We start from the raw sequence: 59,611 nt of genomic DNA, 5'->3' as shown, positions 1-59,611 counted from the left end.
ACTGGCCACATGGCTGAATTCAGTCTCCAGCCCCAATCTGCTCCCCAGAGGTGGGCCTGCTTATGTGGCTCAAAGCCTAAGCCCTCATGGTTGGCCGGCCCTTCTGGTGTGGCCAGCCTCCATTCTGAAATCATCTTGGGCCCTCCATGAGCCATCTCATTAGCATAAACTCAGGTGTATTTCCAGAGGCCCACCATGAATAACAAAGACACTTCTATCACTTGGGAAATTCCAAGGATTGAGGGTACCTCCCAGGAACCAGAGTCAAAGTCCAGTCAAATTCTTTATTATACAACGTAAGTTTACTGACTTGAACAGAAAGAGGGAGCAAGAGAAGCATTCTAGGAAACAGGTGTCTAAAAAGAAAGGCAGGAAGTCTGCCACACTCATGGCATAGTAGGGAAACAGCCCCCAGCTAATTGGCTTTGCTATACAGTAGTCCCCATTTATCTGAGGTTTCACTTTCTGTGGTTTCATTACCTGCAGGACGGTACAATAAGATATTTTGGGAGAGAGACTACATTCACATAACTTTTATTAAATTGTTCTAATTGTTCATCTCTTACTGTGCCTAATTTATAAATTAAACTTTATCATATGTATATACAGGAAAAAACAGTATATACATGGTTCAGTACTATATGCAGTTTCAGGAATCTACTGGGGGGTCTTGGAATGTATTCTCAGCAGATATGGGAGGACAACTGTACTGGAATGCACCAGCCTTGAGCCAAATAACCAGGGCTCTGAGTTTAGCTCCAAAGTTCAAGCACTTTCCTATTCTAGCAGCATCCGCCCTGATCCAGCATGGCGGCAAGAGCTTCTGCCAGTTCACACCCTGACTACACGGCAGGCGCCTTTCCGGAACCGCCCGCTGGGTAGATTAAATTTCTCCGGCGCCCTGTAATGACGCAAAAAACAAAACAAAACCCGGGCGTGCCTTGTAAGAGGGCGGCCGGGTTTGCGCAGGCGCAGCGTGGCCGCGGGTGGGCGGAACTGGTCGGGATGAGTGGCGGAGGGACAGAGACCCCTGTGGGTTGTGAGGCCGCCCCGGGCGGTGGCAGCAAGAAGAGGGACTCCCTGGGGACTGCGGGCTCAGCGCACCTCATTATCAAGGGTACGGAGTGTCAGGGCTATAGTTCCTGGTGGATCCCAGCACAGCCTCATCTCCCAGGCGGCGCCCTCTGACCCGGGCCGACCCCCGGCTCCCGGGCTGGCGCGCGTGCGTTTGTGCGGGTGGGGGAGTCGTGGTCGGTCCCCGCCTTTTTCCCCGCGCCAAATGCGTCCCACCACAACCAACCAGCCCAACTCCTCGTGTTTCCCCGCTTTCCTCTGTCGCAGCCTGAGCCATCAGGCCCGCCCCCGTCCATTCCGCAAGCTCAGGACCCCTGGGCGCAGAGCCTTTGGGCAGCCTCGCCACCGACGTGTAGTGGAAAGGGCATTGGACCTGGGAGGCGGGAGGCAGTCGCTTAGGAGTTGAGTGACTTCGGGTCACTGGCTTTACTCACTCTCCTACCCGATCTGTTCCTGGTCGTGCGAGGAGTAAGTGAGATACACTTACGAAAGCGCTCTATAGCACCTTAAAGAACCATTCACGTTCAGAAATGTCCATGTGTTCTGTGTGCTTTGAGCTGGGAGAAGGTTACAACCTAGATTCTCACAGAATCTGCTTTAGGTTTGACTCCTAAAGCTCACAACGCTGTTTGCTGCGTGAAAGTCTTTGACAGTTGAGTTGTAGTGCTTTATATATACTAGATATAAAGTGCTTATATACAGTGCTTGTATTCTTATTTTTTCTACTTGACATGCTTAAGAAGATATGTCCTAATAAAATTCATTAAAATAGAGAATTGAAACCTGCCCATCGTATGTCTGCAAAAATGAAAAATTTGGGGAACATTGCCAGTGAATGAATATGAATAATACATTGTCTTAGATTTCATTTCTCAAGGAATTTTGAGACTTACATTTTAAACTACGTAGTTGTAACTAAGAAGAATAATAAACTGACTCACCAAAAGACTTAAATTCAGACCTTTTCTTAATGACTTTTTCAGACTTATGAAAAAGAGACTTACAATGAACATTCACCACCCACCTTAATAAAGAAATTACTAAAAGCCCCACTGTGTCTTGCTCTAATTGCACTAGTTCCCCTCCCTCCTCTCAAGGTAGCCACTATCCAGAATTTGGTGTTTATTATTATTGTGCATGTCTTTATAGTTTTGTTGCTTCTGTCTATATCCCAAAAGGAAATATTTTGAATATTTTAAAGTTTTATGTAAATTGCTTTAATCCTTCTGAAACTTGCTTTTTTATTATATTTATTATAAAATACGTATTATTTTTTATATTTATGTTGATAAATGTAACTGATGTATTTATTTTTACTTGGTGATTGATAGAATTCCATTGTATGAGTATGGTTAAGGTGTTTTGCATTTTTTCTTTTGATATTACACCTATGCTGTAATAAATATGTATAAATGGCCTTACTCATTTGTGCAAGAGTTTTCTAGGGTACATACCTAGGCATGAAAATGCTAGGTATACGTGTCTGCAACTTTATTGAATACTGAAAGATTGTTCTCAAAAGTAGTTGTATCAGTGTACACATCCACTGGCAGTGGATGAGATTTCCTCTTAGTCCATAGTCTAAACTGGATTTTAACCTTCATCTCTTGGTGGGGAAGGGAGAGAGTAAAACAAGCTAGAGATTATGCCATTTAGCATGGATTAACCCTGAATTTCATTTTATCTTTATAGATCTTGGAGAAATTCATTCAAGGCTTTTGGATCACAGACCAGTTATTCAAGGTGAAACTCGTTATTTTGTAAAAGAATTTGAAGTGAGTATTTAAACTTATTTTATAAAAGTACTTCCCTAATTGTTAGTGTGTTATTATACAGAAGAGAAATTCCCCAGTTTTAAAATCGGATTTTAGTTCATGTGTTCATAAAATATACGAAGTAAAAATGATGAAGACGTAAAAATTGTTGTTTTTAATGGGATAAGTTCCATACTAAACAGCAGGATACATAAGTTCTGGTGCCTACTCTAGGGTATTTAATGTCTGTTGATCTGAGGTTTTTTTAATCTATAAAATGAGATATAGTGGGGAAAAAAAGGGATTTTAGAGATTGATGGGTCTGAGTTTTTCAGACTCATTTTCTGTATTTTTTTCAATTGAGACATCACTAATTATTCAAGCAGTCAAATTAAAACTTAAGAATTATCCTTGGCTATTTCCTTTCTTACAGGTTCCACATTCAGTGACCCCATCTTTTAGACGTTACCTAGATGTTTACCTCATAAATGTCGATTCTTTCTGACAGGTTTGCCTGCTTTATCAACCAAGTCAAATCCAGTTTTCACCCTGCTGCCAGAGGAATCTAACATTATTTCACTTTTTAAAACCTTTGATACTATTTCTGTCCACAGGATAAAGTCCAAGCATTGTTCTGTGACCTGGCTTCTGCTTTTCTAGCATAACCATCTGCTACCCTACCTTACATACTATGTTCCAGCGACAGTGATGCATGAACATGCCATCTTGTTTCATATTACTATAGTTTTGTACATGTATAATTGGTTTATTGTGCTTTAAGCAGTAACTTCTCAAACTGCTGTTGGGATGGTAAATGGTGTTGCACAAACAATTTTGTGATTCTATGTAAGTTTCAGTTTTTTGCAAATGATACCAATCAGGATGTGCAAACATGCCAAAAGGAGAGAACCTTTTAATAAACCCAGTTGAGGGTTTATTAAAGATAGAGGCCCAGAGCTGTTGCATTAGATAAGCATTTCTGGGTGCAAAAGATGCTGCGACTCAAAAACTGCGTAATACTTCCCAGGATCTGTGCGTTTTAGAATATTGTCTGGGACCTAGGAATTAACTAGGTACATAGCCAAGTTAATTATACATGTTAAGTAACATGTGTAATTGGTTCAGTTAACATGTTAATTAGCGTGTGTAATTGGTTTAGTTAACATCTTAACGTGTATAATTGGTTCATTGTTCGTTAAGCAGTAAGTTCCCACAATCTGATTATACCACATCGTCATCATTTAAAAAAAATTTTTAAGTCTTTTTTATCTTTTTGATATTTTATTTATTTGTCATCATTATTTATTATTCTTATTAGGAATAAGAATAACATGGGAGACACAGAAAATTATCCAGAGACTATTCCTTTACCGTGCTGTGTAAATTCCTTAGTAGGAAGAAAGTGGAGGCCAGGCGAGGTGGCTCAAGTTATCCCAGCACTTTGGGAGGCTGAGGTGGGCAGATCACTTGAGGTCAGGAGTTTGAGACCAGCCTGGCCAACATGGCAAAACTCCATCTCTACTAAAAAAAATACAAAAATTAGCCGGGCATGGTGGCATGTGCCTGTAGTCCCAGCTACTCGGGAAGCTGAGGCAGGAGAATCTCTTGAACCCAGGAGGTGGAGGTTGCAGTGAGCCGAGAACGCGCCATTGCACTCCAGCCCTGGCGATGGAGCAAGACTCTGTCTCAAAAAAATAAAAAAAGAAGAAAGTGGAAATTTCTATACAAACTTGCTATAAGATTTTTACAGTGTGTTGTATAAATATGTTTTTAAAATTGTATTGAGTTTTACATGTATAGAGTGTGGATTTAGTTCTTAAATGTGGGAGTTATATTTTCTTCCTTTTACTTCACTTCAGCAACCACATTATCAGCAAATCTACCTCTAAAACATATCTTAAATCTTTCTACTTATCTTTCTTGCCACTACCCCTATCCCAACCCAGCTCACCGTCAGCCCTCACCTGGCCACCTGCAGTAGGCCCCTACCTGGTCTCCTTGATTTCAGTCTTATCTCTGTGAAATAACCTTTCTCACACAGTAGCCAAATGGTCTGCAAATCCTGTTGTACCACACCCTTGCTTAGCCTCCTCCTACTTTGGCTTTTCTTTACGTGGAAAGTGCACTCCAGCTCCTTGGCTCTACTTAAAAATCCTAGATGATCTCTGACCTCTACTTGTCTTTCAGACTTTATTGTACACAACTCTTCCCTCCTTGTGTTTCAGCCACAATTCTTCCTTTCTTTTTCTTTAACACATCACGATTGTTACAGCATCAGCAATTCCATCTTCCTAAGATGCTGCTACTTCTCATTTTTCGCATGGCTCATTATTTTTGGTTTAGATTGCGGTTAAGTATCACCTCCAGCCCTTTAATCCAAAGCAGTAACCAGTACACTCTATCATGTCACCCTAATTTACTTCTCTATATGGCACTGTATTCATTTTCTAAGTCTATGTAATAAATTACCACAAATTTAACAGGTCAGAACAGCTTATAGTAACAGCTGGTTATATAAAGTCAAACAAAATGTGTTGAGCACTTATTTTATGTGAGGCATAATATCAGGAAGTAATGATATGCCAGTGAATAAGAGAGACGTAGTCCCACCCTTCGTTCTTACGGTGCTTTGAAGAATGGTCTTTATTATTGAAGAATGGTCTCTGAAGGGCTCAAGAACATTTTATCAGCTAAGTTTGAGTTGCTTTTCTTGAAAAGTACTTGATCCAGTCTTTTCACACAGTGACCAACACAAGACCAATTGGTCTTCCCTCCCCATTTGGCCTTCCTGAGGGTTTAGTGTAGCACACAACTTCAGGCTCAAATGCCTTTTCTGTCTGTTATAACTCTCCTCTCAAATTAGAAGGAAAAAGCTCAACATGTTTCAGAGGCTTTAGGTTTGAATATACATCTGCATTATTTGTACTTCTTTTCTATCATGGCCGAAACAATGATATCAGATAATTAATAAATGTGGTCTTTGGTTAGATAGAGTGGCAAAGCAGAGCTGCTGGTACCTCCTGGAAGTTTCATCTTTTCTGTATCATTTGAATGTAGGTTACTTTAAGAAAAACTGGCTAGCACTTAAAACTAAAGTTGTTTATATGTTTAAAAAACTTAAGGTATATGGTAACTATTACCTTTTTCTTTATAAAATTTTATTTGTAAAAGAAGGGAGTAAGTACCACATGGTGGCAGCATTACTTAAATTATTGAAGTCCTCGCAGGCTATTTTAAGCTCTCTATTTGTTTTCATTAGTATTTAAGGACAGTTGACTGTCTGTCTCCTGACTTTATACAAACTCTTTTTCCCTTGATTCCAATGAACATTATGGACAGAGATTCATGAGGATCTCACCTTTCAGGTGGAATCCTTCCAGTGAGTATTAATGTAATAGTATCAGTGGGTAAAGGCATTGTCCTCTGTGCCACTGTCTTTCTAGCCTTGGAGGAACTGTTACGGCCTTTCTCATGTGGAGCAGAGCAGAGACTGATGGTGGTCAACAAGTATTTAGACGTGCTTATAGAGTATATAGTCCTGTATAAGTTCCTTATTTAGTTTTTAGCAAACTTTATTCATGCAATGCTTTATGGAACAGTTATTGAATACCTATGTATATCAGTAAGGAATGTGTTTAGTTAATAGTGACAGATATCTGAAAAATAGTGGATTTAACAAGTGATTAATTTTCTATCACAATATGCAGAGTTTAGAGTTAGCTTAGGGCTGGAATGGTGGCCCTATGACGTCAGCTTTTTCTTCCAGTTTTACCTTCTATCCCCCTAGGATGTTGCCTTTGTCCATATGCTTACAAGGTGGCATTTTTTTTGTTTTGTTTTGAGACAGGGTCACGCTCTGTAACCCAACCTGGAGTGCAGTGGCACGATCATGGCTTACTGCAGCCTCAACCTGCTGGGTTCAAGCAGTCTTCTTACTTCAGCCTCCCAAGTAGCTGGGACCACAGTAATCCGTCCTCTGAATGGAGCTGCATAGCTCCCTTCTCTGTTCTTACTTGTGTTTGTCTTTGAACTAAGAGACCATTCTCTTGTACATGTAAATTAGTCTCTGCCATAAGGAATGAAATAGTTTCCACTACTCTCTCTTGATTCTTCCAGATTACAATGCCATGGCCGGCTATTTTTTTTTTTTTTTCATAGAGACGGTCTCACTGTGTTGCCCATGCTGGACTGGAACTCCTGGGCTCAATTGATCCTCCTACCCCAGTCTCCAAAAGTACTGGGATTATAAGCATGAGCCACCATGCTCGGCCTACAAGGTGGCTTTTGGACCTCCAGCCATTACATGTGCATTTCATGTAGCAAAAAGGAAGGCAGTTAGGAAATAGCTAGCAGTCTCTGTTATAGGCATGTTACCACTCTAAATAAAATTTAGATGTTGATAGCAAGAGAGAAGGGAATGGAGGCAGAGGTACCAGTCATACAAGACATGTACAAATAAATAGGAAACAATTCCTACCTCCGTGAAGTTTACCATCTAGGGAGAAGAAAGGCGTGTAAACAAAGGGTCATCATGGTGTAATTGTTATAATAAGCATGGAAGACTTGAGAGCTCAGAAGAGGAAACAACTCGAGAAACAACTTCTAAGAGAGCTCAGGGAAATTTTCATAGAATGGGTGATGTTTGGACTGAAAGAAAAATAAGTGTTAGGAAAAATGAAGCAAATGTTGGTTAAAATTAGAGGCAAAAAGAAAAGTATTTAATAGTGCAATAATTATAAGAGTTGAGTGGGATTGTTTTAATTAATTCTAATGTGGGTTAAATTGATCAAGAGAAAATTCCTCCAAAGGCAGCACAGGAATTTCACTTGATCTCCTGATTCCTTGTTTTTGGTTAGATTACTAGAGACACTGTCAGGTTAAAACATCATTTTATCAGAGTGTCTGTTCCATATAACACATGATAAGTATGTGTAGACACCGTATGGTTTTAAATCTTGTGACTGAAAGAAAAATTTAAATTATGTCAGTCTCTCATTTTCTCTCTAATGCTATCAGATTACATCAGAAACCAAGCTTTATGAGTGCTGAGCTTTGCTCTGAGAATTTTCATGCCAGAAACAATATACATATATAAATAAACAAATGTTAGTATATTCTTCCTTGTGTGATAAGTGCGAACAGTTACCCCTCAGTTAAAAATATCAGCATAAAAACAAACGCACACCAGATGGTGAGTTTAAGGGAAGAGACTTTCTAACGTCTTTTTTGTATAATAGTGTCATGGGTTTTTTGGGGTTTTTTTGTCTTTTCTTTTTTTTGAGACGGAGTTTCACTCTTGTTGCCCAGGCTGGAGTACAATGGTGCGATCTCGACTCACTGTAACCTCCCCCTCCCAGATTCAAGCGATTCTCCTGCCTCAGCCTCCCAAGTAGCTGGGATTACAGGCATATACCACCACGTCCAGCTAATTTTGTATTTTTTTAGTAGAGAACAGGGTTTCACCATATTGGCCAGGCTGGTCTTGAACTCCTGACCTCAGGTGATCCAACTGCCTCGGCCTCCCAAAGTGCTGGGATTACAGGTGTGAGCCACCACGCCAGGCCTTTTTTTGTCTTTTAAATTGATTATTAATGGGTTGTTAGAGAGATATGGCTACTAATTCACTTACTGTGTGTAACTACCCGTTTGCCTGCTACAATAAATAACCCTTTAAATAAGTAGTTCTCTTAGTAGGTCACGGACTCCTTTAAGAATTTTTTTCCCCAGAAAAATGCATAGAGAACATGTCTTCAATTTGACTACAATTTCAGGAGCACCCTGGAACCCCAAAGCCCATTTATAGGCCCCAGAATAATAACCTGTCCCCTGAATGGAGCTGCATAGCTCCACTCTCTGTTCTTAGTTGTGTTTGTCTTTGAACTGAGAGACCATTTTCTTGTACATGTAAATGACTCTGTGCCATAAGCATTGAAATAGTTTGCACTACTCTCTCGATTCTTCCAGATTACAATGCCATCTGGAGAAGGTGGCAGTGGCGGGGGCATAGTTTTATGTTTTGTTTTTTTCCCCCTTGAATATGTCTAAAAACAGAGCAATTAGCACAGCAAACCCAATCTACATCTGTAATAAAACCAGGCAACAGGGTACCCATGATACCAATGGCCAAGTCACCAACAGCTAAAAGGCTTCTGTGGTATCAGAACTGCCAGAGGGAGTGGAAAGAATGCAGAGGGACTTGCGAGAGCCTTGAGTGCTAGACAACCTCAAAATTCCCACCAGATAGATCTGGGAAGCCTGATGGGTGTTTTAGTCTGTTGCGTGATGCTATAACAGAATACCTGAAACTGAGTAATTTATAATGAGGAGAAATGTATTTGGCTCACAGTTCTGGAGGCTGGGAAGTTATCAAAGGGCTTCGTCTGGTGAGTGCCTTCTGACTGTCATCCTATGGTGGGAGGCAGAAGGTAAGAAAAGTTAAGAGAGAAAGAGAAGGGGGCTGAACTTGTCTACTTATAAAGGAAACCGTTCTTTTGATGGTGGCCTTAATCCATTCATGAGGGCACAGCCCTCATGAACTAATCACCTCTCGTTAGGCCCAGACCCCACTTCCCAACACTGTGGCATTGGGCATTATATTTCCAGCACAGTTTTGGGGGATACATTCAAACTATAGCAGTGGGCCATTTGGAGAACAGCAGCAGAAACTGGGAGGGGACTTCACAGGTTCCAACTTAGGAGTAGGTGCTAGGGGGCTGTAGGAAAGCCTAATGGTGCTGAAGCAGTCAGGGGCTTTGGAACTCCCAAACCAAAACACCCTTTCACGATAATGTTTTACACTGTAGAAAAATTGTAGGAAACTGAATACTTTGTGAAACAAAAAAGGGAGTTATACAACTCTAAAGTTAAAAAGGCTATTCTCACCACCCCTCCCTTCTAAAAATAGTGGAAAACTAATTTCACTTAAAGTCGAGCAAGAGTCAAATCCCACACAATTGATTAGAGGATAAAGAACAGAATAATATTCCTCAAGGAAATAAGAAAGATTTGACCACACAAAAAATAGAACTATAACCTAGTATTTTATTGTATATATTTTTTGAGACAGAGTCTTACTCTTCTCGCGGGCTGGAATGCAGTGGTACAATCTCGGCTCACTACAACCTCCACCTTCTGGGTTCCAGTGATTCTCCTGCTTCAGCCTCCCAAGTAGCCGGATTTGCAGGCACACGCCACCACACCTGGCTGATTTTTGTATTTTTTAATAGAGACAGGGTTTCACCACGTTGGCCAGGCTGGTCTCAAAAACTCATGACCTCAGGTGATCCACCCGCCTCGGCTTCCCAAAGTGCTGGGATTACAGGCGTGAGCCACCATGCCCAGCCTAACCTAGTATTTTAACATGAGCTCTGGGAGCATAAGAAAATTGTAGAAGCAAGGAAAGAACAATATAACTCATAAAAGGAAAAACTCAGAAATGATCAGGTAAAATAATTAGCAAAAATAAAAAAGGTGAAAGAATTCAGGAGAAAGAAATTTAAAAATATTTCATAAATGAAAACTAAACTAAAAGGAACATGAGTGAATAAACAACTGAAGAGTCCTTAAGTGAAGTTGAAAATTGAAATGAAAAATTGAAATATGTATGATAATGAGCCACTAGAAAAAAGACCAAAGCAATGTAATAGAGCAAATATAAATACAAAAACTAGAAGTCAAAAAAACTTTCTTGAAGTAAAATACTAAAATTATATTGAAGGGCACACTACTACATTCAGGGAAAATTAACCCAGAACAGACAACGCTAAGATAGTTACCAATAAATCTCTTAGACTTTATAGAAAAAAAGTCCTTTGGGCATCCAGACAAAATGGCTAAGTCCTTTATAAGGGCAAGAAAACGCAGTTGTTAACAGATATATCTGTCTCATGCCAGAAGGCAATGGAATAACAGCAGGGGTTTTATATCCAGCCAAATTGACCCCCAGGTACAGGAACCACACACTATTAGGTCATGCAAGGACTCTGGGATGATTGTTCCAATGAGCCTTTCCTAAGGAATCTGTTACACAACAGAATGAATTTCAGCCAACCAAAATGATTAGAGAGACTTCTACCTAACAACAGTGGGTAAGCATTCAATATATATTTACTTACAGAATGAAGACTAAACCATAGTTAAAGGCAGACAGTGTAATATCCAGTGGCTGTGTGTTCTGACGGTGAAGATGTAGTGTAACTATCAGAAAATAGAAGGAGATGGTGAGCGTATGTGAAAAGTAGGATTTCCTTATTGATTGCCTTGTAAATATTCACTGGAAGTAAAAGGATGCTGTTTCAAATTGGATCCTGAAAAGGAGGGAAAAGCTGGGAAAAGAGAAGATTATCACCTAATACTAATATTGCTAATAAGTAGGAAACCAATCAACAGTCACCAAAAAAGTGAAGGTGTTATATACAAAGTTGTCATATAAAGTATAGGTTGGGTGTCCCTAATCAAAAATTCCAAAATCCAAAATGTCCCAATAAGCATTTTCTTTGAGCATCATGTTAGCATTCAAAAAGTTTCAGATTTAGGAGCATTTCAGATTTTGGATTTTCGAGTTAAGGATCCTTGATCTGTGTTAGTATAAACATAACCGTGAGAACAAGAACACCAACTTTTCTAAATAACTGAAAGATACACCAAAAAGAGAGAACGAAGACCACACAGAGAAAGATTTTATATATATATATATATATTATGTATGTGTGTGTGAATTTGACTCATGAAATAAGAAAAGTCTATATCACGTTTCTGTTTAAGAAAGGGAATTTAAAAGTATGTACAATATATTGGTATATTTCAGAAATATTGTGGGTTTGGTTACAGGCCTCTGCAATGATGTGAATATTGCAATAAAGCAAGTTAAACAAATTTCTTGGGTACCCAATTAATAGAAAAGTATGTTTACACTATCCTGTAGTCTATTAAGTTTGCAGTAGCATTATGTCTAAAAAGCAATATACATACCTTAATTTAAAATACTTTCTTGCTAAGGCTGCTAATAATCTCAGCCTTCAGCAAGTCATAATCTTTTTGCTAATGGAGAATCTTGTTTCGATGTTAATGGCTGCTGACTGATCAGGGTGGTGGTTGCAGAAGGTTGGGGTGGGTGTGGCAGTTTCTTAAAATAAGACAACAATGAAGTTTCCCACATCAATCGACTCTTCCTTCTACAAAGATTTCTCTGTAGCATAAAATGCTGCTTGGTAGTGTTTTACCCACAGTCGAAGTTTTTTCGAAATTTCATTCTTCTCAAACCCTGCTGCTGCTGCTTTATTAACTAAGTCTGTATAATATTCTAAACCTTTTATTGTCATCTCAGTCGTGTTCACAGCATTTTCAACATGTCTTTCTAAGTGTAATCATTTCTAGCTTTTGATTAAAGTGGGAGTTGTGCGACTCTTCCTTTACTTGAACACGTAGAGGCCATTGTAGGGTTGTTAATTGGCCTAATTTCACCAGGAGTAGATGCCATCTCAAGAAACTGCATTCTTTGCTCATCCATAAGAAGCAGCTCCTCATCTGTTCAAGTATTATTATGAGATGCAGCAATTCAGTCACATCTTCAGGCTCCACTTCTTTTTTTTTTTTTTTTTTTTTTTTTGAGACAGAGTCTCACTCTGTTGCCCGGGCTGGAGTGGTGCAGTGGTGCAATCTTGGCTCACTGCAAGCTCCGCCTCCTGGGCTCACGCCATTCTCCTCCCTCAGCCTCCCGAGTAGCTGGGACTACAGGCACCCGCCACTGTGCCCGGCTAATTTTTTTGTGTTTTTTTAGTAGAGACGGGGTTTCACCATGTTAGCCAGGATGATCTCGATCTCCTGACCTCGTGATCTGCCAGCCTGAGCCTCCCAAAGTGCTGGGATTACAGGTGTGAGCCACCGCACCTGGCCTTCAGGCTCCACTTCTAATTCTAGTTGTTTTGCTTTTTCCACCCCATCTATAACGGCTTCCTCAGCTGAAGTCTAGAACTGCTCAAAGTCACCCATGAAGGTTGGAATCAACTTCTTCCAAACTCCTGTTAATGTTGATACTTTGACCTCTTCCCATGAATCGTTAATGTTCTTAATGGCATCTAGAATGGTGAATCCTTTCCAGAAGGTCTTCAATTTACTTTGCCCAGATCCATCAGTGAAATCGCTGTCTGTGGCAGCTATTAAGAAATTTATTTCTTAAATAATAAGTCTTGAAAGTTGAAATGATTTCTTAATCCATGGGCTGTAGAATGAATGTTGTACGACGGGCGCGGTGGCTCATGCCTGTAATCCCAGCACTTTGGGAGGCTGAGGCGGGTGGATCACAAGGTCAGGAGATCGAGACCATCCTGGCTAACACGGTGAAACCCCGTCCCTACTAAAAATACAAAAAAATTAGCCAGGCGTGGTGGCGGGCGCCTGTAATCCCAGCTACTTGGGAGGCTGAGGCAGGAGAATGGCGTGAACCTGGGAGGTGGAGCTTGCAGTGAGCCGAGATTGCGCCACTGCACTCCAGCCTGGGTGGCAAGACTCCAGCTCAAAAAAAAAAAAAAAAGCATGGATGTTCTATCAGCAGACATAATAGCAACACGCATCTTCTTGTCTATCTCCATCAGGTAACCAGGTGTATTGTCATTGAGCAGTGATATTTTAAGAGGAGTCTTTTTTTCTGAGCAGTAGGTCTCAACAGTGGGCTTCAGTAAACCATACTGTAAACAGATGTGCTGTCATCCAGGCTTTGTTGTTCCTTTTATAAAGCACAGGCAGAGTAGATTTAGCATAGTTCTTTATGACCCTAGGATTTTTGGAATGGTATGTGAGCACTGGCTTCAACTTCAGGTCACCAGCTGCATTAACCCCTAACAAGAGAGTTAGCTTGTCCTTTGAAGCTCTGAAGCCAGGCATGACTTCTCTCTAGCTATGAAAGTCCTAGATGGCGTTTTCTGCTAATAGCAGGCAGTTTCATATACATCGAAAGTCTGTTGTTCAGTGTAGCTACTTCAGCAATGATCGTAGCTAGATCTTGCAGTCTACTTTAGCATTTGTTGCTTCACCTTGCACTTGTATGTTATGGAGATGGTGTCTTTCCTTAAATCTCATGAACCAACCTCTGCTGGCTTGGCTTCAAACCTTCCTTCTGCAGCTTCCTCACCTCTCTCAACCTTCATAGGATTGAAGAGAGTTAGGGCCTTCCTCTCAATTAGGCTTTGGCTTAAGAGAATGTTGTGGCTGGTTTCATCTTCTGTCCAGACCACTCAAACTTTCTCTCTATCAGCAATAAGGCTGTTTCACTTTCTTATCATTCGTGTGTTCACTAGAATAACTTTTTTTTTTTTTTTTTGAGATGGAGTCTCACTCTGTCACCAGGCTGGAGTTCAGTGGCGCAGTCTCGGCTCACTGCAGCCTCCACCTCCCGGGTTCAAGCGATTCTGCTGCCTCAGCCTCCTGAGTAGCTGGGACTACAGGCGTGCACCACCCTGCTCAGCTGATTTTTGTATTTTTAGTAGAGACAGAGTTTCACCATGTTGGCCAAGATGATCTTGATCTCTTGACCTTGTGATCTGCCCACCTCGGCCTCCCAATGGAATAATATTTTTAATTTCCTTCAAGAATCTTCCTTTTCCACTGGGCACAGTTGCTCATGCCTGTAATCCCAGCACTTTGGGAGGCCAAGGCGGGCAGATCACCTGAAGTCAGGAGTTCAAGACCAGCCTGGCCAACATGGCGAAACCCCATCTCTACTAAAAATACAAAAATATTAGCCAGGCATGGTGGCACTCGGCTGTAGTCCCAGCTACTTGGAAGGCCGAGGCATGAGAATTGCTTGAACCTGGGCGGCAGAGGTTGCGGTGAGCCGAGATCACACCGCCGCACTCCATCCTGGGTGACAGAGTGAGACTCTGTCTCAATAAAAAAAAAAAAAAAAGTTTCTTTTCCATTCTCATCTTGGCTAAATATCTGGTGCAAAAGGCCTCATATTCATCCTGCCTTGGCTTTCAACATGCGTTCTTCACTAAGTGTAATCATTTCTAGTTTTGGATTAAAGTCAGAGATTTATGACTCTTTATTTACTTGAACACTTAGAGGCCATGTGGGGTTATTAATTGGCCTAATTTCAGTGTGTCACAGGGAATATGGAGGCCCAAGGAGAGGGAAAGAGATGGGGGAATGGCCAGTCAGTGAGCAATGAGAACAGACCCAACATTCATAGATTAAGTTCATGGTCTTATGCGATTGTGGTTTGTGGCGCCCCAAAACTATGACAACAGTAACATCAAAGATCACTGATCACCCTAACAGGTGTAATAATAATGAAAACTTGTGAAATTTTATGAGAATTACCCAAATGTGACAAAGGGACACAAGGTGACAAGGTGAGCTCATGCCGATGGAAATATGGCGCCAATAGACTTGCTTGAAACAGCGTTGCCACAAACCTTCAATTTGTAAAAAACATAGTATCTGCAAAGCATAGTAAAGTGAGGTATGCTTGCGTACACTTAGAAGTATATACATCCGCCGGACACAGTGGCTCACACCTGTAATCCCAGCACTTTGGGAGGCTGAGGTGGGTGGATCGCTTGAGCTCAGGAGCTTGAGACCATCCCTGGGCAACATGATGAAACCCCGTCTCTACAAAGAATACAAAAATTGGTCGGGCATAGTGGCTTGTGCCTGTTCTCTTAGCTACTTGGGGGCTGAGGCGGGAGGATCGCTTGAGCCCAGGAAGCGGAGGTTGCAATGAGCCAGAATCACACCACTCTACTCCAGCCTGGGCAACAGAGTGAGACCCTATCTCAAAAAAAAAAAAAGTATATACATAATTAAATACACATTGACATGTATGCATTTATATATGCATGTGTGTACTTAAAACAGTGGTTGGATAAGTTGTTAATAATTACCTAAAGGGAAAGCTATGGAGGAGATAGGGTGCAAAGGATAGGAGTAGAAGCTACACTTCTTTGAATGTATTTTGTTTTACAGATGTAGTTTTGGAGCCATATAAATGTTTTACATAATTTAAATTTTAAATGTAAAGAGCAATTCCTAAAAATCAAGTAAAATTTACAGAAAAAAGCCTGTGTTTTTGGATGGTGACATTGCTACTCAGAGAGAAATTGTTCCACGTTCTTTCTTTCCTTTCTTTCTTTTTTTTTTTGAGACAAAGTCTTGCTCTTGTCCCCCAGGGTGGAGTGCAATGGCGCGATCTCGGCTCACTGCAGTCTCCGTCTCCCAAGTTCAAGCGATTCTCCTGCCTCAGCCTCCTAAGTAGTTGGGATTACAGGTGCCTGCCACCACGCCTAGCTAATGCTTGTATTTTTAGTAGAGATTGGGTTTCACCATGTTGGCCAGGCTGGTCTCGAACTCCTGACCTCATGTGATCTGCCCATCTCGGCCTCCCAAAGTGCTGGGATTATAGGCATGAGCCACTGTACCTGGCCTCTTTCTTTCCCCCCTCCCTTCCCCTCCCTTCCTCTCCCCTCCCCTTCTCTTCTTTCTTTCCTTTCTTTTCTTTCTTTTGAGGCGGAGTCTCTTTCGCCTAGGCTGGAGTGAAGTGGTGTGATCTCGACTCACTGCAGCCTCTGCCACCCTGGGTTCAAGCGATTCCCCTGCCTCAGCCTCCTGAGTAGCTGGTATTACAGGTGTACACCACCATGCCCAGCTAATTTTTGTATTTTTAGTAGAGATGGGGTTTCACCATGTTGGCCAGGTTGGTCTTGAACTCCTGACCTCAGGTGATCCGCCCACCTCAGCCTCCCAAAGTGCTGGGATTACAGGCGTGAGCCACCGTGCCCAGCCAACTCTTCCACATAATTTCAAGGCACAATGATTTGACTTTACATCCTAGTGAAATATACCTTCGAAACAAAAAGTTAAAAAATATATATTAAATTTCTTATTTTAGTAATCATTTTGTTGATGCTAGTATTGGTATTATGACTTGACTGAATCAGCGATAAAACAAACAATTATGTTGGTGTTTTGATAACTGGAAAGAAACAGATAAGACAGAAGAGAGTAATTAGAAATTCTATGGTCTTTAAGTTTGACTATCAATATGAACTCAAGATTTATCTATTTTTTTAAAAAATACATATTTCCTAGCCTTCTCCACTGAAAAGTTAGAAACAATGACCAACCCAATAAAAGTGAGCAGCCTTAGTGCTCAGTCTCCGAATTCCATTTCTACATCCCAGTGGGAGTTAGACACCTGCTCATTCCAAGTCCAGAGCAGGAGATGGAGAGGATGAACCTGGAGCATCAGATCATGCCAGAAAGCAAATGAGCTACTACAAAATACTAGAGTTTTGTCTGAAGCATTCCAGAGCCAGCTTGAATAGGCTCCCACTGGACAAAGCTGGGATAATCTGAGTACCAATTATCTGGTGCAAAAGGCCTTGCGTTTGTCCTGTGAGAAATACTGCAATGGATTGAAAAACTTCAAATACTCTAAATCTATGAGTCATAGGGATATGTACAAACAAACAAAAAACTTTTCTAATCACCTTTAGTGGATACTAGGGAGCCAACTCATTATTTTTGAAACTGGTAAATACGGGAGAAAGAATCAAGTGTTCTGTCTTGCCTTTTGTATGTGAACATTCCTCAGAGTAACCAAATTGTTGATGGGGGCAGTTTCTCCTCATAGAGTATTTCTGCTAGTAAACAAAGACAAAGTGCTACCAAGATGCTGTTGAGAGTATACAACCCATGTCTGAAAAATTCTTGCAAACAAAAAACAGAATCCTGAATTTGATCAGGGCTTTAGTTCTAACGACTAATTTACAGGAAAGAGAACAGACAAAGGAGTATGTTAAATTACACCATGGGGATTCATTCAGCAAACAACAGACTGTGGGAAACTGTGCAGAACAAATGACTCACTTTTTTCCAACAAATTGCAAGGGAAAAAAGTGAAAGGGGAAATCTATTGGTTAAAAAGGACTTAAGAAACATATTAATCAATTGCAGTATATAAAACTCGTTTAGGTTGTGGTTCAAACAAACTGGGGGATAAAAAACATTTATAGGACATTTGAGGGAATGTGAACACTACTTTGATATTAAAAAATTGTTGGCGAGGCGTGGTCAACAAATGTCTTTTATAGAGAGATGGGACAACCCTGTCTCTATAAAAAATACAAAAATCAACCAAGTGTCATAATGTGAGCCTGTAGCCCCAGCTACTTGGAAGGCTGAGGTAGGAGGATTGCTTGGGCCAGGGAGGCAGAGGTTGCAGTGAGCCAAGATTGTGCCACTGCACTCCAACCTAGAAAACAGAGCCAGACCTTGTCTCAAAAAAAAAATTACTGTTGACTGTGTGTGTGTGTGTGTGTGTGTGTGTGTGTGAGAGAGAGAGAGAGAGAGAGAGGTGGTCTTATTGTTTGTTTAAGGCAAGTCTCTTGTTTTAAAGATATTAATATATGTTGAGATCAAGCATGGTGGCTCATGCGTGTAATTCCAGGACTTCAGGGGTCCAGGGTGGGAGGATTGCTTGAGCCCAGGAGTTTGAGGCCAGCCTGGACAACAAAGTGAGAGCCTGTCTCTACAAAAAATTTTTAAAAAAGAAAAATGAGCCAGGTGTGGTGGTGTGCACCTGTCCTCCCAGCTATTGGGAGGCTGAGACAGGAGGATTGCTTGAGCCCAGGAGTTCAAGGCTGCAGTGAGCCATGATCACACCACTGCACTCCAGCAGTAGTGTGATCTCAGTGACAGAACAAGACCCTGTCTCTACAACAACAAACAAAAAAAAAGATACAGGTTGAAATATTTAACAGTTGAAATGATATACTTTCTAGGATTTGCTTCAAAATAATCTAGAGGGGATGAGGTATGGAACATTGTGGAGGGGAAAAAAATCAGTCATGAGAATTGTTGAAGCTTGGAGTATATGAGAGTTTGTTATATTATTCTCTCACAACTTTTGTATAAGTTGTTAATATTTTATTATGGGACAATTAGAAAAAGTAAGAAACTGGCCTTATAAAAATGGCTCAAAAAAAAAATAAAAAACCTCAGTAACATATCTAGTCTATTATTTTTTCATAGTCAAGTTTACCACTCTTTTTTTAAGTAACTTCTTATTTTAACTTTAGATTTGTAGAAAAATTGCAAAGAGAGTACAGATAATTCCCATGTACCCCTGTATTAGTCCATTTTCATGCTGCTGATAAAGGCATACCCAAGATTGGGAAGAAAAAGAGGTGTAATTGGACTTAAACAGTTCCACATGGCTGGGGAGGACTCAGAATCATGGTGGCTGGCGAAAGGCACTTCTTACATGGTGGCAGCAAGTGAAAATGAGAAAGAAGCAAAAGCAGAAACCCCTGATAAGCCCATCAGATCTCATGAGACTTATTCACTGTCATGAGAATAGTACGGGAAAGACTGGCCCCATGATTCAATTACCTCCCCCTGGGTTCTTCCCACAACATGTGGGAGTTCTGGGAGATACAATTCAAGTTGAGATTTGGGTGGGGACAGAGCCAAACCATATAATTCCACCTTTGGCCCCTCCAAATCTCACGTCCTCACATTTCAAAACCAATCATGCCTTCCCAGCAGTCCCCCAAAGTCTTAACTCATTTCAGCATTAATCCCAAAAGTCCACAGTCCAAAGTCTCCTCTGAGACAAGGCAAGTCCCTTTCACCTGTAAGCCTGCAAAATCAAAAGCGAGATAGTTACTTCCTAGATACAATGGGGGTACAGGTATTGGGTAAATACAGCCGTTCCAAATGAGAGAAATTTGCCAAAACAAAGGGATTACAGTGCCCATGCAAGTCCGAAATCCAGTGGGGCAATCAAATTTTAAAACTCCAAAATGATCCCCTTTGACTCCAGGTCTCACATTCAGGCCACACTGATGCGAGAGGTGGATTCCTATGGTCTTGGGAGGCTCCAGCCCTGTGGCTTTGCAGGGTACAGCCTCCCTCCTAGCTTCTTTCATAGGCTGGCATTGAGTGTCTGCGGCTTTTCCAGGTGCATGGTGCAAGCTGTCGGTGGATCTACCATTCTGGGGTCTGGAGGACGGTGGTCCTCTTCTCACAACTCTGCTAGGCAGTGCCTCAGTAGGGACTCTGTGTGGGGGCTCCGACCCCACATTTCCTTTCTGCACTGCCCTAGCAGAGGTTCTCCATGAGGGCCCCACCCCTGCAGCAAACTTTTGCCTGGACACCCAGGCATTTCCTTACATCTTCTGAAATCTAGGCAGAGGTTCCCAAACCTCCATTCTTGACTTATGTGCACCACAGGCTCAACATCACTTGGAAGCTGCCAAAGCCTGGGGCTTCCACCCTCTGAATTCACAGCCCAAGCTGTATGTCGGCCCCTTTCAGCCACTGCTGGAGTGGCTGGGACATGGGGCACCAAGTCCCTAGGCTGCACACAGCATGGAGGCCATGGACCTAGCCCACAAACCACTTTTTACCCCTAGGCCTCTGGGCCTGTGATGGGAGGGACAGCCATGAAGACCTCTGACATGCTCTGGAGACATTTTCCCCATTGTCTTGGGGATTGACATTTGGCTCCTTGTTACTTATGCAAATTTCTGCAGCCGGCTTGGATTTCTCCTCAGAAAACGAAATTTTCTTTTCTTTTGCATTGTCAGGCTACAGATTTTCCAAACTTTTATGCTCCGCTTACCTTATAAAACTGAATGCCTTTCACAGCACCCAAGTCACCTCTTGAATGCTTTGCTCCTTAGAAATTTCTTCCACCAGATACTCTCAATGATCTCTCTCAAGTTCAAAGTTCCACAGATCTCTAGCGCAAGGAAAAAATGCCACCAGTCTCTTTGCTAAAGCATAACAAGAGTCACCTTTGCTCCAGTTCCCAACAAGTTCCTCATGTCCATCTGAGACCACCTCAGCCTGGACCTTATTGTTCATATCACCATCAGCATTTTTGTCAAAGCCATTCAGCAAGTCTCTAGGAAGTTCCAAACTTTCTTACATTTTCCTGTCTTCTTCTGAGCCCTCCAAACTGTTCCAACCTTTGCCTGTTACTCATTTCCAAAGTTGCTTCCACATTTTCTGCTATCTTTTCAGCCACGCCCCACTCTACTGGTACCAATTTACTGTATTAGTCTGTTTTCACTCTACTGATAAAGACATACCCAAGACTGGAAAGAAAAAGAGGTTTAATTGGACTTACAGTTCCACATGGGTGGGGAGGCCTCAGAATCATGGTGGGAGGCGAAAGACACTTCTTTTTTTTTTTTTTTTTTTTGAGACAGAGTCTCGCTCTGTCGCCCGGGCTGGAGAGCAGTGGCACAATCTTGGCTCACTGTAACCCCCACCTCCCAGGTTCAAGCGATTCTCCTGCCTCAGCCTCCTGAGTAGCTAGGATTACAGGCATGCACCACCACGCCTGGCTAATTTTTTTGTATCTTTAGTAGAGATGGGGTTTCACCGTGTTGGCCAGGCTTGTCTCAAACTCCTAACCTCATGATCCGCCCACCTCAGCTTCCCAAAGTGCTGGGATTACAGGCGTGAGCCATCGCACCTGGCCTGAAAGGCACTTCTTACATGGTGGTAGCAAGAGAAAATGAGGAAGAAGCAAAAGTGGAAACCCCTGATAAGCCCATCAGACTTATTCACTATCAGGAGAATAGTATGGGAAAGACCGGCCCCCATGATTCAATTACCTCCCCCTAGGTCCCTCCCACAACATGTGGGAATTCTGGGAGATACAATTCAAGTTGAGACTTGGGTGGGGACACAGCCAAACCATATCAACACCTCACCCAATTTCTTTCATTATTTAATTTCTTACATTACCATGCTGCATTTGTAAAAGCTAAGAAACCAACACTGATACATTACTGTTAATGAAACACCAGACTTTATTTGAATTTTACCAGTTTTTCTATTACAGTCCCCTTTCTGTTCCAGAATCTCATCTGGGGTACCACATTGCATTGAATGATCATGCCACCTTAGTCTTTGGTCTGTGACAGTTCCTCCGCCTTTCCTTATTTTTTATGACCTTTGCATAAGTCTTGAGTACTGGCTAGGTATCCAATCTGGGTTTGTCTGTTGTTTTTCTCATGACTAGACTGGAGTTATGGGTATTGGGAAAGACTACCACAGAGATGAAGTACCCTTATCACATTACATCAGTGGGTGCATGCTATCAACACGATACCACTGATAATATGAACCTTCTTGGCTTGGTTGAGGTATTATTGCATTGGCTAGTTTTCTCTAGTATCATGTTGCTAGTTTTCTCTACTATAATGTTAATATTTTTCCCTTTCCCTGTTCTATTCTTTGGAAGCAAGTTACTAAGTATAACTCACCCTCATTTTGGGCAGGGAGGGTGGTTTTGCTCTATTTTCTGGAATGGAGATGTTTTCGGGGTTCCTAAAACCACCTGCAAGTTCAGTGATTCACTAGAAGAACTCACAGGAGTCAGTATATGGCCATACTTGTGGCAAGCTCTTTTATGGCAAAAGAATACAAAGCAGTGTCAGCAAAGGGAAAAGGTGCTTGGGAAGCAGTCTGGAGGAACCCAGGTAGAAGCTTCCAAGAGTCCTCCCCCAGTGGAGTCACACAGAATGCACTGAATTCCCCTTGTGACAAGTTGTGACAACACATGTAAAGTGTAATCTTACAGGGAAGCTTGCCTGAGCCTAGGAGTCCAGGGGTTTTATTGGGGGCTGGTCAAGGAGGCATCCTCTGCCTAGCACATACAGCATTTTCAGACTTCCAGAAGGAAAGAGGTATTCAACATTAATCACATTGTTTGTGTAAACCAGGGGTGTCCAGTCTTTTTGCTTCCCTGGTCTACAATGGAAGAAGAAGAATTGTCTTGGGCCACACATAAAATACACTAACAGTAACAATAGCTGATGAGCTAAAAAAGAAAAAAAAATCACAAAAAAATCTCATAATGTTTTAAGGAAGTTTTATAATTTGTGTTGGCCTGCATTCAAAGCCGTCTTGGGCTGCTTGCAGCCCGTCTGCCGTGGGTTGGACAAGCTTGGTGTAAACCATTTAGGCACAGTGAACCACTTTTATAATTTATGGAAGGGTTTTATATCAACGTAGGAAACTGTTTACTAGTCAAGTTTCCAGCCCCCAGCCAGGGCCAACCTTATGAGGAGGCCTTTCTAATGATAATAGCCTCAGGCCTTCAGTGTTCTTTTCTATATAGGGAAGTATCTACATATTACTTTTACTACCCATTTTTATTTTGAGAAAAGAAAAGGAGTCAGATAAAAAATATAGCACATAATAACAGAAGCTATATGATAGTTAAGTTAGAATGACAAAATGAAATTTAAGATCAGATTGGAGTGTTTAATTTCCTTCTAATAAAATATGTGGCAATCTGGACCATTTTTCTGGTTCTTTTAGTATTTCTCTTGCCAATTTTTTAACATTGCTATAAAAATATTGCTCATATTGCAACTTTTGGAGCATTTCATAATTTTAAAAATGCCTCTGGGTTATGAGGCATTTATTGCCAAATAATTAGAAGAAAGCTGCATAAATTTTCAGTAATAAGTCATAACCTAACAACCAAAACCTGGGTGGATATCTTAGAAAGTAATTACTAAGATTTAGGCCAGGTGCGGTGGCTCACGCCTGTAATCCCAGCACTTTGGGAGGCCAAGGCGGGTGGATCACGAGGTCAGGAGATAGAGACCATCCTGGCTAACACGGTGAAACCCCGTCTCTATTAAATATATACAAAATTAGCCGGGGGTAGTGGCGGGTGCCTGTATTCCCAGCTACTCGGCAGGCTGAGGCAGGAGAATGGCGTGAACCCAGCGGGCGGAGCTTGCAGTGAGCAGAGATAGCGCCACCGCACTCCAGTCTGGGCGACAGGGCGAGACTCCATCTCAAAAAAAAAAAAAAAAAAAAAAAAAAAGAAAGAAAGTAATTACTAAGATTTAAGACACAATATGGCCGGGCGCAGTGGCTCACGATTATAATCCCAGCGCTTTGGGAGGCCGAGGTGGGCGGATCACAAGGTCAGGAGATCGAGACCATCCTAGCTAACACAGTGGAACCCCATCTCTACTAAAAACACAAAAAATTAGCTGGATGTGATGGCGGGAGCCTGTAGTCCCAGCTACTTGGGAGGCTGAGGCAGGAGACTCACTTGAACCCAGGAGGCGGAGGTTGCAGTGAGCCGAGATCACACCACCGCACTCCAGTCTGGGCGACAGAGCGAGACTCCATTTCAAAAAAAAAAAAAAAAAAAAAGGAAAAGACACCATATTTATTAGTCATCTACTTTCTTTTAATAGGAAAAACGTGGTCTTCGAGAAATGCGAGTTCTTGAAAATTTGAAGAACATGATCCATGAAACAAATGAACATACTCTTCCCAAATGTAGAGACACAATGCGGGACAGCCTCAGCCAGGTTCTCCAGAGATGTGAGTCAGCAATTTTTTTTAATTGCTTTTCATTTCAAATGAATGCTACACCAAAATGTATTTTCTTGGGTATTATGGGGGGAGGTGGAGAGAGAGAGGGAAGCTCAGTTACAGAGAAAGTGGTTTTCTAGTGATTAATGTGTGTTGCCATTAATCTCCAAACAGCATTAATCTCCAAAGTGAGATGTGTGCATCTGTGGTACACGAGGCAATCTGTTTAGTATGTGAGAAAGTCAAAACATTTTTCACCTATTTTTACAAATTTTTTTTTTTTTTTTTTTTTTTTTTGGAGGCACAGTCTCACTCTGTCTCCCAGGCTGGAGTGCAGTGGTGCGATCTCAGCTCACTACAACCTCGGCCTCCCAGATTCAAGTGGTTCTTGTGCCTCAGCCTCCTGAGTAGCTGGGACTACAGGTGCGTCTCACCACGCCTGGCTAATTTTTGTATTTTTAGTAGAGATGGGGTTTCACCATGTTGGCCAAGGTGGTCTTGATCTCTTGACTCGTGATCCACCTGCCTCGGCCTCCCAAGTGCTGGATTACAGGCGTGAGCCACTGTGCCCAGCCAGGAATCTCGGTTCTTGACTACAATCTGTGTTCCTATTCTTGGCTGCTACTTTTCAAAGTTTGTAGTATGCAATTATAATTCTTTACTGTTTAGTAAATGGTGAAGTTTTTTTCCTTTTAAAAAACTATTTATTTTGAGAGGCATTTAAAGGACTAAGTTTGTGTGATTTTGCTTCACTCTGCCATCTTTACCTAGAAATCTTTAAGAACACACTGTAATTAAAAATACAAACGAATTTATATAGCACTTTACTAGTTAGAATTTTCACCTGTATTTTTTCATTTTTTTAATCATAACCCAGTAAGATAAATGTTTATCATCTTCCCCACCTTATAGTTGAGAAAACCGAAATTTATAATGGTTGAACACTCTAGATTCTCCAATAATAATTGGAGGAACTACCATCCAAGCCTAGCTCTTCTGCCTCCAGAGCTCAAGTTCCACTTCAGGATGTTACTTCTGTATATCTTTGAAAAGGTAGTAAGAAAAGTCTGCCTTTATTCCTGGATTATCACTTTTTCTTGGATTGCCTCCTACAACACAGGCTCCTCCTTCTCAGTCTACTTTGTTAGTTCCCACTTACCTTCACGACTTTTCACCTTGTGGTGCTCGGAGGCTTGGTTCCACAACTGCTTTCTTGTTTAAACTCGCTTGGTGAGCTTATACAGAATCACGCCTTTCAATATCATCTGTATACCAATTAATAATTAAATTCCACATTTGTGGTTTTAGCCTGGTCCCATACCCCTGTCTTCCCAACTAAAATTTGAGTACTGTAAGCTGAGGACTTTTGTTGTTGTTGTTCACTGTGGTGTCTCAGGCACCTAGAACAATGCCTGCTACTTTATAGCCACTCACTAGTTATTTGTTCATTGAAATGAATGAGTGAGCATTCGGCCAAAATCTGTTCCTAATGCCAAGCTGAAATTATTTTCTTTTTTTTTTAAAGCTAATACTACATTGACTTAGCTTTTTAAAAATAACTTTACTTTTGTATTATTGTATAATGTACATATTTTGGGGGTACTTATGGTAATTTAATGCTTTCATATAATTTGGAAAGACCAAATTAGTGTAATTCACATATTCATCACCTTAAATATTTGTCCTTTCTTTTTGTTAAAAACATTCAAATTATTCTCTTCTAGCTATTTTGAATTATATAATAGATTATTGTAAGCTATAGTCACCCTACTGATATATCAAATACTAGGTCTTATTTCTTCCATCAGACCATATATTTATATCCATTAATCAACCTTTCCTCATGCCCTCCTCCTCACTATACTTCCTGGCCTCTGGTAACTACCAGTCTACTCTCTATATTCATGAGATCCATTCCTTTAGCTCTCACATATGAGTGAGAGCATGCAATATTTGTCTTTCTGTGCTTGGCTTATTTCACTTAAACATAATAACATCTAGTTCTGTCCATGTGGCTGCAGATGACGGGATTTCATTCATTTTTATGGCTGAATAATATTCCATTGTGTATATATACCACATTTCCTTACCCATTCATGGGAATTTAGGTTGGTTCCATATTTTGGCTAGTACTTCAATAAACACATAAGTGCAGATGTCTCTCTCCTTTTCTTTTAGATATATACCCAGTATTGTGGAATTGCTGAATCATATGGTAGTTCTATTTTTAGTTTTTTGAGGAACCTCCAAACTGTTCTCCATAGTGGTTGTACTAATTTATATTCTGACCAGTAGTATACGAGAGTTCCCTTTTCTCCACATCCTCGCCAGTATCCATTATTCTTCATCTTTTTAATAAAAGCCATTTTAGCTGGGTGTGGTGGCCCACGCCTGTAATCCTAGCACTTTGGGAGGCCGAGGCGGGCGGATCATGAGGTCAGGAGATCAAGACCATCCTGGCTAACACAGTGAAACTCTGTCTCTACTAAAAATACAAAAAAGTAGCCAGGCGTGGTGGCGGGCGCCTGTAGTCCCAGCTACTCAGGAGGCTGAGGCAGGAGAATGGCGTGAACCCGGGAGACAGAGCTTGCAGTGAGCCAAGATAGCGCCACTGCACTCCAGCCTGGGCAACAGAGTGAGACTCCGTCAATAAATAAATAAATAAATAAATAATTAAAAGCCATTTTAACTAGAGATGCTATTTCATTGTGGTCTGATTTGCATTTCTCTGATAATTAGTGATCTTGGGCATTTTTTTCATATTCCTGTTGGCCATTTTATGTCTTTTGAGAAATGTCTCTTTTGAAATAGATCTTTGCCTATTTTAAAAATTGGATTCTTTGGGATTTTTGCTATATTGTTGTTTGAGCTCCTTATATATTCTGGTTATTAATCTGTTGTCAGATGAATAGTTTGCTAATACTTTCTCCTCCTGTGGGTTGTCTCTTCAACTTGCTGATTATTCTCTTTGCTTCACGGAAGTGTTTTAGCTTGATGTAACCCCATTTGTCTGTTTTTGCTTTAGTTGCCTTACTTTTGAGGTCTTACAGAAAAAAGTCTTTGCCCAGACCAGTGTCCTGGAGTGTTTCCCCCTAGGCTTTCTTCTAGTAATTTCACAGTTTCAGGTCTTAGATTTAAGTCTTTAATCCATTTTTATTTGATTTTTGTGGATGGTGAGAGACAGAGGTTTAGTTTCATTCTTCTTCATATGGATATCCAGTTTTCCCAGTCATACTGATATCCAGTTTTCCCAGCACTGGTTATTGAAGAGCCTGTCCTTTCCCCATTGTATGTTCTTGGTGCCTTTGTTGAAAATGAGCTGGCTATAAATGTGTGAGTTTATATCTGGGTTATTGATTCTGTGCCATGCATGGCCTGTGTGTTTTTATGCTGGTATCATTGCTGATTTGGTTACTATAGCTTTGTATTAATAATATGCTTTGTAATCAGGTAGTGTGATGCCTCCAGCTTTGTTCTTTTTGCTCAAAATTGCTTTGGCTATTCAGGGTCTTTCGTGATTCTGTATAAATTTTAGAATTTATTTTTCCTGTTTCTATGAAAAATGTCGTTGGTATTTTGATAGGGATTGCATTGAGCCTGTAAATTGCTTTGGGTATTATTGTCACTTTAATGGCATTCTTCCAGTTACAGAGCATGGATATCTTTCCATTTTTGTGTGCCCTCTTCAATTTTTTTCATCAAAGTTTTATAGTTTTCCTTGTATAGATCTTTTACTTCTTTGGTTCAGTTGATTGCTAGGTATTTTATGTTCTTTGTAGCTATTGTAAATAGGATTGCTTTCTTGGTTTCTTTTTCAGATTGCTTGCTGTTGGCATATATAAATGCTGTGGATTTTGTATGTTGATTTTGTATCCTGCAACTTTACTGAATACATTTATTAGTTCCAAGAGCTTTTTGGTGAGTCAATAGGTTTTTCTAAATATAAGATCATGTGATCTGCAAACAAAGCTAATTTGACTTAATACCTTTCCAATTCGTGTGCCCTTATTTCTTGCCTAATTGCCCTGGCAGGACTTTCAGTATTATGTTGAATAAAAGTGGTGAATGTGAGCATCCTTGTCTTGTTCTGGATCTTATAGGAAAGGCTCTCAATTTTTCCTCATTCAGTATGATGTTAGCTGTGGGTTTGCCATATATTGCCTTTATTATTTTGAGCTATGTTCTTTTTATACCCAGTTTGTTGAGAGTTTTTATCATAAAGGAAAGTTGGATTTTATCAAATGCTTTTTTAGCATCTATTGAGGTTACCATATGGGTTATTTATAGATTTGCATATGTTGAACCATCCTGCCATTCCTGGGATAAATCCTGCTTGATCATGGTGAATGATCTTTTTAACATGTTGTTGAATTTGGTTTGCTACTATTTTGTTGAGGATTTTTGCCTTTACATTCATTAGTGTTATTGCCTGTAGTTTTCTCTTTTTTAATTCTTTTGTCTTTGTCTGATTTTGATATCGAGGTAATGCTGGCCTTGTAGAATGAGTTGGGGATATTCTCTCCTCTTCAAGTTTTTTGAAGAACTTGAGTAGAATTGGTGTTAATTCTTCTTTAAATGTTTGCTGGAATTCAGCAAAGAAGCCATTAAGTCCTGGGCTTTTCTTCGATAGGAGACTTTATCGTGGCTTCAACCTTGTTATTCATTATTAGTTTGTTGAGGCTTTCTGTTCCCTCATGGTTTGTACTTGGTAGCTTGTATGTATTTAGGAATTTATTTCTTCTAGGTTTTCCAATTTGTTGGCATATAGTTGTTGCTAATAGTTTAATGACTCTGATGTTTTTAGCCTCAATTTTATTTATTTCTGCTCTGGTCTCTATTATTTCTTTCCTTCTCCTAATTTTGTGTTCCTTGAGGTTCATTGTTAGGTTGTTTATTTGAAGTCTTTCTATTTTTTTGATACAGGCTTTTGCTGCTATAAATTTCCCTGTTGGTACTGTTTTTGCTGTATCCCATAGATTTGGGTATGTTGTATTTTCATTTTATTTGTTTCAAGAAATTTTTTAAATTTCCTTCTTAATTTCTTCCCTGACTCATTGGTTGTTCAGGAGCATGTTGTGTGTGTGTATTTTCCAAGTTTCCTCTTGTTACTGATTTTTAATTTTATTCCATTATGGTCAGAAAATATACCTGATAATGATCTCTATCTTTTCTGAATTTGTTAAGACTTGTTTTGTGGCCTAAGATATGATCTGTTCCAGAGAATGTTCTGTGTGCTGATGAAAAGAACGTGTAACCTGCTGCAGTTGGATGAAGGTTCTGTAAGTGTCATTAAGGCCTGGTCGAGTTTGTAGTTGAACTCTCCAATGTTTCTCTGTTGATTTTCTGTCTGGATGATCTGTCCATTACTAAGAATGGGATGTTGAAGTCTCCTGCGGCTATTGCATTCTATCTCTCCCTTTAGATCTATTAATGTTTCCTGTATGTACTTGGGAGTTCCAGTGTTAAGTACATAGATATTTATAATTGTTACAACCCTCTTGCTGAATTGACCCCTGTATGATTATATAGTGACCTTCTTTGTCTCTTTTTACAGTCTTTGATTTGTAGTCTGTTTTATTTGATGTAAGTATAGTTACTCCTGCTCTTTTTGGTCTCCAGTTGCATGGAATATCTTTTTCTGGTTGCGTGGAAATGTAAGACCCAACTAATGTTTACTGAACATTTCACCCAACTGCTGCAGAATACACGTTCTTTTCATTAGCACATAGAACTTGCATGTCTTTATAGGTGAAGTGCCTTTCTCGTAGGCAGCATAGAGGTGGGTCTTATTTATTCAGCCACTCTATGCCTTTTTAAAAAAAAAAAAAAAAGATTTTTATTCCTTTTTGAAAATTTTAATAGGCTTTTGGGGAACAGTGGTGTCTGGGTATATGGATAAGTTCTTAAGTGGTGATTTCTGAGATTGTGGTGTACACTGTACCCAATGTGTAGTCTTTTATCCTTTACCTCCCTCCTATCCTTCCCCCTGAGTCCCCAAAGTTCACTGTATTATTATTATGCCTTTGTGTCCTCATAGCTTAGCTCCCACTTATAAGCGAGAACATAACGACATTTGGTTTTCTATTCCTGAGTTACTTTACTTAGAATAATGGTCTGTAATTCCATCCAGGTTGCTGTGAATGTCATTATTTCATTCCTTTTTATGGCTGAATAGTATTCCATGGTGTGTGTGTATATGTGTGTGTGTGTGTGTGTGTGTATGTATATGTGTATATATATGTATATATCACATTTTCTTTATCCACTTGTTGATTGATGGGCATTTGGGCTGGTTCCATATTTTTGCAATTGAGAATTGTGCTGCTGTAAACATGCATGTGCAAGTGTCTTTTTCATATAATGACTTCTTTTCCTCTGGGTAGATACCCAGTAGTGGGATTGCTGGATCAAATGGTAGATCTACTGTTAGTTCTTTAAGGAATCTCCACACTGTCTTCCACAGTGGTTGTACTAGTTTACATTCCCACCAGCAGTGTAAAAGCGTTCCCCTTTCACCACATCCACACCAACATCAATTCTTTTTTTATTATTATAATACTTTAAGTTCTAGGGTACATGTGCACAACATGCAGGTTTGATACATAGGTATACATGTGCCATGTTGGTTTGCTGTACCCATCAACTCATTTACATTAGGTATTTCTCCTAATGCTATCCCTTCCCCAGCCCTCCACCCGCCGATAGGCCCCAGCATGTGATGTTCCCTGCCCTGTGTCCAAGGGAGCTCATTGTCAATTCCCACCTATTAGTGAGAACATGCAGTGTTTGGTTTTCTGTCCTTGTGATAGTTTGCTGAGAATGATGGTTTCCAGCTTCATCCATGCCCCTGCAAAGGACATAAACTCATCCTTTTTTATGGCTGCATAGTATTCCATAGTGTATATGTGCCACATTTTCTTAATCCAGTCTATCATTGATGGACATTTGGGTTGGTTCCAAGTCTTTGCTATTGTGAATAGTGCTGCAATAAACATACGTGTGCATATGTCTTTATAGTAGCATGATTTATAATCCTTTGGGTACATACCCAGTAATGGGATTGCTGGGTCAAATGGTAATTCTAGTTCTAGATCCTTGAGGAATCGCCACACTGTCTTCCACAATGGTTGAACCAGTTTACACTCCCACGAACAGTGTAAAAGCGATCCTGTTTCTCCACATCCTTTCCAGCATCTGTTGTTTCCTGACTTTTTAATGATTGCCATTCTAACTGGTGTGAGATGGTATCTCATTGTGGTTTTGATTTGCATTTCTTTGATGACCAGTGACGATGAGCATTTTTTCATGTGTCTGTTGGCTGCACAGATGTCTTCTTTTGAGAAGTGTCTGTTCATATCCTTTACCCACTTTTTGATGGCGTTTTGTTTTTCTCTTGTAAATTTTTTTGAGTTCTTTGTAGATTCTGGAGTTCTTTGTAGATTCTAATATCCAGAATCTACAAAGTCAGATGGGTAGATTGCAAAAATTTTCTCCCATTCTGTAGGTTGCCTGTTCACTCTGATGATAGTTTCTTTTGCTGTGCAGAAGCTCTTTAGTTTAATTAGATCCCATTTGTCAATTTTGGCTTTTGTTGCCATTGCTTTTGGTGTTTTAGCCATGAAGTCCTTGTCCATGCCTATGTCCTGAATGGTATTGCCTAGGTTTTCTTCTAGGGTTTTTATGGTTTTAGGTCTAACATTTAAGTCTTTAATCCATCTCGAATTAATTTTTGTATAAGGTGTAAGGAAGGGATCCAGTTTCAGCTTTCTACATATGGCTAGCCAGTTTTCCCAGCACCATTTATTAAATAGGGAATCCTTTCCATATTGCTTCTTTTTTTCAGGTTTGTCAAAGATCAGATGGTTGTAGATGTGTGGCATTATTTCTGAGGCGTCTGTCCTGTTCCATTGGTCTGTATATCTGTTTTGGTACCAGTACCATGCTGTTTTGGTTACTGTAGCCTTGTAGTATAGTTTTAAGTCAGGTAGCTTGATACCTCCAGCTTTGTTCTTTTTGCTTAGGATTGTCTTGGCAATGCGGGCTCTTTTTTGGTTCCATATGAAGTTTAAAGTAGTTTTTTCCAGTTCTGTGAAGAAGGTCATTGGTAGCTTAATGGTGATAGCATTGAATCTATAACTTACCTTGGGCAGTATGGCCATTTTCACGATATTGATTCTTCCTATCCATGAGCATGGAGTATTCTTCCATTTGTTTGTGTCTTCTTTTATTTTGGTGAGCAGTGGTTTGTAGTTCTCCTTGAAGAGGTCCTTCACATCCCTTGTAAGTTGGATTCCTAGGTATTTTATTCTCTTTGTAGCAATTGTGAATGGGAGTTCACTCATGATTTGGCTCTCTGTTTGTCTGTTAATGCTGTATAGGAATGCTTGTGATTTTTGTACGTTGATTTTATATCCTGAGACTTTGCTGAAGTTGCTTATCAGCTTAAGGAGATTTTGGGCTGAGACAATGGGGTTTTCTAAATATACAATCATGTCATCTGCAAACAGGGACAATTTGACTTCCTGTTTTCCTAATTGAATACCCTTTATTTCTTTCTCGTGCCTGATTGCCCTGACCAGAACTTTCAACACTACATTGAATAGGAGTGGTGAGAGAGGGCGTCCTTGTCTTGTGCCCATTTTCAAAGGGAGTGCTTCCAGTTTTTGCCCATTCAGTATGATACTGGCTGTGGGTTTGTCATAAATAGCTCTTATTATTTTGAGATAAATTCCATCAATTTTTTTTTTAATTTTTTAAATTATGGCCATTCTTGCAGGTGTAAGGTCTTGTCGAATTCTGGTTTTGCTTTGCATATCCCTAAAATTATTGATATTGAGCATTTTTCATATGTTTTTTGGCCATTTGTGTATCTTCTTTTGAGAATTGTCTATTCACATCCTTAGCCCATTTTTGATGGCATTGTTTTTCTCTTGCTGATTTGTTTGAGTTCTTTGTAGATTCTGCATATTAGTCTTTTGTGGGATGCATAGTTTGCAAAGATTTTCTCCCACCCTGTGTGTTGTCTGTTTGCTGATTATTTCTTTTGCTGTGCAGAAGCTTTTTAGTTTACTTGAGTCCCATCTATTTGTCTTTGTTTTTGTTGTATTTGCTTTTGGGTTCTTGGTCATGAAGTCTCTGCTCAAGCCAATGTCTAGAAGGGTTTTTCCAATGTCATCTTCTAGAACTCTTATGGTTTTAGGTCTTAGATTTATGTCTTTGATCCATCTTGAGTTGATTTTTGCATAAGGTGAGAGATGAGGATCCAGTTTCATTCTTCTACATGTGGCATGCCAATTATTCCAGCAACATTGGTTGAATAGGGTGTCCTTTCTCTAGTTTATGTTTTTGTTGGCTTTGTCAAATATCAGTTGGCTGTAAGTATTTGACTTTCTTTTTGGGTTCTCTATTCTGTTCCATTGGTCTATGCGCCTATTTTTATGCCAGTTCCATGCTGTTTTGGTGACTATAGCCTTGTAGTGTAGTTTGAAGTCAGGTAGTGTGATGACCTCAGGTTAGTTATTTTTGTTTAATCTTGCTTTGGCTATGTGGGCTCTTTTTTGGTACCATCTGAATTTTAGGATTTTTTTTTCTAGTGCTGTGAATATTGATAATGGTATTTTGATGGGAATTGCATTGAATTTGTAGATTGCTTTTGGCATTATGGACATTTCACAATATTTATTCTACCCATCCATGAGCATGGGATGTATTTCCATATGTGTCGTCTGTGATTTCTTTCAGTCATGTTTTGTAGTTTTCCTTGTAGAGGTCTTTCACCTCCTTGGTTAGGTGTATTCCTAAGTCTTTTGCTTTTTTTGCAGCTATTCTAGAAGGGGTTGAGCTCTTTAATTTGATTCTCAGCTTGGTTTCTATTGGTGTATAGCAGTGCTCCTGATTTGTGTACATTGATTTTGTATCCTGAAACTTTCTGAATTCATTTACCAGTTATAGGAGCTTTTTGGGTGAGTCTTAAGGGTTTTTTAGGTATACGATAATATCTTCAGGGACTAGTGACAATTTTACTTCCTCTTTACCGATTTGGATGCCCTTTATTTCTTTCTCTTGTCTGACTGCTCTGGCTAGAACTTCCAGTACTGTGTTGAATAGAAATGGTGAAAGTAGGTATTCTTGTCTTGTTCCAGTTCTCAGGGAGAGTGCTTTCAAGTTTTCCCATTCAGTATAATGTTGGCTGTGGGTTTGTCGTAGATGGCTTTTATTACCTTAGGGTATGTCCCTTCTATACCGGTTTTGCTGAGGATTTTAATCATAAAGTGATGCTGGATTTTGTCAGTTGCCTTTTCTGAGTCTATTGAGATGATCATGTGATTTTTTTTTTTTTTTTTTTGACTGTTGGTCTGTTGCTCAGGCTGGAGTGCAGTGGCGTGATCTTGGCTCACAGCAACCTCTGTCTTCTGGGTTCAAGCAATTCTCCTGCCTCAGCCTCCGGAGTAGCTGGGATTACAGGCGCCTGCCACAATACCCAGCTAATTTTTCTATTTTTAGTAGAAAGGGGGTTTCACCATGTTGGTCAGGCTGGTCTCGAACTCCTGACGTCAAGTGATCCACCCGCCTTGACATCCCAAAGTGTTGGGATTACAGGAGTGAGCCACTGTGCCTGGCCTTTCTTGAGCTCACTGACTCTCCTCTGCTTGATTCATTCTACTGTTGAGAGTCTCTAATGAATTTTTCAGTTCAGCAAATATATTTCCCAGTTCCAAGATTTCTGTTTGATTTTTAAAAATTATTTTAATCTGGCCAGGCGTGGTGGCTCACGCCTGTAATCCCAGCACTTTGGGAGGCCGAGGTGGGTGGATCACGAGGTCAGGAGTTCAAGACCAGCCTGACCAACATGGTAAAACCCTGTCTCTATTAAGAATACAAAAATTAGCCGGGCGTGGTGGTGCACGCCTGTAGTCCCATCTACTCAGGAGGCTGAGGCAGGAGAATCGCTTGAACCCAGGAGGCAGAGGTTGTGTATGCCGAGATTGTGCCACTGCACTGCAGCTTGGGCAACAGAGTGAGACCCCATCTCAAAAGAAAAAAAATTGTTCTAATCTCTTTGTTAAATTTCTGAATTTTTTTCTGTGTTATCCTGGAGATCACTGAGTTTCCTTAGAACTGCTATTTTGCATTGTTGGTCAGAGAGTTCATATATTGCCATCTCACTGAGGTCATTCACTGACTGGTTCTTTGCTTTGTCTGTTTAGGGAGGTCTTCATTCCTTGTTTGCTGTTGTTTCTTGTGGATGTACATCTGCGTCTTGGCATTGAAGCATTAGTTATTTATTCCCATCTCCTCTATCTTGTTTCTGTTTTTATTGGATACATTTGCTTAGAGAGTCTTTGTATTTTACCTGCAGATTTCTTTTTTTCTTTCACTAGGTCACTGCTTCTTTTCAGCACTAGACTGCACCTTAAACCCAAGTCTGCCTTAGTTCTAGTAAACAATCAGAATGCCACTCATCTTGAGTGGGGGAGGTCCGCAAAGGGATATCTCGTTAGTGTGGGAAGGCTGGCTAGGCAGCCTCTGTTCCCAGGGGACCTGGGGAACGAACCTCGTGCAGTGTGGTGCTGCTGAGTAGCCACTTTGATTTGGTGTCTCCTTTGGCTGAGTTACAGAGCAGAGTTTCTGAAAGACTGGGGGTGGAAGTGGCACCTCTCTCCTTTTTTTCTGGCTGTCCTTGAGGATATGTCTGCCCTCGGGTATCACAGATGCTTTCCATGGGTTAAGGCAGGGACAGTTCTCCTGCCAGGGAGCCCAAGATGATGGGGAAGCAGATCATCCAGCATGATCCCTCTTTTAGCATAGAAACCATGAGTCAGGGAGATGTCCCATGTGCTTGGTGCCAAGGCAGGTTGGGGAAGGAATGTTACAGAGATGGAAGTCCAATTCTGTTCCTGTCTCCTCAGAGTGTTTTCATTTCTCTGTGGCCCTGAGAAATGTCTTATCCTCATGTTTGAGTTCTGGGGTATTGCTGGCACTGTATACCTGATTTTGGTTTTCTGTTGTGGAGAGTGAAGCTAGCTCGCTTCTATATCCGCATTTTGGAACTGCAAGTTGTGAAATTATTTTCTTACGTGTGTATTTGAGGTTTACTTATAGACACCATGATAGAATGAATTTGTTTCTTTTTTATGTGAGGAAAATAGAACATTGTTAACTATGGTATGTGGCACAAATCTACTTGAATAATCTTTTGGTTAAGAGAAAAAGCACTTGATAAATTCTTGACTTTTTTTTTAAGTCAATATAGTCTCCTAAAACACTGAGATAACAGGGGAAATGGCTTCGTACTGAGTTACAACCAGTAAGTGTTGCAGATGTGATAGGAAGGTTCAGAGAAATGGGCCTTCTTGGTGTCACTAATTGTTCAAAAAGGGAATGTTTGGTGCAGTCTGGTGATTGTCTTTGACTTTAGAAAAGCAAGTTTCATAAATTCAGAAAGTAAACCTTTTCCGTTGTGTGCCTAAAGAGTTAAAAGGTGAATTGCTTCAAAGGGACTGTAATTTCTAAAAGTGGATATTCTGTCTAAACATAACAATCCTGATGAGGAACAAAAGTGCACCTTTGTCAGATGTGTTCTGATTAGAATTTTAAAGGACGTAACAGATGACAAAGTAAGTGGCAGAAGCCTGTAACTCTTTTTTTAGGTTAGGCTCAGAATCTTCTGAAGTGATGAAGCTCCTAACAACTGCCAAATGGATTTTAAGTTATGTTCTCAGAGCCAGTGGGGGGAAAAAACAACGCAGGAAATGATAGAAGCACTGCTTGGGAAAGATGATGTAATGTTAATATGCCACAGAAAGAAGGCAGAGCTAATCAACTCCTGTTTTTTTTTTTTAATATTTTCTTTTTTAAAAATCAATGATTGGGAACCTAATTTTCAATACTTAAATATTATCTTTGATATAGCTAAAATTAATGGTTACTGATAAAAACACAACTTTCTGAAAACAAAATTCTTCTCTTTTACCATATTCCCAGAGGGAGAGGCCTAACATTTCTCTGAAAGAGAAATCACAGTCCCTGCCCTATTGTGGAACTTGTGACCTAGTTGGGGCCGGATTGGGGTGGGGTAGGAAGACATAATTGTAAAACAATTAGACAAACCTCCAATTTCAGCAAAGGCAAGATATTAATAAATGGTAGGATACACACACACCTGATTAAGGAATTTCAAATAGGGAAAATCCTCAGAGGGAAGGGACTAATCAGGAGGGCTTTGTGAAGACAGAAAACCTTGAACTGGGCTTTTGAAACAAAACAGTTTAATTAGTGGAAAGAAATAAGGAAAGGATTTTCTTTAGGGATAGTACAATAAATAGAATATTGGTGACAATGAACAGTTCTTGATTGCTTATTGTATTTTTTTTTTTTTGAGATGGAGTCTCGCTCTGTTGCCCAGGCTGGAGTGCAGTGGCACGATCTTGGCTCACTGCACCAGGTTCGAGTGATTGTCTTGGCTCAGCCTCCCGAGTAGCTGGGACTACAGGCATGTGCCACTATTCCCAGCTAATTTTTGTATTTTTAGTAGAGACAGAGTTTCACCATGTTGGTCAGGCTAGTCTCGAACTCCTGACTTCAGGTGATCTGCCCGCCACGGCCTCCCAGAGTGCTGGGATTACAGGCGTGAGCCACCGTGCCCGGCCTGACTGCTTATTTTATATGAAGAACTACTCTAAGTGGTTATCATTATTAATATTGAAATGATTTACTTTTAAGCATAGTATGTACTGTGTTCTCATTTAAATTTTATGTCACTTCTGAAGCCCTGTTATTAGTTGTTATGTTCATTTTACAGATGAGGAACTAAGGTGCTGAGAGATAGGAGGACCAACAAGAACAGTGCCTGGCACAAAGCACATGCTCAGTAAACATTTGTCAAATGAATAATTGAGCGAGCAAACATGCCCAAGATCATTCACACAACTGAGTGCCAAATTTGACTGACTAAGGCTCACTCTTAACCTGCACACTACATGTCTTTATTTGGATAAAGTAAGTGAGAACATTAATGAACAGAAAAAAATGCATCTGACGATGAAAAAGTTTAAATAACTGAAGAATTACAACTGGTTTCATTGATGAAATAATTAAAGAGGCGGTAGAGTGTTGATAGTAAGAGCCAAGTCTTTACAGCCAGAAAGATCTGACTTCAAATCCTGTTTCCTGTACTTATTAGTTTTATAACCTCCTTGATTGACAGCGTCACCTCTCTGTACCTCAGTTTTGTCATCTGTAAAATGGAATAGTGATCATTTCCTGATAGGAAAGTGGGATTAAGAGGGATAATACATAGATCTTGGCACTTAGTAAATAATAAATAATTACAATAATTATTACTAGCAGTTCTTAAGAAAGAGAAATGACTTAATGGAGATGGTCCAGAGGAAGTTGAATCTTGCACTGGCAGCCAGGATAAATTAGAAGTCAAGAGAGCACAGGCAAGAATAGTAGAAAGTTGTTGAAGTAATGTGGTTACCAGGTACTGCAGTGAGAGAGCTGTAGACAATCTGTCATTGGAGTTAGTATTTAAATGCCCTTCAGCTTGTAGCTCAAAGCTCAAGAATTATGGTTGTTCTAATTATGACATCCTGAATATATTGGCAAAACTTATTTTCCCCTTCTGGCCATCCCACCACCACCAAAATAATATCAGTTTTTTGCACAGTTTTTTGAGATCTAAAACAATTCATGTACTCTCCACACACACTCCTCCCCCAGGTATGTGTTTCCTTGAACATGGTCTGCTGACTGAAAACCCATGTCTTTTTCATTTCAGTGCAAGCAGCTAATGACTCAGTCTGTAGACTCCAACAGAGGGAACAGGAACGAAAAAAGGTAAAAGATCATTTAGATAATGGGGCATATAAGTCTTGCATCTTTATTATCATATTATTAGCAATTGCTTTTGATCAGAAAATTCTCTGAATGCGGTGAGTTTCACATATTTTAAAATGGCTGATTCATTGAAGATGTGTTGAGGAGGTGTGGTCATACCATCAATATTTTTATAATTGAAATTGCAGAACTCTCTTTTTTCCTTTTCAACATTTCCATCTTTTCCCTGAAAGTGGTATTTGTCTCCTGGAGGAGAGAGAAATTAGGACTTTTACATGGAACAACAAATAACCACCGGATTGGAGATATAAATCTTTCCTCTGAGCCTGAAGTATTGAGTATATTCTGTATATTTCTTCTAGAAAGGGAAGCATTCATGCCTGTGTAGGTTATTTAATGAATAGCCATAGGAGTATTTGAATCATTTGCTGGGCAGTGCTTTGCTTATTTGAATTATATGTTAACTAAATTCAGATGTGGAAAAATAGCACAAGAATTTAAGTTCCTGTGATAATTTGGTGGTTTTCACTTGCAATTATCATAAAGTGTTTTTGTAACTTATTCATTGCTCTAAACTAATGAATATACATCTTACACTTATTAAGAAACATTGAAAAGACTAAGTCACTCTGAAAATAATGCCTTTTTGCTTGTATGTGTGTGTATCGACAAATGTTACTGTCTCCATTTATCTGGAATGTGTTGTGGTTAATCCACAGTAATAGTTCAGATCTGTCACTGTATAAAAATATGATGGAATGAACCTTCTCCGAGTTTCAGTTTCTGTACCCTCTGCTCAAATCTAAATGTTGATGTAAAGTTTGAAAATTCAACAATGTGATAATTGAAAGGACTTGACATTTAAGACAGATGGGAATGCTGCCCAAGGATAGTGGGACCCCGCAGGCCAGTCAGGAAGCAGGGCCACAGCTGAGCTCCTGGATGAAGTGGCAAGGCAGAGCTGTGGTGAGGGAAGTTTGTGTCAGGATGGGGTGCTTGCACAGCATGCAGAGAGTGCTGGAAAGGCAGGCAGGGCTGGGGACGTAAGTGGACCATGCCAGGCTGGACAGCAGATATATTTTTAATTCCTCTACTTTGCTAGGTGCCACAGGGGATGATCGATTTTGTTAACTTTAGGGCTATTCCTACACTTAAGGAGCTAAAAGTCTTGGAGTCCCAAAGCACTAACACTATGATAATAGAGGATAAAGTAAGAACTGTGATCATTCCTAAGAACTTTTTGGGATCTTGGCAAATAAAGTGTAATTTATTAGGAAGATAATGGCATTCAAGCCTGACCTTGAGCAGAAGGAACTTAAATTATAATTTGAAGAGTTTCTCTTGTCACTTTGAAGTATTTCTACATGTGGTGTATTAGCCCTGTGTATAGTAGGAAGATGACCAGATTGGGTAAGAAATACCTGGCTTCTTTTATTTCTGGTGTTGGTTCCCTGTACTAGCTAGCTATAAGCCCTTGGACAAATCCTTGAGCTTCCAGCTCCTCGTTTGCAAACTAATGATCTATTCTACTTATCTGATAGATTGATGGGTAAATTGCATTATAAAAATTATTTGAAATGACTTTGAAAATTGTATCTTACTATCAAAATGTAGGGCAGCATTTTTTTCCTGCCAGCTCACTGTTTGTTTAAGATGCGAGCGGTCACCGTGTGGGTAAGAGCCCTGCCGTAGTCTGTTAGAGTCTGTGAAGCACTTGAGAATCCTTCCCATTGATGATTTTGCAAATTGAAAAGTGCTGTCTGTCCCATGGTTTAAAAAGCAGTGGCCACAAGAAATAAGAATATTTTAATATTTAATATGAAGTACATTTCTTTTTTTTTTTTTTTTTTTGAGATGGAGTCTCACTCCGTCACCCAGGCTGGAGGGCAGTGGTGCAGTGGCTCACTGCAATCGCCGCCTCCCAGGTTCAAACTATTCTCCTGCCTCAGCTTCCCAGGTAGCTGGGATTACACCTATAATCCTAGCTAATTTTTGTATTTTTAGTAGAGACAGGGATTTACCATGTTGGCCAGGCTGGTCTCGAACTCCTGACCTCGGATGATCCACCCGCCTCGGCCTCCCAAAGTGCTGGGATTACAGGCGTGAGCCACTGTGTCTGGCCTGAAGGACATTTCTTATAGATATTATGTCTGGGGATATTTTCAAACTGATTTTTATAGAATATATATTAAAAATTAGTATTTTAAAATATACTGAAACGTTGTTTCACCAGAAGTTGGTAAGTCTGTGAGACTTAAGTTTGTAAGCAGACTTAGATTTGTTACCCTAATTTTCTTTTCTGAAGATAATTTAATAAATTAACCAACTTAAAGTCATAAACAGATCTACTTCTCTGCTCAAAGTAAAAATTCTTTACATTCTTATTGGAGCAATAAACTTTTAGTCCTATCTTTATTTCTTTTTTCTTTTTCTTTTTTTGTTTTACTGCCATATGTAGCTTCTTCTGAATCTGTGACATGGCAGAGGTTTCAAACCCCACACATACACATGTGCACGCACACACACGTATGTCATAAAGGTAAAGTTTAATTTCTCATCTAGCCAATGTAAACAAAGCAAAAGACCTGACCTCTAGCTGCATTTTACAACCTAATGTTAATTGTTGCCCTTGGTTATACTATTGCATACATTTTGTATATTTGAAAGGTTCTCAGAACAAAGATGGGAGTAGTAATGAGATAAAATAGACTATTGCCATTACTCATTAATTCTTTTTTTTTTTTGAGATGGAGTCTCACTCCGTCACCCAGGATGGAGTGCAGTGGCACGATCTCAGCTCACTGCAATCTCTGCCTCCCGGGTTCAAGTGATTCTCCTGCCTCAGCCTCCCAAGTAGCTGGGATTACAGGCACACGCCACCACACACGGCTAATTTTTGTGTTTTTAGTAGAAACGGGGTTTCACCGTGTTGGTCAGGCTGGTCTTGAGTTCATTAATTCTTTTATGTCAAGACAATTTGTGGATTTCTGTAGGAAGTAAACTGATAAACGTCATTCATACAAATCATATTTCCCACAATTGATATCTAAAAGTACATTCAGAAGAACAATAAATGCACATTCCCTAGTTATTTGACATGTCTTAAAAACTACCACTAGTACAAAGTTGCATTTTGGGTATTAGCAATAAGAATAGTGAAATGAAAATATTATTGCCTTATAAAATTCACTGGCTCTTAAAAATATGCCACCGGTGGAGATGAGATGGTTAATAATATCTGTCAATAATTTAAATTTAGGTTCATGCACAGGTGGTGTCAACTTTTGAAGCCCTATTCAACCAGACTGGAAGTAATTATGAAGTAAATATGAATGCTTTTAATTCACCTTGTCCACAAATATTTATTAGGTCCAGTTATCCGTCTTTATGATTACTTTCATGAGAGCAACAAGTTCACATGGCTTGTACATTGTTTTAAATAGAGTTTGAAAATAGAGTAACATATAGGTACATATTGTTCTATATAAAATCATTTTTGGCAGTTGTTATACTGACACTCCTTATCAAAGGAAATAGTTTTTCCTATGTCTCTGTAAGGCATATATAAAATTAATGGCATGCATATCACTGGCAGATGCTCTAAAAGACCTTTTAGACCTTAGTTGGATTATTCAGAGTTTTCCCGTAGACCAGGTTTTCTCAACCTCAGCACTGTTGGCACTTTGGACCTGATAATTCCTTATTGTGGGTGCTGTCCTGTGCATTGCAGGATGTTTAGCAGCATCCTTGACCTCTGCCTACTAGATGCCAGTAGCACCTCCCCACAACCTGTGTTATAATAACCAACAATCTCCTGGGGGAGAGGGGTGTAAAATGCCCTCCCCTGCCCCCCATTGAAAATCACTGACTTAGACGAATCTCTGCAGAAGTGTGGTTTTATTTTGTAATCCAGACTTCTTTTATAGACCTGGTTCTAGATGCCGATCTTCAGGATTGGTTTCTATTTCAAATTATCTTTAATTGGTGGAGAGCAGTGAGTGTGTGCCTGCATGCATGCCTGTTTATTATTTCTTTCTCTGTTGTAACTTAATGTATACATTTTACTAAGTAGAAAGAGATAACACCATTATAGTTCATGACTTTTGGTGTGTGGTTATAGGTTATTAATAAATTCTCTTCATTTTCTTTTAAAGTTGGTATTTTCTAAGTTTATCTTGAAGAGTGCAATTGATTTCATTTAAGAAGAGCCCACTGAAACTTGATTTAAATTTTTTTTATTGTGGCAAAATTCATATAATATAACATTTACCTTCATAACCATTTTAAAATGTACATTTTAGTGGCATTATCTATATTCACATTGTTGTTCAACCATCACTACCATCCATCCACGGAACTTTTTTTTTCTAAATTTATTTATTACTATTTTTTGGAGATGGAGTTTTGCTTTTGTCACCCAGGGTGGAGTGCAGTGGTGCGATCTCGGCTCACTGCAACCTCTGCCTCCCAGATTCAAGGGATTCTCCCACCTCAGCCTACCGAGTAGCTGGGACAACAGGTGCCCACCATCATGCCCAACTAATTTTTGTATTTTCAGTAAAGACAGGGTTTCGCCATGTTGGCCAGGCTGGTCTCGAACACCTGACCTCAGGTGATCCACCCACCTCAGCTTCCCAAAGTGCTGAAATTACAGGCGTGAGCCACCGCACCCGGCCCACAGAACTCGTTCATATTGCAAAACTGAAACTCTGTACCCAGTAAACGGTAACTCCTCATTCCCCTTTCTCTCCACCCCTGGAAACCACCATTCTACTTTCTAGCTCTATGAATTTGACTGCTCTAGGTTCATCATGTAAGTAGACTCATATAACATTTGTCTCTTTTGTGACTGGCCTCTTTCTTTAGTGTAATGTCATCGAGATTCGTCCATGCCGTAGCATGTGTCAGAATTTTCTTCTTTTTTAAGGCTGAATAATATTCCATTCTATGTGTAGACTGTATTCTGTTTATCTGTTCATCTGTCTATGGACGTTTAAGTTCTCCCACCTTTGGCTATTAGGCATAACATTGCTGTAAACATGGGTGTACAAATAGCTGTTCAAGTTCCTACTTTTAATTTTTTTGGATATATGCCCAACAGTAGAATTGCTGCTTTGTATGGTAATTCTGTGTAAAAGCCAAGGTTTTTATCTTCTTTAAGCACAATGCTCTTATAACTTTAGCCACTTTTTTTGTTGTTTTTCTAATTTCTTTAATTTATTTTTAAGGGGCAGTTTCCAAGTCATTTTATTCAGAATTTTATGTTTCTTGAATCAGTAAATACTATACAAAACAATGCCAGTGTAAAAATGGCTACCATTTTCTCTCCTCTGCTTCCCCTACATGGGTACAATCCCCTGGGCAGCCTCACTCAGGAGTTTTAGGGGCTGTCCCTCCAGATTTGTTCCAGCAAATGAAGTTGAGTGACATAGTCCCTTGAATGATTTCCAGAGAAACTCAGCTGGTGGGGGGAGAGCCTCTGGAATCTGGAGGTAACTAGCTTAGGGAAATGAATTAGTGTTTTGGGGGAGAAGAACTGGCCCCTAGGGCAAGAGCCTACCCCAAAGAAAAGGGTGTCTGACATGTTCACAGTTAACTTCTTTTGCCTTAGAAAGTGGTATTTGTTCAGAGAAAAAAGCGACAAGATGTCCATGCCATACCCCCACGCCTGCTGCTCCTCTGCGCCTAGCTGGGGGCCAGGTAGCAGAACAGCCTCTCAGACGAGGTCAGCAGTATTGAGGGGCATCTCCTTAATGGAGATGTTGTAGGTCTCCATGTCTCGAAGGGTCTTCTTGTCTTCTGTCACCATGACTTTGATTACTTTGGATGGAAATCTTTAAAAAGATATTCTATACTTTTATGTTATTTTAAAAATTTATTAAATGTTACAGAATAATTTTGTAGGAATCAGGCATTACTGAGAATATCAGATTTTATATTATGGTGAATATGGTGATGTCATTAGGGAATGAGAAAGAGAGACACTGTGCTATGTTTCTGTACCAACTGCCCTCAGATACTGTGTGTTTTAAGTTTTTGTGTCTGCCTCCTCTTTTGCTATAAGGCTGATGCCTGTTATTCTTCCCTTATTTATCAGCCTTTTCATTTTCTAACTTGTGACTTTTTCATAGGGTGTCGTCTTAGAAACCAGTTAACTAAGCTGGTTCGAATTGTATGTAATGTAGGTCAAGTAGGCTCGGAATCAGAAGGGCTTTTCGTGTGCGGTATTTGTAAATGGACTTTGTAGCATCTTCTTCGTTTGCATGACTTAAAAGTCTTAGCACATTCTCAACTAAGGTTCAGATAAATGTTATTTCCAGGTAGCTGGGTTTTATTTGTATGTGAAGACTGCAGTATTGTCAATACATGAATGTATAGGCGACCCGCCCCCCTTTTTTCTTTACTGATTGTTGTAAAGAATGTAAGAATGGGCCAGGTGCGGTGGCTTACGCCTGTAATCCCAGCACTTTGGGAGGCAGAGGTGGGCGGATCACCTGAGGTCAGGAGTTCAAGACCAGCCTGGCCAGTGTGGTGAAACCTTGTCTTTACTAAAAATACAAAAATTGTCCAGGTGTGGTGGTGGTTGCCTGTAATCCCAGCTACTTGAGAGGCTGAGGCATGAGAATCGCTTGAACCCGGGAGGCAGAGGTTGCAGTGAGCTAAGATTGTGCCATTGCACTCCAGCCTGGGCAACAGGAGGGAAACTCCATCTCAAAAAAAAAAAAAAAAAGTAAAAATGCCTAGCAGTTACTATTACAAGTGGGAAACTAGGAAACGATAGCATGGAGTGACTGTAAGAACTTCTTGATAAGGGAGCAAAACTAGATTTTTATTTGGATTTGGAAGTTGTCATCTTTTAGCTTATTTTCACTCGGCCTACAAGGCCAATAAGCGATATGCCTGATGTGAACAGGCTACTTGAATATGTTTATCTTTATTCATAATATTCTGAAACTACACAATAGAAATACTAATCTTTGGCAGTATCTTATTCACTAATATATTGCAGTGTCTTAAAGACTGTTCTTGTAGCCAAATGGTTAATAATGGTTACATCAAGGATTAAATTGAATCTAGGAATGGAGGGGAAAGTCTGTTGCTCTTGAGTTGTCTCTATTGTTTGAATTATTACAATAATCTGTTGCTAAAATTAAATTATTAAAATTAAAGAACAAAAACTGAAATGGCAAGGGGATAAAAGTGGAGTGATCTGCCTTCTAGATGCTTCGCTTGTGATTTGTATAATATTTACCTTTTATTAAGTTCCTCAGGCACTGAGCTAGGAACTTGACATGTTCTACCTATAGTCTTTAAAAATATTATTTATGGATGCGGAGTATTTATTTTCCTCATTTTAAAGTTAAAGAAACTTTAAGTTGCTCAGCATCATGCAACTAGTGACAGGTAGACCAGAATTTGAAGCGAGGTTGGTATGCCTGCCAAAGCTACATTTTTCTTTATTGGGCTGTACTGGATAAAATGCATTCTGGTTGGGAAGGGGAACACGGGCTGTTGCCTTGTGGTCCACATCACAAGGTCAGCTGAGCCAATGATGACTTTTAATTTACAAAGAAATGAACAAATTAAATAACATCTGAGTATGTATGTTTAATATTCTCTGTATTTATTAAAACACAACTAAAGCTAAATATCATTTTGATGAAGTTTATCTGCATTTTTTCTTTTTCTAGTCTGACTGTGGCTTTTCTCTTAGACTGTAACAGTTTTTGCAAAAGTTCCATCAGAAGATTTAATAAACTCTTCATGCATCTTTTGGAGAGTTCTAATCTATAAGGCTGAAAAGTTAAAAAGTAATGCATTGGATTTTGTTTAACCTGTTTAACAAATTTATTGGATGAGTAAACTCCTCCCTAATCCTCTCTCCCTACCACTGTAGTATCTGTTCAGATCCCAGGTGTCTGTGGGACATATTTTAGAGCAAAGTTTGACTGACATTTTAGAAGAATGTTTGACCAGGAATTTTCAATTGGAAAGAAGTTGACGTGAGTCTGAAGTTGAACAGTCTTGGTGCTGGGGAGCTTCAGATCAGCCTAGCAAAAAGACTCTCAGAAGACCGTTTGTCTTGTGAAAGGGATTTTTAGCTACCTACGTAAAACTTCCTCTGGAAAGATCTGATTTGCACTCTGTGATAGAAAAGGCGTAGGTTTGGGTGTCAGAAAGACCTAAATTTGAATCTACAACCAAGCTATTAGGTGAGTGATCATGGAGGATAAAAGTGTCCTTAAGCCTTAATTTCTTTGTCTGTAAAATGAGAATAATGTCGTCTTAAAGGAGAGGCTTTTAGAAGTAGCTATGCAAAACAACTAGCAGAAGTTTGCATTTCATGGGTACTTAGAGCACATTGGCTTATTCAGCCCTTCATCCTGTTTGTCATCCTGACCCAAATGAGAGAGAAAATAGAACAGCAAGAACGTGATGAACAGCCTGAAGATGGTTTCTTTTTCCTAGTAGCTGTTTTTCTGGTGGCTGACATCTGAGTTAACCAGCATCTGAGTACACTGCGTGTCCCTTTTTCATTCAAGTGCTGGAATTAACATGCCAGAATTAACAGTGACTTCGGGTGCTTTGTAGGGGTGTGTGTGTGTGTGTGTGTGTGTGTTTTTGAGACGGAGTCTCGCTCTGTTACCCAGGCTGGAGTGCAGTGGTGCAGTCTCGGCTCACTGCAACCTCCGCCTCTCAGGTTCAAGCAATTCGAACTTCTAGGTTTTTATAGTTTGCATATCCCAGTTTTTGTTTGTTTAATAGAACCTAATCTGTATCAAAACTTAACTGCTAATGACATACATGTAGAAGAGTTGAAATAGGGATATAAAGTTATTTTTTCATACTCTATTTAGATTTTTATTGTACATATTCAAAGTTAATCATTGAAATTATACTTTGGAAGGAGGGAGAAAACTAAATTCATACCTTTTTTATTTATACAGCATTTTATCTGTATTACTGTGGTGCTAGAAAGAAAAAGAAAAAACCTTTCATCCTTACATAGCAATATTAAGGAACATCTCGAGAACTGAGACATTTGACACAGATGTTTGAGATGTTGATTTGCTTTAAGGACTAGAACTGACCCAGAGATTTCTTTTTTTTTTTTTTTTTTTTTTTGAGATAGAGTATCACTGTCACCCAGGCTGGAGTGCAATGGCGTGCTCATCTCACTGCAACCTCTGTCTCCTGGGTTCAAGCAGTTCTCCCGCCTCAGTTTCCCGAGTAGCTGGGATCACAGGCCCTGGGATCACAGGTGCACGCCACCACACTGGCTAATTTTTATATTTTTAGTAGAGACGGGGTTCTGCCATGTTGGCCAGACTGGTCTTGAACTCCTGACCTCAGGTGATCTGCCCGCCTCAGCTTCCCAAAGTGCTGGGATTACAGGCGCGAGCCACTCTGCCCATCCCAAAAGAGATGAGAATTCTCGAGTTCTCTTCTAGTGACTAATAATTTATGATTCTTTCTAATGCACTTAAAAATATTTTATGTAAGACATTTTGATTTCTTACAGCAATGATTCTTTTAGCATATATTTTTTTAAAATTGGTTTTAAAATATCTGCAGTGAAATGGGATTTGAGGAGAAATAGAAATATGAAAAAATACTTGGATTGTGTTTGATTTTATCATGTGAAGATACTAGACGCTTTAAAAAAATTTTTTTTTTTTTTTTGAGACGGAGTCTCACTCTGTCACCCAGGCTAGAGTGCAGTGGTGCCATCTCAGCTCACTGCAACCTCTGCCTTCTGGGTTCAGGCGATTCTTCCACCTCAGCCTCCCGAGTAGCTGGGACTACAGCCATGTGCCACCACGCCCAGCTAATTTTTGTATTTTTAGTAGAGACGGAGTTTTGCCATGTTGGCCGGGCTGGTCTCAAACTCCTTACTTGAGGTGATCCACCGGCTTCGGCCTCCCAGAATGCTGGGATTACAGGCATTAGCCACTGTGCCCAGCCCGCTTTTAAAATTTAAGAAATGAGAATATCCATGTTTAATTTTAATGAGAGAAGCCTTAGATGTTTCTAATGTGTCATCTTTTTTGGGATATTATAACACAACTTTTTCCTTGTGACTTACCAGCTGATTGTTACGGTAACCAAGTATCAAGAGATAACGTTATGAAATAATTGTCTGGAAAATGTCATGTGACTTTCTAATTTTCTTTTCTCAGATTCATAGTGACCACTTAGTAGCTAGTGAGAAACAGCATATGCTCCAGTGGGACAACTTCATGAAGGAGCAACCCAACAAAAGGGCTGAAGTGGATGAAGAGCACAGAAAAGCCATGGAGAGGCTTAAAGAACAATATGCTGAGATGGAGAAGGACCTAGCGAAATTTTCAACCTTTTAAGAACTTGAACCACAACAATCACAAACTAATGAGAAGATGTTCACCTCTCTCCTGAAAACTATTCCCACCAGACCATTTAGCCTCTGCTTCAAGCTTAGCAATATATTCAGTGGCACTCTTATATCAGAAGAAAGAAGTTTCTACTGGCATTCTGATTGGATGTTTAAAGAAGGGTGCCACATTTTTCCAGCTTTAAGTGCCTATGTATGATTATTTGAATGAAGAGGAGTAGGAAGGAAAATTGAATCAATATACTCTTTGTTAGTCAGAATTGATCATCTTTTCCATTGATTAGCTCAGAGAACTGTAGGTATAGACTTCTTAGAAAGATAATTTCATTCATTTCTATACAGGGTTAACAATAGTTTATTATTGTGGCTTAATGGGAAGGTATAGAAGCTACCTGACATAGCCTCCTTGGCTGTTGGAAGGATGTATAAAGTGTTACTGCATGAGTAATGTAGACAAAAAAAAAAAAAGCCAGCTGTCCTTGGAGCAGAGATCACATTTCAGAGAGGTGAGAGTGAACACATTGTCTCTGCTGTGGCAAAGATGGCCACGCTGGTGTTTGAGCTGCCTCTTGGGAAGGGTTGCATATTTTACAGTGCAGCATAATGCCATGGGCTTCCGTGGATGGGAAGACACATGTTAAGTTTTGTGGCCTTCCAGCACTTACTATTTTCAGCTTTTAAAGCATGCTTAGAAGGAAAAGCTTACCAAAAATATATTTTGACATTTAGTTTTTCCAAGAGCTATAATCTTGCCCATAGTATTTACCTCATTTTTGTGTCTGTTTTGCTGTGGGTAAGCTTTATAAGATAAATAATGTCTATACATGTTTCGACTGTTTAATGAGTAATCAACAAAATCTGCCAGAGAGTCCCTCTGGAACCATATAAAGTTCCTGGCTTTGAATGAACCAGAAGTGTTTGCCCACATAGCAAATGGTCCATGTTAAATGTAAATCCTTTTTAGTGTTAATGTCTGTTCTCATAAGCAGGTATATTATGATGAAACATGTACCAGTTCTGTCATCACTGTGATCTTTAAAAACCTGCATTTAACAGTCTAATTTGAGGCTGGGTGCAGTGGCTCACACCTGTAATCTCAACACTTTGGGAGGCCGAGGCAGGCGGATCATTTGAAGTCAGGAGTTCAAGCCTAGCCTGGCCAACATGGTGAAACCTCGTCTCTACTAAAAATACAAAAATTAGCCCGGCATATTGGTGCACGCTTGTAATCCCAGCTACTCAGGAGTCTGAGGCACGAGAATCACCTGAACTCAGGAGGCGGAGGTTGCAGTGAGCTGAGGTGGCACCACTGCACTCCAGCTTGGGTGACAGAGTGAGACTCCATCTCAACAACAAAAAAATCTAACTGAAGAACTAAGTTGATTTTTTATTTGCCATAAACCAAGCAAAAGTAAATGCAATAATTTCGAGATTTATAGTAAACAAATTTGAGGTATGGATAAATCTTTCACATATTTTTTATTGCTCTTTAGTAAAGAAAGGCACAAGAAAGAAAATATCCAGCTCTCTTGTGTTATCTCAGTGTGGCGACTGCAGAAAATTGACAATGCCTGCCTGTGTAAATGTATGGCTTACTGTCAAAGCTTCATTCTTGGCTGCATGTTGAAAATGTGATTAAAGTTAATAGAGGAGATGAAATAAGTATTTGAGATTTTTTTCAATAACACTGAACTTCTGCCAGCTTTCTCTATCCGCTACTGTAGGCTTGACAGGCTCATCAATCATTTGCTGGTACCTGGACTAAAAAGCGCACTTGCTGACACCAAGGCATGTTGGAATTTTCTTAATTCAGTGGATGGAAAAAGAAATACTTCCAAAAATATCCCACACATGAAAAGGGAGGGGAGCCTTAAATGAAAATTCCCTTTGTACCGTAGACACTTTTTGGAATGCGATTAATTGCCAACACATCATTGAACGAATGCTGTAACCAAGAAGTTAAGATTGTGTGTGTGAAGGGAATATATTCTTAACTGTGGCTACCCAACTTGTATAGCAAAGATTTCTGATAGTTTGTGTTCATCTCATGTGAATAATAAATACTTTACCCTATAAGTTTGTTTATTATTCCATAAATACCTAAGGGACTTCCTAAACCAAAATGAATTGATGGGCTTTTTGAGCTTTAGACATTAAGATACTCAATTGTTTCCTTGTAACATTTTTAACTATTCAACATAGCTTCTATAAGAGTTGGTTTATTTACCTTCCTTTTGATATTTTTAGTGGTGAACGCTTTTGCTTCTGTTTCCTAGTTGCCAAATCACTTTTGATATATATTTTATTTATATGTAAAAAACAATTTTAATAACTACATAATTTGTAACATTTCTTTCCTTTTTTTTTTTTTTTTTTTTTTTTTTGCAACAGAGTCTCACTGTGTCACCCAGGCTGGAGTGCAGTGGCGCGATCTCGGCTCACTGCAAACTTTGCCTCCTGGGTTCAAACAATTCTTGTTCCTCAGCCTCCTGAGTAGCTGATATTACAGGCATGTACCACCATGCCCAGCTAATTTTTATATTTTTAGTAGAGAAGGGGTTTCACCATGTTGGCCAGGCTGGTCTCGAACTCTTGACCTCAAGTGATCTGCCCACCTCAGCCTCCCAAAGTGCTGGGATTACAGGCATGAGCCACTGTGCCTAGCCAGTTTGTAACATTTCTGCTGTGTTTATGCTGTTGAGCAGAGATACTGTGGGTTCTATGTAGCTCATAGGATTATTGCAATGATCAAATGAAATAATGTTTTATAATTTTAAAGCACCATAGAAAGATTTGTTAAGTTCTATGTATTTTTAATTTTTAATTATGATTTCTTTCTCGACTAACATATGTATGAGGCTTTTTTTCCCATTTCCTAGCGTGTATATTTTTAAATTCTGTGTTTATTGATTCCTGTTTTAATTGAATTTGAATTGTGGACAGAAAATAGGTACATGTAAGACTGATCTGTTAATATTTGTTGAGATTTGCTTTATGACCTAGATTATAACCTGTTTTTGTAAATGTTTCATGATTGCTTGAAAAGTATGCTTGTTTTTTAGTTGCTGGATGTCCATTAGACCAAAGTTGTTAATTTTGTAGTTCAAATTTTTTCCATTTTACTATTCTTTTGTCTTCTACTTGATCTCTCAGACTCTGAGATGTGTTGAAATTTTCTATTCTAGTGAACTTACCAGTTTCTCCCTGTAATTCTGTCAATTTTAGTTTTATATATTTTTATATATTTTGAAGTCTTGTTATAAATAAATAATTATAAATATATACATAAATATAAAAAATACATAACCTATATATTATATTTATATGGATTATGCCAGCTAGCTGGATTTATAGGATATATCTTTTTTCATCCTTCTGTTAAACCTTGCTGTTATGTTTTAGATATGCCCTTTAAAAACTGTGTGACTGGGGCCGGGGACGGTGGCTCACGCCTGTAATCCCAGCACTTTGGGAGGGCGAGGCGGGCAGATCACGAGGTCAGGAGATTGAGACCATCCTGGCCAACATGGTGAAATCCCATCTCTACTAAAAATACAAAAATTAGCTGGGCGTGGTGGTGTGCACCTGTAGTCCCAACTACTCAGGAGGCTGAGGCAGGAGAATTGCTTGAGCCCAGGAGGCAGAGGTTGCAGTGAGCCGAGATTGCGCCACTGCACTGCAGCCTTGGTTACAGAGCGAGACTCTGTCTTAATAAAAAAAAACTGTGTGGCTGGATGTTTTTCTTTCTTTCTGATCATTTGTCAACTAAGGAGTTCAATCCATTTACATTTGTCAAAATTACTGATATATTAAGATTTATTTGTATTATCTTATTTTGTGCTTTTTGTCCCACCTTTTCTGTTTCTTGATTTCTTTCAGCTTGAGTTTGTTTTGTTTCATTTTTCCATCTACTTTTCTTCTACTACTTTCAAAGTTAAACATTTCCCAGTTTCCAAATCAGTTTTGATATGTATTTTATTTATATGTAAAAATTAACTTTTAATGAAGTGCTTAGTAGGAAATTTAACTTGCGTAGTTAACAGAATCTAAAATTAACATCTTTACTCTCTTCCTGTACTTTAGAGATTTTTGTACAAAGTCTGATTTATCTCTTCAACTTACAAATTGTTGTCTAGAATTCTAGTTCTATCTCGATTTTACTACAAAAGTAGTTATTTTGTATAGTCAGTGTTTATGTAGATTTACCTAGAAGTTTGCTATTTTATTATCCTTGAAAGTTAGCTAGGTATACGATTATAGGTTGACAGCTGTTTTCTCAGTATTTAATAATATTCTACTGTCGTCTTGCTTCCATTGCTGCTTCTGAAATGACAGTTGTCAGTCTGATCAGTATTTGTAGCTAATCTGCCTTCTTTCTCAGGTCATATTTAAGATCTTTATCTTTGGTGTTCTACAGTCAAATGTGGCCATGCTACAGTATGTTTAGCTGTTTATTTCTTTTCATTGTCCTGTTGGGATTGATTGAGATTCCTGAATCTGAGAATTGGTACTTTTCATAAATTCTGAAAAATTCCCAGCTACTGTCTCTTTGAATATTGTGTCTCCCTCATTCTCTCTATTCTCTCCTTTAGGAAATAAAATTAAGACTTCTGTTTCATGATCTCACTGTCCTCTCCATATCTCTTAATCCCTGTTTTATATTTCCCATCTCTCTGTCTCTAGGTGTTGAATTCTGGATAATTTCTTTGAATCTATTTCATTAATACTGTCTTCACTCTATCTCTAACCTATTTTACCCATCTGTTAAGTTGTTAATTATAGTTATTATATTTTTTTATTTTCAAAAGAGTTGTTTGGTTCTTTCTTAAACTTTCCTGGGTTGTCTGGGATGGTTCCATTATTCCTTCTTTTTCTTTTCTTTAAACATATTAAAAGTATTTATTTTACATTCTGTACGTGGTAATTTCAATATTTTTTGTGGATCCAAATTTATAGTTTGTTGCTTGTTTTTGCTGAAACAAGTTTATGGTGACTAGTTTCCTAATGTGATCAGTCATTTTTTATTTTAAGTTTGCATTCCTCTGAACTTTCTTTTGGGAGATTTTTTTTTTTAATTTCAAATATAGTCCTACAGAGAAGATTTTTTTTCCCTGCAGCACCAATTTGTTTATTGTGACACTACAAACCACAGACCACTTCAAAATCAGTTTTCATCTTGGATTCCCTGTCTCTCCCTTTTCTACTCCTTAAGCTTTTGCACCCACACACACGTGTGTATGTATACGCACTCACAAAATGTGGATTTCAGCCCTAAACACCTGTGACTGTTGGCTTCGTTGAGGCATTCCCAGAGGACACGTTTTTCTTCCTTTATATCTCTTCATGAATAATGAAGAAGGGTAAATTTAGGTGTTTTTCTAGTTCACTCCTGAGGACGGTGTCCTCTGAGGCTTTACAAGTCCTCCTGCTCATCCAGCTCAGTCCCTGTTATGGACTGAATTTTGTCTCCCCTGAATTCATCAAGTAAAGCTGTAACCACATTGTGACTGTATTTGGAGACAGGGCCTTTAAAGAGGTAATTAAGGTTAAATGAGGTCATAGGGCGGAGAAGAGAGACCCCAGAGCTCTTCCTGCACATAGAGGAAAAGTCCTGAGATCACAGCAGGAAGGCAGCCATCTGCAAGCCAGGAAGAGGCGCCTCATAGGAACCACATTTTTCAGGACCTTGGCCTTAGACTTCTTGCCAGCACATCTTTAAGAAAATTAATTTTTATTTAAGCCACCAAGCTTGTGGTGCAGGTGGAGAAGACTGAGAAAGTCCCTCACTTTGATTCCTGTCCCTCACGCAGGTATGGCTCCTAACAACTGGGGCCTTCCTAGGCTGCAGGGATGGGGACGCCTTTAGGGCAGTTATCCAGAGCTGAATTACCCTATAGAATGTCCCAGTCTCCTGAGCTGCCTTCAGTTGTTTTCACTAATTTGCCATAAATTCAGTCAAGAATAATAAATAAAGTTTAAATTTTTTTCTAGCATTTCTGGTGTTCAGTGGCCAGACAGATTTCTCTGTACAGAAATGGCATGTTACACAAGTACATGGTGATTTTATTATATTCTCCAAAAAAGAACACGCCCATATTCTAGTGTAAACGATACCTTTTTACTTTTTCAATATTACACTAAATCTTTTATATTAGATTATTTCCTGTTATCCATGAACTAATATGATTGTCTCTATTGCTTCTATTGGATTGATCTTTTACTGTTTATGAGCTAATGAAGGCAAATAAGAGTTCAGTAGTGTTCTAAACCTGCGTAACTCTTACCTGAATACCTGATTTTGGAATTTTTAATCTTTAGGACATTTTTGTGGTTTGTGAAAATGTCTCAGGCTACTATTATGGGCACGTAGATAGAGGGGGTTTGATCGGTGCTATTAAACCCAAAGTGCCATGAAAATCTGGAGGAGTCACAGATGCCTCCAAGATACATAGTGAATTCTCTTCTTTGCTTTTATAATACATAAACTTTCTATCTGAACATTTCCATGTACTGTTTGAACAGTTTCCTACTGTGCATGGGTTTTCTGGTTGCCATTGCAAATGAAAAGGGAGCGGGTTTTATTGCTTTGGAATTTAGCATAATGTCTGCCTTTCCTGAAATTGTACCTGGGAGGCTTTTTATTTTTATTTATTTATTTTTTTTTTTTTTTTTGCCATTTGGGGCTGTAAGTCTCTCAGGATGAAAAATACCAGAAAAATATTTTAAACATTAATTCAGTCAAAATATTTGAAGCGCCCATTACAGACGATATATCTTCTAGTAGTTTATTCTTAGTCTTTCAGAAAGGTTTTGTAATTATTTCATAATTTTCAACCCCAATAAAATGTTAATATTTTATTGACTTGGTGCAAATCAAGGTCATAGAATGAATGGAGAATGGAAATCAGTCATAGCGTATCACCTACTGCCTGCTCTTCCTCATTCTGCTCTTTCTTTTGTCTTTTTTTTTTTTTTTTTGAGACGGAGTTCCGCTCTTGTTGCCCAGGCTGGAGTGCAATGGCGCAACCTTGGCTCACTGCAACCTGCGCCTCCTGGGTTCAAGCGATTCTGCTGCCTCAGCCTCCCAAGTAGCTGGGATTACAAGTGCCTGCCACCGCGCCCAGCTAATTTTTGTATTTTTAGTAGAGATGAGGTTTCACCATGTTAAAATTATTATATTTTTTTATTTTCAGAAGAGTCGTTTGGTTCTTTCTTAAACGCCAGGCTGGTCTCGAACACCTGACCTCAGGTGATCCACCCGCCTCGGCCTCCCAAAGTCCTGGGATTATAGGCATGAACCACCGTGCCCAGCCCTCTGCTCATTTTTGAATCTTAACTGCTACAAATAATGCTTTCTTGTGACTGGTCTGGCAATGATAGCAAAACAGCATTTCCTCTGGTATTTTCCTATTTATGTTCCATAAGCAAGAGAAAACAAACTTGGATTTTCAGATGTGATACACTTCAAAGAGCAGTAAGTTAGTAAGTACACTAACATTTGATCCTCACAAAAACTCAAGCTTCAAATTATCTCTGAAGAAATAGTCCAAATTAATTTAAGGTAAGTAAATACAGTACTCATATTTGTATAACGTAACTTAGAGCCTACTTTTTAAGTGCCTTATATGTAGTTTAATCTTATCATTATAACCAAGAAATACCCATTGTATTCTTTTAGAGGGAGAGCAAAACAGCACAGAAATACAAGGAATATAGTGTTTTGCCCACCTGATGTTGAGCTAGCAACAACACATCAGATAGACTAAATAATACTTTCATGGTTTTTAAAAAAATCCATAAGTGATATCATGAAAATCCATAGTACAGATGGATCCAAAAATGTGTCTTTATCATAACATCGCTTTCTAAAATGATAGTCTGATGTACTATAAACAATAAGTCAATAAGTGAAATTCTGCTCTAAAATATTCTGAATCATTAAAGGTATTTACTATTATTTCATCATTCGCTGTGTGGTCAGGCTTTGCCATAGGATAAAATATAACACGAGATGATAGATATGTTAATTAGCCTGATTGGATCATTCCACAATGTATACATATATCAACCCATCACATTGTACCTAATAAATATATACAATTATTTATCAATTTAAAAAGCCAAGCACAGTGGCTGAAACCTATAATCCCAGCACTTTGGGAGGCTGGGGCAGGAGGATCATTTGAGGCCAGGAATTCAAGACCAGCCTGGGCAACATGGTGAGACTTTGTCTCTACAAAAAAATAGGAAAAAAGAAAAAGAATATAACATGAATGTAGGTAAGATTAAGATAGAAAGTGCCACCCTGGGAAGAGGCCAGTGCATGATTCAAGGACATTTAGAGCAGACAACACCAGGCTCCAGTGGTGCAGCATTTACTGATAGCAAGAGAGGAGAGAGTGTGTACACAAGATCCAGCCGTTTGTGTCAGTCCCCTGTGGCCAGCAGGTCCACTCTGCAGCCCATGTGGTCAGTACTGTATTTTTTTAAAACTTGAATGAGGATATGTGCATTCCATCATTCCTTGGAGCAATTGTTTTCCCCTTTTTACTTTAAAAAAGAAAAGTTTGGTTGAGACCTGGCAGGCATTGAAAGTTAGCCTCCATTACAAATATCACCATTTATGAGTGTGAGGTTTTACCATAATAGAAGTCAGTGTACGAGGTTATCTGTGTTGTGCTTAAAATTTTCTCTACATAGACCTGATTTTTGACTTTTGTGAAGTTGTTTATATTGCTAACATTCACCATTCAGAGAAAATATTCTGTAAATGTTGATTTAATGTAATAGTTTCCCTTAAAATAGAATTTATAGAGAATTTGAAAAGAAAACCACAAGTTAATTCACTTTTTAAAAAACTTCATGTCATCTGAATACTTAAGCTGCTTTGTTTGGAAAGTGTCTTTTTAAAGAAAATAGTTAATAAAATTACAGTAAGATAATTGTCACAAAATAAAAATCTTAGGTGGTCAGTTGTGTATTACAGAGATTTGGTTTTAACAATTATACAAGTTATTTAAGTGGGAAACATTAATATTTAATTTTATTAAAAATTTTGACACCAAAAAATCTGTCCTTCACTTAGAATATAAAATGTATAGCTGAACACCAGCAGGTGTCACTGTGATAACATGTTTTCCCCCCTCTAAACAGTTTTATGTGGATGGGTGCATACCATCTATGGACAAAGATATTTAGGAGATAATAAATGTAAGTTATATAGCTGAATAAAAATACCAAAATGTAGGAAAAGCCTATGAGTTCCATGATGGTTAGGAATGCTGTTTTTTTTTTTTTTTTTAGGAGTGCTGTATTTTTAGGAGAATTGTATTTTTTTCTTGCTTTCTTGTCATAAAGATACAGTTCCATTATGTAAGTGATGTGCAGTTTTATTAGCAATAAAAGTAGAGTGAAAAATCCCTTTATATTTGGGCTATGTTGAAGTATAGAATGGTACAAAAATCATTAAGTTACACCTTGTATAACCAAAGCCAAACTAAGAAACGGAACATTCCTAATAATGTTTTTATATGGGTTTTGAAAAACTTGGCCGGGCGCTGTGGCTCACGCGTGTAGTCCCAGCGGTTTGGGAGGCCGAGGCAGGTGGATCACTTGAGGTCAGGAGTTCCAGCCTGGCCAATGTGGTGAAACCCTGTCTCTACTAAAAATACCAAAAAAAAGTTAGTTGGGCATGGTGGCGTGCACCTGTAGTCCCAACTACTCAAGAGGCTGAGGCAGGAGAATCGCTTGAATCCAGGAGGTGGGAGGTTGCAGTGAACGGAGATCGTGCCATTACACTCCAGGCTGGGTGACAGAGCGAGACTCCATCACCAAAAAAAAAAAAAAAAAAAAAAAAAGGAAGAAAAGAAAAGAAAAAAACTCTTGGTTCATTCCTCCAAATTAAGGCAGTTATAATTTTTAAGTTAATGTTTAAAGGCACAAAAATATAGCAATTGGTCGAAAATAGAAATTTAAGAGCTAGTTGTCAGTATTTTTTCCCCCACCTAGCATGGAAGCCAGAGTAGGATTTAATAAACATATGAGCATTGTTCTGTGTCAGGATTATATTCCAAAAGGCAGATAGTCAGAAATAGCACTCTATCTTAAAGGAATTTATAACTGAGTTGTGCACATGTAATAATAAAGTAGAAAACCAAGACCGTAACGTTACATAATACCACATCAAAGACTATGATATGCTAAGCAGGCA

At 39.4% G+C, this 59,611-nt stretch overlaps 1 protein-coding gene across 2 annotated transcripts; it reads left to right on the top strand.

The window, feature by feature from the left end:
- The first annotated feature begins 916 nt into the window (after positions 1-916).
- Positions 917-51,474, top strand: BLOC1S5 (biogenesis of lysosomal organelles complex 1 subunit 5). 2 transcript variants are annotated; one of them, XM_001166060.7, is made up of 5 exons: positions 917-1,117; positions 2,767-2,849; positions 24,068-24,197; positions 38,971-39,029; positions 49,211-51,474. In XM_001166060.7, the coding sequence occupies exons 1-5, from the start codon at positions 1,006-1,008 to the stop codon at positions 49,388-49,390; spliced, it is 564 nt and encodes a 187-aa protein (XP_001166060.1). In that variant the 5' UTR covers positions 917-1,005; the 3' UTR covers positions 49,391-51,474. The 2 variants fall into 2 exon arrangements, with proteins under 2 accessions (XP_001166060.1, XP_003311147.1); XM_003311099.7 differs by lacking the exon at positions 24,068-24,197 and having other exon boundaries at positions 935-1,117.
- The last annotated feature ends 8,137 nt before the right edge of the window (positions 51,475-59,611 follow it).

The sequence above is a fragment of the Pan troglodytes genome, chromosome 5 (assembly GCF_028858775.2).
Source record: "Pan troglodytes isolate AG18354 chromosome 5, NHGRI_mPanTro3-v2.0_pri, whole genome shotgun sequence".
Lineage (NCBI taxonomy): Eukaryota > Metazoa > Chordata > Mammalia > Primates > Hominidae > Pan > Pan troglodytes.
This window is presented reverse-complemented; position numbering and strand designations above follow the sequence as displayed.

Coding starts and splice junctions, on each gene's coding strand:
- BLOC1S5 (XM_001166060.7), top strand. CDS start 1,006: ATGAGTGGCGGAGGGACAGAGACCCCTGTGGGTTGTGAGGCCGCCCCG. Junction 24,198..38,970: donor CAGCCAGGTTCTCCAGAGAT/GTGAGTCAGCAA, acceptor TTTTCATTTCAG/TGCAAGCAGCTAATGACTCA. Junction 39,030..49,210: donor GGGAACAGGAACGAAAAAAG/GTAAAAGATCAT, acceptor TTCTTTTCTCAG/ATTCATAGTGACCACTTAGT.